Source organism: Silurus aristotelis (genome assembly GCF_946808225.1).
Source record: "Silurus aristotelis genome assembly, chromosome: 20".
NCBI lineage: Eukaryota > Metazoa > Chordata > Actinopteri > Siluriformes > Siluridae > Silurus > Silurus aristotelis.
In genome coordinates this window covers 20821035-20893123 of record NC_139593.1, presented here as the reverse complement: position 1 = coordinate 20893123, position 72089 = coordinate 20821035, and the positions used below count along the sequence as shown (strand labels likewise).

Here is a 72089-nt window from a genome sequence, read left to right as displayed (position 1 = left end):
CTACTGGCCCTCATAAATATACGAAGTGGCGTGAGATTAGAGTCTGGCAGTGCTTTTAAAATATGATGAATTCTGCCATCTGCTGGCTACAATAGGTATTGCGTTTGATTTCACACCGTTTCCCAATCAGAAACGTGTTCATGAGTTTAAGCATTCAGAATAGAAAAACATTGAAGATATATCGTTAAGGTTTAAAAATAAATAAATAAATAAATAAATAAATAAATAAATAAATAAAAATACATAAAAACATTTTAATGCTTTAATGCTCATGTTTTTTAATTATAAATTAATTCTTTATTCAACAACTTAAGCTTAGTTAATGTTCCAAAGTGGCTTCACTCCTTATTCCGGTTAAGCTCTCATCTGCTGTATTTTATTTAATTAAAATGTAAATTAATGATCTAATTGCGACTAAAAGTATGCTAAGCTGTATCTGGGAATGTTATATTTCCGAAGAGCACCAAAAAAATATTAGTATCTGACCTTGTGGGCCAATTATCAGTACAATAATTTTTGCACTAAATAATTTATTAAAAAATATTTTTTTTAAAACGAAACGAGCACCACAGATGCCTTATTTGCTTTGAGGATGTTGATGGAGAAGTATAGAGAAGGACAGAAGGAGCTGCATTGTGTATTTGTGGATTTAGAGAAAGCGTACGACAGGGTGCCGAGAGAGGAGTTGTGGTATTGTATGAGGAAGTCAGGTGTGTCAGAGAAGTATGTGAGGGTGGTGCAGGACATGTATGAGGACAGTGTGACGGCAGTAAAGTGTGCAGTAGGTACGACAGACTGGTTCAGGGTGAAGGTTGGACTGCATCAAGGATCGGCCCTGAGCCCTTTCCTGTTTGCAGTGGTGATGGACAGGTTGACGGACGAGGTCAGACAGGAGTCTCCCTGGACTATGATGTTTGCAGATGATATTGTGATTTGTGGTGAGAGTAGAGAGCAGGTTGAGAAGAGCCTGGAGAGGTGGAGATATGCGCTGGAGAGAAGGGGAATGAAAGTCAGTAGGAGTAAGACAGAGTACATGTGTGTGAATGAGAGGGAGGGCAGTGGAGTGATGCGGTTGCAGGGAGAAGAGGTGAAGAAGGTGGAGGAGTTCAGGTACCTGGGGTCAACAGTGCAAAGTAATGGAGAGTGTGTTATGGAAGTAAAGAAAAGAGTGCAGGCAGGGTGGAGTGGGTGGAGAAGAGTGACAGGAGTGATTTGTGATAGAAGAGTATCTGCAAGAATGAAAGGGAAAGTTTATAGGACTGTGGTGAGACCTGCGATGTTGTATGGATTAGAGACAGTGGCATTGAGTAAAAGACAGGAGGTGGAGCTGGAGGTAGCAGAGCTGAATATGTTGAGGTTTTCGTTGGGAGTGACGAGGATGGACAAGATTAGAAATGAGTTTATTAGAGGGACAGCACATGTAGGATGTTTTGGTGACAAGGTGAGGGAGGCGAGATTGAGATGGTTTGGACATGTGCAGAGAAGGGACATGAATTATATTGGTAGAAAAATGCTGAAGATGGAGCCACCAGGTAGGAGGAAAAGAGGAAGGCCAAGGAGGAGGTTCATGGATGTGGTGAGGGAAGACATGCAGGTAGTTGGTGTAAAAGAGGCAGATATAGAGGACAGGGGGGTATGGAGACGGATGATCCGCTGTGGCAACCCCTAATGGGAGCAGCCGAAAGAAGAAGAAGAAGATATTAAACCGATCAAATTGGCCTGTACACTACTGTCAGAGCTGCTGTTCTAAAAAAAAATAAAATTTCTTCTGACCAATCACAATCCAGAATTCAAATTCAAATATTCTTCATCATATATTTTCATTGAAAGGAGACTGAATGTGCTCTCTGTTCATCTCTTCCAGTGTCTTATCAATCAATCAATCTGTCTGTCTGTTTGTCTGTCCGTCCGTCTGTCTGTCTGCATATCTCCTCTGGTATCCTCTCTGTACCTCTCTCTAAATCTTTTTATATATGTCTCTTCGTGTATCTCTCACTCATTCTCTCTCTTCTTGTATCTCTTTCTATCCTGGTCATTGTATCTCTAGTCCTTTATCACTCTCAGTACATGTATCTCTCTTCCTGTGTCTCTTGTCCGGTATCCCTACCGCTTTTTTAATACCTCGCTTCTTATTTACCTCTGTCTCTGTATCTCTCTACCTGCATCTCTTTCTTCCCTTAACTCATTAACTATATCATTTTTTCCAGCATCTCTGTCTCTTCATGTATTTTGCTTTGTGTACCTCTCTCTTTGTGGATATTTATTCCTCTCTCTCTCTCTCTCTCTCTCTCTCTCTCTCTCTCTCTCTCTCTCTCTCTCTCTCTGGATCTCTCTTTCTGTATCTCATTCTCTGGATCTCTTTTCCTCTCTACTTCTGTTTCACATTGTTGTTTTCTAATCAGTTCTGACGGAGCGTATCCAGGCCATTAAGGCTTGAATCCAGCCAGGCATCAGCCACAGGTTGAGGTTATGATAAGATTCAGGTGTAGTATAACTAATTATGTGGACTACAGCTGGCCTTTATAAGTATACGATGTGAAGTGATAAAAACGTCTGGCAGGTCTTTTAAAATAGGATTACTGCTGCCACCTGCTGGCTACGATAGGTATTGCGTTTGGTTTGCGTTTGATTTCACACCGTTTCCCAATCAGAAACATGTAAATGAATTTAAGCATTCAGAATCGCAAATCATTGAAATTATATCGTTATGGTTTTTAAAAAAAAACATTTTATGTTTTTTCCATGTTTTTATTTATAGCTTTATTCTTTATTCAAAAACTTAATCTTAGTTAATGTTCCGAAATTTCTTCACTCCTTATTCCGGTTAAGTTCTCTGTTAAAGTGTGGTATTTTCATGTAAAAACAGGAGTCCATATTCTTTGAACTGACCAACGTTGTCTGCCTTTATTATACAGTCTGTTAAACACAGTGTCCTAACCGAGACTCACTTCTTCTCTCACCCTCCGCCTCCCCGCCTAGCATGGCCCTTGTTCGCCCCCCTAGTGGCAGGTATAACCTGAACAGACATTACAATAATTCCATATTGTTACATTCTCTTTTGCTGTATTTCATATAATTAAACTGGAAATTAATGATCAAATTGAGCCCAAAAGTATGCTGAGCGGTGTCTGTGCATGTTGGTATATTACTGTGGCGCACCAACAATATTAGTAACGTTGCCATATGCCGGTTACAATGCGTATTGTGTTTGTTTTGCGTTTAATTTCACACCGTGTCCCAGTGAGGAAGGGGTTCATGAATTCATGCATTCACATTGGCCAAACATTGATTTTATATCGTTAAGGTTCAATGAAGTCTAGCTGGTTGTGAAGGTCTCATTCACTACTTTTTTCCCCTGCTGATTAAATACCCAAATATCATTCCTGGTTACCTTAGATCATGCTCAGGTTTTTTCTTTGTTCTTGTCTTCAGTCTTTTGGTGCTTTGCTTTGTTTGTTAGTATGTGTTTGTGCAAAAAAAAAAATATATATTTAATCCCCTTATTTGTGTCCACTTCCCAATTTTTATGTGACTGACCAGCACTATGCATTTCTTTTTGTGAAGAAGCTCCAAAAGTGCAAAAAAAAAACCAGTTCAGCAGGTTGGACTCGCTCCTGAAACAAATCCTGGTGAGACCCAATATCAAGTGCTATCTCAAAGAAATGTGCTGGGGGGGTTGTAACATTCCTCAAGCGCGTTCTCTCAGCACCACTGCTGCTATGTAAATATGACATCCGTGCTATCAGGCTAGGAGTATTGGGAGTGGAAGAACAATAAGAGTAAAATTGTTATGGGTTGTTTGTATCAAAATGATTGTAAATATACAGTATTGTTCAAAATAATAGCAGTACAATGTGACTAACCAGAATAATCCAGGTTTTTAGTATATTTTTTATTGCTACGTGGCAAACAAGTTACCAGTAGGTGCAGTAGATTCTCAGAAAACAAACATGACCCAGCATTCATGATATGCACGCTCGTAAGGCTGTGCAATTGGGCAATTAGTTGAAAGGAGTGTGTTAAAAAAAATAGCAGTGTGGCATTCAATCAGTGAGGTCATCAATTTTGTGACCCCTATTTAAGGATGAAGCCAGCACTTGTCGAACATGCATTTGAAAGCCTGAGGAAAATGGGTCGTTCAAGACATTGTTCAGAAGAACAGCGTACTTTGATTAAAAAGTTGATTGGAGAGGGGAAAACCTATAAAGAGGTGCAAAAAATTATAGGCTGTTCAGCTAAAATGATCTCCAATGCCTTAAAATGGAGAGCAAAACCAGAGAGATGTGGAAGAAAATGGAAGACAAGCATCAAAATGGATCGAAGAATAACCAGAATCTAATCTATTTTGAAGAATCCCCTGCAAAGTCCCTCTGTTAAAAAAAGGCATGTGCAGAAGAGGTTACAATTTGCGAAAGAACACACCAACTGGCCTAAAAAGAAATGGAGGAACATTTTGTGAACTGATGAGAGTAAAATTGTTCTTTTTGGGGCCAAAGACAGTTTGTGAGATAACCCCCAAACTCTGAATTAAAGCCACAGTACACAGTGAAGACAGTGAAGCATGGTGGTGCAAGCATCATGATATGGGAATGTTTCTCCTACTATGGTGTTGGGCCTATTTATGGCATACCAGGGATCATGGATCAGTTTGCATATGTCAAAATACTTGAAGAGGTCATGTTGCCTTATGCTGAAGAGGACATTGAAATGGTTGTTTCAACAAGACAATGACCCCAAACACACGAGTAAACAAGCAAAGTCTTGGTTCCAAATCAACAAAATTTATGTTATGAAGTGGCCAGCCCAATCCCTGGACCTTAATCCAATCGAGAACTTGTGGGGTGATATCAAAAATGCTGTTTCTGAAGCAAAACCAAGAAATGTAAATGAATTGTGGAATGTTGTTAAAGAATCATGGAGTGAAATAACAGCTGAGAGGTGCCACAAGTTGGCTGACTCCATGCCACACAGATGTGAAGCAGTTTAAAAAAAAACTGTGGTCATACAACTAAATATTAGTTTAGTGAATCACAGGATTGCTAAATCCTAGGAACAAAAATGTTTGTACAAAATAGTTTTGAGTTTGTACAGTCAACAGCATACACTGCTATTTTTTTTTAACACACCCCTTTCAACTAATTGCCCAATTGCACAGCCTTAAGAGCGTGCATATCATGAATGCTGGGTCTTGTTTGTTTTCTAAGAATCTACTGCACCAACTGGTAACTTGTTTGCCACGTAGCAATAAAAAAATATACTAAAAACCTGAATTATTCTGGTTAGTCACATTGTACTGCTATTATTTTGAACAATACTGTAATTGCATTTATTTAATTTAAGTTAAAAACTGAATGACCAAGAAGGATGAACTTAAGAAAAAGACTACTCTGGGTGGTATTTTGGGTGTATGCTAACCAGCAAACAAACTAGCTGACTACACTAAGCTGAGCTGGTGAAATGTAGGTGTGCACACAGTCTGGCCTGTTCTCAAACTACAGGCTCTAGATAAATATTTTAGGCCTTTGTTTACACAAAAGGTTCATTGTGTACTTTATGTCCCGCCTTATAATTGCCATGTTCAGCTTGTCACACAGGCTACATTTAATTATTTCCTGAGCGGCTCCCACTACACACGCTATATGCCCAAAGTATTGCGACAACAAACCTTTTTCAGGAATATGTGCTTATTTCCTCAAAACTGTTTTTTTGTGGGTGGCAATTTAAATTATTTATGTAATTCAAAATATAGCAGGACAGCAGAGAACCAGCAGCAGCAGAGCCTGAGGGAGGGGGTTTGGAAGGGTAGTAATGCTTGGGCTTGCATGAGAAATGTATTACTCGCTATTCACGAGAAAAAAACTTTTAGGCATAGGTCACACAGTGAACATGTCAGATGCCATATTGGGGAATATCCTTACCACTTATCACCTCACCCCTTTACACCCTACCACATGGACACTGCCATTCAGACCAGTTCCACATACACTACCAATACCTGCATTTGGGAATTTAAAAAGATGTAAAAAAAAAAATAAAATAAATAAATAAATAAAAATATTTTAGAAACAAGTAAGTAACATGAAGAAACATAATGCCATGTCAAGAGTTATTTTGAATTTGTTGGTCACTTGACATCACTTTTTCACAAATCAAATTAAGGGTTAAATAAAAAATAAAAACAAATGGCAGTGAGGTGTAAAGGTGGGTACTCCAAGGCTCTTCTCTGTTCTGGCACCGAGGTCGTGAAATGAACTTCCCCTAGATGTTCAAACAGCGGAGTCTCTGGTGTATTTCAAGCGACAGGTGAAGACCTTCCTTTCCAAGTTTGCTTTTTTTTTTTTTTATGTTTAAAAATTTTTATTTATGGTTTTGGTGTGAGGTAAAGACCTACCAAGGAAACCTTATCAACTCGAGGTAGCCAAGTCTTTAGGTGATCCAGTAAGTAATCATGCCGCCTACCCGATCTATTCTCCGCTACCTGTCTGAACCCATTAGGTCAAACTGGGCATAGAATATATAATTGCCTATTAGCGCAGCCCACTAATATCATAAGAACTTGCATTGGTCTTTTGTGCTGTCTTTGTCTCTTCGCCTGTGAACCAGCATGTCCCGACCATCCAATCCTGATGCCCACTGGGATCAACTTGAGACCTGGTTGAATGCTACGACTGGTACCCTTCTGCCCAAGGCTAGTAGTGACCTGCAGAATCTGAGACCAGAACGGCTTGGTGATAACCTGAGTGCTGCAAAGTGGGATGAAGCAAGCATCTCCAGCCTGGAACAGTAATCATCAGCACTGAGGATCAAAGCTGAGGAGGCTCAGAAGGACCCAGCATGTGCTCACAATGAGGATTTAGAAAGTAGGGGGTGTAAACAATCAACAGCACCCCAATCGGCCCTCCAAGCACTGTATCAACCAACTCCCCTGTTACCCAATTCTGGACCACCACCAACGTGGCGCTTTTCATCTCTACAGCTCTTGGGTATGCACTGAACCTTGGCCTTACCCTATTCCTGTTTGAAAGAACAGGATTTATTTTATATTTTTATTTACTTAGTTACCGTTCCATTTACACAAGATGGACACCATTAAATATGACAGAGCCGCTCTTATATCTATTGGTTTACAATCCGCTTACCTTTCCAGAAAGACATTCGGGACTGCAACCTTCTCTGCTTCACCGCGACATGGTTGAGTTTATCTCGGTTTACCGCATGGACAGAACACTGGAGTCAGCTTGCGACAGCGCAAGCATTGTTCCCCTTTCACGCTCCTGCACACCAAATCTGGAACTACTGACCATCAAATGTCAGCCCTTCTATCTACCTCTGGAATATAGCACGGTTAAAGTCAGTGCCGTTTATATTCCACCTCAAACGGACACGGACACTGCAGTATGGGACTTACACGAATCAATAACACTACACCAAACACAGCATCGGGACGCTGCACTCATTGTTCTGGGAGACTTTAACAGTGCCAACCTCAAGCACGCACTACCAAACTTTCAGCAGCACATCACCTGCCCCACCAGGGGCGAAAGGACACTGGACCACTGCTACACACCAATTAAGAACAGCTACAAGGCACAATCACGTCCACTGTTCAGGAAACCGGACCATGCCGCCATCTTCCTCATGCCTGTTTACAAACAAAGGCTGAAACAGAAAGCTCCTGTTCAGAGGGAGGTTGTGTGCTGGACTGACCAATCGGTGGCCGCTCTGCAGGACACTTTGGATGACACAGACTGGGACATGTTTAGGCGCAGCTCTGATGACATCAACATGTTTACGGAAGCGGTTGTGGGATTAATCGAGAAACTAACGGATGATACGGTGCAGAAAACCACCATCAAAAAGTTTCCCAACCAGAAGCCATAAGTGAATAAAACCATCCGCGACGCTCTGAGATCCCGCTCCGCTGCCTACGGGGACATGGACGAGTGCAAGGCTGCGTCTTACAGTGTTCGCAGAGCGGTGAAGGATGCAAAGAGGGGAGATAGTGACTCTAGGAGCCTGTGGCAAGAACAATCACAAACTATAGAACATAATCTTCTATAATGGGGAATGCGGACGCTTCTGAGAGAGCCAGAGAGGTAAACAAGTTCACCATCTCGGAGCATGACGTGAGGAGGGCATTCAAGAGAGTAAATACAAGGAAGAAAGCAGGACCAGATTGCATCACAGGTCGGGTTCTGAAAGCCTGCGCTGACCAGCTAGCACTGGTGTTCACTGAGATATTCAACCTCTCACTGGAACAGTCTGTTGTCCCATCATGCTTCAAACAGTCCACCATTGTTCCTGTTCCGAAGAAGCCCCAGCCCGCCCGCCTCAATGACTACCGCCCTGTAGCCTGACCTCAGTAGTGATTGAGTGCTTCGAAAGACTGGTAAGAGAATTTATCACTGCTTCACACTACGATGAGCCACCTGGACTACAGAAAAGGGAATTATGCAAAGATGCTGTTTGTGGACTACAGTTCAGCGTTCAACACCATAATTCCCTCCACGCTCACCTCTAATTTGGAGGTCCTGGGACTTAGCCTGCTGCTGTGTCAATGGATCTATAACTTCCTAGCAGACAGACCACAAGCCGTATTGGTGGGAAAACACACCCCTCCACCTTCTCCTGAACGTCAGCAAGACTAAGGAGTTGATAGTGGACTTCAGCACGAAGCAGAAGCGGTCATATCAACCGCTAAACATTAACGGGACCCCAGTGGAGAGAGTGGATAGTTTCCGGTACTTACAGTCTAACTCCCAGCCTGGTGCAGGTCTACAATATTGTTTCTGGTGTCCTTTGACAGCTCTTTGGTCTTGGCCATAGTGGAGTTCGGAGTATGACTGTTTGAGGTTGTGGACAGGTGTTCTTTTTTACTGATAATGAGTTCAAACAGGTACCATTAATACAGGTAACAAGTGAAGGACAGAGGAGCCTCTTGAAGAAGTTGTTACAGGTCTGTGAGAGCCAGAAATCTTGCTTTTTTGTAGGTGACCAAATATTTATTTTCCACCATAATTTGCAAATAAATTCTTAAAATTCAGGCAATGTGATTTTTGGGATTTTTTTTCTTATTTTGTCTCTCATAGTTGAAGTGTACCTATGATAAAAATAACAGGCCTCTCTCATCTTCTTAAGTCAGAGAACTTGCACAATTGGTGGCTGACTAAATAATTTTTTGCCCTACTGTAGGTGTTCACATCACACAGGACCTGTCTTGGTCCTGTCACACCAACACCCTGGTGAAGAAGACCCGGCAGCGTCTGTACCATCTGAGACACTTAAGGGACTTTAAACGTCCCTCTCAGGTGCTAAAGACTTTCTACACCTGCACCATTGAGAGCGTTCTGACGGGGAGCATCACTTCCTGGTTCGGGAACAGCACTATGCAGGACAGGCGAGCCCTCCAGAGGGTGGTGCGTTTAGCTGAATGTACCATCCACACAAGCTCCCTAACCTCCAGGACATCTACAGCACATGGTGCCGGCCCAGAGCCAGGAAGATTGTGAAGGACCTCAGCCATCCCAACAATGGACTCTTTTCTCTGTTGCATTAAGGGAAATTATTCCGCTCCTTGAAAGTGATGTATATTTCTTGTCTTGATGGAGTGTAGCTGTTTCTTGGAATGAATCTTCGTAGACACTGTTATTTCTTTGTAAATGAAGTTTTTATTTAACACAGAAATTCAGCATCTTCACGAGCCTCCTGGATCAGCTCGGAGCCGCCGTATCGATGAGTCGACGACTCCCGATTCATGGCTCCACACGTTAAATACTTTGCACGATCTCTGGGTCCGCCTCTTAATGTATAGCAGATGTATATGATCTCATTTCGCAATAATGCTTTAACACAAAGCGAAGTCTGTCTTTGTCCAGACTAAATGTATCCCAGATGTATCGGAGCTCCCTTTCCCAGATCATTCATCTTAATTATCTAATGAACGGGTCAGAGGTCGTCTCCCAAAAGGACATGCATCCTGGATCATATTCTATACTTCGACTCATACTGATTTAAAGACGACAGCCTCATTTTCCCAGTCATGGCTCTTTAAGATTAACACCATAGCCTTTCATACATTTGGCTTAACGAGAAACATCTGGTCTGCCTCCAGCAACACAGAACAAAGTCGAACACAGATCAAAGATATTGCATATTAAAGATATTACATATTTAAGATACTATAAAAGCAAACACAGAAAGAATGAGGAGGAGCTTCTTCCTGCAGGCCATTCAGAGTTTGAACCAGGAAACCCCAGGATCTAAAACTGGTCCACTCTCTCCATCTTCACACTTTTTCTGCACATTTATTTTCTTTTCCACTACGACACTTTAATCACTTTAATCTTTGGTCTGTCACTTTAACTCTGGACTCACATTGCACAGTGCCACTTTATACCACACCACACCGCACATGGACACTTTAAGGACAATCACGTCATCACCTTAAATTTTACTGTAAATTTTATTGTTTACTGTCATACGCATCCTCGTATATATCCTTGTATATACCGTAATTTCCAGACTATAAAGCGCACCCATATATAAGCAGCACCCACTGAATTTTAGAAATATTTTTATTTTTAACATAAATAACTTTAACGAAAGACACGTTACACACTGTGTAACGGGTGAAATATGTTGCGCTTCCTTTAGGAGCATAGCGGTATCTTGGGAATAGCCTGCCACTGCATTCTCCGGTATTACTGCATCTGTGCAAAACGAGGATTATGGCCTTATTATTTTCTGATGCTGATTTCTAAGTTTCTTTGACTAACCCTTAATGCTGTTGCCAAGAAAAACCTGTCTGTGCTCATATGATTTCTGTTGTAACTGGAGTTAGCGAGCTCTTCCTTCACCCAGACTCAACGCGCTACAACAGCTTGTATCTAAACAGTAGCCGACCAAGAAAGTAATTGTTCACTGTCTCCCTCCTTCCTTTCACAACTATTTCTCTCGGGGGTTTATCTTTTGGCTTCGTCGTGCGTTTTAAAAAAAAAAAAAAAAAGTTTTTTTCTCCCGATGCCGTGCAACTCAGAACACAGGTGAGGTGCGTTTTTTCGTTTCCGTTTTTTGGCTTGAAGTTTGTGAAACCGGGAAAAACCCAGGAAAAATTAATAAATTAGCCGCTATGTTGTTTAAGCCACGGGGTTCAAAGCGTAGGAAAAATAGCGTAGTCTGGAAAATACGGTACACTTTTTTTTACATATTTATATATTTTATATAGTTAATACTTTTTTATTATTTATCTGCCTTCTTTCTTTCCTTGTTTATTTTTCTATGCCAGACCGTCATAACAAGCATTTCACTGCATGTCGTCCTTTGAATGTATGTGACAAATAAACTTGGGTGCATTTTATATGCCAGAATATAACATTGTATTAACACAAGTTATACCTTGAAGGCTTATGTCCCGGTATATTCATGTATATACCCCCCCAATTCCACCAAAGATGGGTGTAAAAATAAAAATTTCCTGAACCCCACCAATCGTCGCTCAGAACCTCTTCTTCGAGACGGGAACCCTTTTTCGGTAAGCTTTACCTTTAAGAACTTCTCCTACTCTGATCTTCAGGAGAACCTGGAATAAAATCTAACTCCCTCATAACGGACTCTTCAAGAATTCCCTGTGTTTACCGCATTTGGACTCTTGTTCAGCACAAAGCCAATGCAAGCCCCTTATTTTTAAGGTGAATTTGAATTTCTTGATACTTCACATTTAGGTTGTGTATATTTATCTTTTTGCGAGCTAAATACGCTCCACAGTTGTCAGTTTTGAGCGTTCCAGTTGAGTCAGTTTTAATCATTTCAGTTGAGTCAGTTTGCCGCATCAATAATATGGGAACTGTGATGTGATTAAGATAGAGGTGTAACCCATTCAACCCACTGTCATTCTATTGCTATTGACTTTCATTTACACAAAAGGTTCATCGTGTACTTTATGTTCCACCTTATAATTGCCATCTTCAGTTGTCATATACGTCATGTGCTCACCATTTTTTCACCGGGCCGCATTTAGTTATTTCCTGAGCTGCTCCCACTACACACACACACACTATATTCACAAAAGTTTTGGGATAACAGACTTTTTTTTTTAGGAATGTGTGCTTCTTTCCTCAAAACTTTTTGTGGGTGGCAAATAAAATTATTTATGCAATTTAAAATATAGCAGGACAGCAGAGAACCAGCAGCAGCAGAGTAGCAGAGCCTGGGAGAGGGGTTTGGAAGAGTAGTGATGCTTGGGCTTGCAGGAGAAATGTACTACTGGCTATTCACGAGAAAAAAACTTTGAGGCATAAGTCACACTGTGAACATATCAGATGCCATATTGGGGAATATTCCTAACACTTAGCACCTCAACCCATTACACCCTACCACTCGTCCACTGCCATTCAGACCAGTTCCACATACACTACCAATACCTGCATTTGGGAATTAAAAAATAAATAAATAAATAAATAAATAATGTAAAACAAGTAAGTAACATGAAGAAACATAATGCCATGTCAAGAGTTATTTTTTATTTGTTGGTCGCTTGACAGCACGTTTTCACAAATGGCAGTTAGGTGTAAGGGTGGGTACTTTAAGGCTCACTGTCATTAAATTATTATTGACTCTGGATAAACATGTTTAACCTTCAATTACACAAAAGGTTCGTTGAGTTCTTTATATCCAGCCTCATAATTGCCATCTTCAGTTGTCATATACATAACATAACATAATATACATATACATATACATTTATTTATTTCCAAAGCTGCTCCCAGTACACACAGTATATTCACAAAAGTATTGAGCCAACAGACAGGTATGTGTGCGTTTTTCCTCAAAAACATTTTTTGTGTGTGGCAATTACAATTATTTATGTAATTTAAAATAAACAAATTAATAAAAAAAAGAATTAATTTTATTTATAAATAAATAAATAAATAAATAAATAAATAAATAAATAAATAAAAGACAAAACTCTTTGTCAATATCGAACTAATCGTTTCGGTCATATCGGCTGCCAGTGGATGTGTAAAAGTTACGCCAACATGCTCCATAGACAGGTTTAAAACTTTAAAGACCGCGACTCAAAAATGTCACTGTTTCTCAGTTTTCTTTTATGGTTAAATATTTTTGCTGCCAGGATTTAATTTGAAATCCTTTAATGCAGTTTTTGTGTGTTTTTTTTTTTTTTGACTGAATATTTGGATTCTGGATACATTTTTACAATTATAGAACACAACTTTACCCAAAAAAAGGAAGCCATTTAATGTTTCCACCTTTTTTCCTTTCTTTCTTTTTTATCTGCTTGGATAGACATTAGTTTATGCTAAGTCTAGGCATTATTTTTATTATGGTGATAATTTTATTTATTTATATGTAATCCTGATATTTTTTTATTTGATCCTTGTTTATAATAAGGATGTAACACAGAAAACAGTGACAGATACTTTTTGCTATTGCATTTACATTTACTTTATCACCGTGACATTACAGTGCATGTTTTTTTACATTTATTAAAAAAAAAAAAATGGTCAAAATCATTCAAATTAAATTAAATAAAAAAAAAAATGAAAGTTTTGAAAATGTATTGATTATAATAATAATAATAATAATAATAATAATAGTGATAATAATAATAATAAGTACTTTAATATTTACTTTATTTTACTTAAATGTGTATATTAATTCAACTTTAACGAAGGTCAACACCAAAAAAAAAAAAAACCTTTAAAATGCTTTACAGATAGATTTTCCTGTAGCAAATGCAATTTAAAAAAAAAGAATCTCAGGAACAGGTTTCCGTTTATAAAGAATCATTTCAAGATGCAAAATGAGGTCCATTCATTACTGACTTCTCAGAATTTAATTCAGTACTTGAAAGAAAAAAAGAATTGCTATTAAGAAATCAGGTGTGCTGCACATGATCAGTAAAAACATGCCTATATTGTTTTATTCAGATTCAGAATAATTGTCAGATGGAAGGTGAGAAGAAGCCGATGCGGGTGCTGGTGACAGGTGGCAGTGGGCTTTTGGAAAAATCCATAGAGCGTGTGATAAATCAGGAAGGAGGAGCAAAAGAAGGGGAGAAGTGGATCTTCCTCAGCTCTAAAGACGCAGACCTGACGTGAGTCCAAGCCCCTAAAATGCTGACACCACCTTAAATCTTATCACCATTTCACAAACCCACACTTCACTGTGGAATTATTTATAATGTCTATCCTTGTCAATGAAAATCGCAGCATCTGTTCAGCTCTGCTACCTATAGCTTTGCCCCCTGTCTTTTACTCAGTACCACTGTCTCTAAACAATACAACATCGCAGGTTTCACCACAGTCCTATAAACTTTCCCTTTCACTCTTGCAGATACTCTTCTATCACAAATAACTTCTGCTATCACTCTTCTCCACCCACTCCACCCTGCCTGCACTCTTTTCTTCACTTCTCTAACAAATACTTTGCACTATTGTACTCCAGGTACCTAAACTCCTCCACCTTTTATATCTCTTCTCCTTTCATTCACACACATTTACTCTGTCTTACTCCTACTGACTTTTATTCCCCTTTCTCTCCAGCAAGTATCTCCATCTCTCCAGACTCCTTCAACCTGCTCTCTGCTCTCACCACTGCGAACAGGAAAGGGCTCAGAGCCGATCCTTGATTCAGTTCTACCTCCAACTTAAACCAGTCTGTCGTTCCTAATGCACACTTCACTGCTTTCACACTGTCTTCATACATGTCTTGCACCACCTTCACATACTTTTCTGCCAGACCTGACTTCCTCATACAATACCACAACTCCTCTCTGTTGTACACTTTCTCTAAATACACAAACATACCCGACCTTCTCGATACTTGTTCATTAACATACTCAAAGCAAATAATGTGTCAGTATTGCTCTTCCTTCAACCATACTGTTGCTCATAGAGAGAGTTTCATGGCTGAACATGTTCTGTCCGAGCTGAAAAACACATTCTTACCAATCAGACCAATCAAACACCACACTAAATAAATTATTTGCAAGATTGATTATAATTCTAAGAAAATTTCATAAAGATAAAAATGATGTGATGGAGGCAATTAAAACGAATATTTATTGCACTTTTTTCTACAAAAAATGCAGCCGAGACTAGGGCCATCTTCGAGAAACATCAACCCACACACGTTATTCACCTCGCAGCTGTAGTGGGCACCTTCATGAGCACGACAAAGAACCTAAATTTCATGGTAATTAATCACTGTGACTCAGAAATACACACATATACTGTACACACACTCGAGGAACCTTTCTCTATTAGCTGAACCAACACTTTTAAACTGTTTTCAGAGGAAGAACCTGACCTTAAACGATAACGTGCTGCAAACGGCTCATGAGTTTGATGTGGTAAAAGTGATCTCCTGTTTGTCCACATGCTCTTTTCCAGCGGAAACCACCTACCCCATCGATGAGACTATGGTACACACAAATACAGAACAACTGTAAACAGTTTAGTAGCTACATTATTTTTATACTTGTAGACTCATATAATTGAGCCCATATTTGGGGTATCATCCTGCCAGCTTTGAAAAGTGGGTGTGCACAAATGGGTCTCATATTCCCTCCAATCATTATCATGGGTTAATGATTAGCTAATGCAGATTTAGCTCCCTGTTGAATAAAACTAAGAAACACATCGTTTTTTTCCAACTGACCCTGATAGTGGCATCATGAATAGCTCCAGCTATTGTGCAGAAGATAGTAATTTTAGCCCACTGTGAAGATCTAAAATCTAATACCAAACAATCTTGTTCATAGATCCATAATGGTCCTCCTTCTGAATCGAACTTGGGCTACGCCTACGCCAAGAGGATGATTGATGTACATAACAGGTTTGATCAATTTCAAAGTATTAACAACCTCCTGTAAGAATGTTAATTTAATATTCATAAAAGGATTTTCCAGTTTCAGCATTTGACCTTAAAGGTTTTCATTAGTTGATTTTGTGGTTACCTTGCAGTAGGCTATTTTCTAAAAGGGTGACTGAGTTAATATTGTGTGTTTATGTGCAGGGCCTGTTTTCAGCAGTATGGACGGCGGTACACATCTGTTATTCCCACAAACATTTTTGGCCCTCATGACAACTTCAGCGTCGAGAACGGTCACGTTTTACCCGCACTCATCCACAAAACCTACAAGGCGAAGAGTAAGACCAACTGTCAAGACAAACTGATTAGACAAACAAATGTATGACACTGCCCTTATCCACAGCGACTTAAGGTTATCTCATTATACATACATCTAGACTATTTTGTCTTCAAAGTGACAATCTGCTATCATTCTTGTTCCATGTATGTGCTGTGGAAGTTAGGTATGAGTTGCAGTCAGGTGAGAACGTTTGTGTTGCAAGTAGAACAGGCAAAACAGGATCAGGTACCGAACCAGCAGTGGGTGCAAAATAAACTGTCACTCGCTGGTTGCCATCACCTTTGATTCGCAATCTGTGCTTTTTTCTTCTAGGGCCACATTAGTAGAGATTTGCCTGGTTGAAAAGTCATGATCCTTGGAGAATGAAACGCAGCCAATCAGTGAAAGCTGTGGTAATTATGTGATTATCAGATGACACACAAGCAGATTTAGAGAGAAGGTTTTAGAGAACTGGTCCTTTAATTATTTGTCTCAATTTGAAACCGATATTTACTTTCGTCACTTTATTTAAAGGGATGTATTTGTATGCATTCAAGATGATGATGTGAGTGATATCATGGCCAGTTTTCAGTTTTATTCATGATTATAGATTAAGATAAGCCAGGTGATCTTATCTGTGTGTATTGTGCCATCCGTAATCACTGTTAGGGGCTTTTCATAAGTACACAGTGTTTATGCTCTGTGAACTTGTCAAAACAAGTTTATTTCTATAGCGCTTTTCACAACAGACATTGTCTCAAAGCAGCTTTACAGAATTTAACAGTTAAGGTGAACGATGTGTATTTATCCCTGATGAGCAGCCATGACTTGAACAGGTAGACTGGCCATGGCTGATTAATGAATACACGGCAATGCTGAAACTGTTGTGTAATTGTGTGTTTTGTAGGAGATGGAACAGCTCTGGAGGTCTGGGGATCGGGTCGAGGACTACGTCAGTTCATCTACTCTGTAGATTTGGCCCGCCTTTGCGTGTGGGCTCTAAGAGAATACGATGAAATTGAGCTCATCATTCTCACAGGTACTCATGTGTACTCGGGTACACATAACGCAAGAAGTTTAATTTTATTTTAAATGACAGACCTTATGCTTCGTATGTGTTTATTACTTTGCTTTGGATTCAACATGTTTAAAACTCAGAGTGGCGCAGGGAAAGGGGTAATTTTGGAACTAGAACTTGGTGACAATGGGGTTTCGGCAATTGTTTGTAGTGCGACCTCGTTTAGAACTCCTTGGAGCAGTGGAGTGGTGCGCAACGAGCCATGAGTACATCATGATCATGTCTCGTCTGCTCATCCAATAACAACGTGGGTGCATAATTTTGAAGAAACAGCTCAACACCACAATAATGCATGTTGTTGAATAGAGCGGCGAGGGCCCCTCACAATTGCAGATCAAACAGATATGATATTCTCTAGTGTGAGGGCCATTCGAGCACCACCTGGGTACTTTTTTTAGGCTGAACCCATATCTTTGAGGTTAGCAGAAGAGACATAATCATGACATCGTAACTGGTAAGGATGCTGAAATTCCCTTTGTGCAGCATTCACATTATCACCATTCTTATAAAAGGTTTCACATCGAACGTTAGTTGAGAACCACTCCACTGCTCCATTATACCCAATGGCAATGGGTTCTAAAGGACCTTGAACTGGTTCCAAACAATTGCAGACAATCCGGGGTCACAAACTCCTATTTCTAATGTTTCCTGTTTGGATGCACCAACCTGTACTGAATTTATATCATTTCTTTTAAAATTTTGCAAGTTGGCTTGTATAATACTGAGCTTTGGCACTGTTTCCTTACTCGGGCTTTCTCTCACACTGTTATGTTCACAGTTGGAGAAGAAAATGAGATATCCATTAAAACTGCAGTCGATGTGATTGTGGAAGCTTTCGGCTTCACAGGACCTGTGATTGTATCCTTTTTTTTCGCATATACAAGCTGTGTGTGTGTGAGAGTCAGTAAAATACAAAGTATGGCCTTTGACTGATGTGTTCAGTATGATACCAGCAAACCCGATGGCCAGCTGAAGAAAACGGCAAACAACGCCAAACTGATACGCTACCTTCCTAATTTTACCTTCACTCCATTCCATATAGGTAAAAACATACACACATAATATAAAGGATATTACCTGTGCTATATATTCTGGACTTACCTGTGCTTTATCCTCAGCTGTGAAGGAGACATGTGATTGGTTAGCTGCTAATTACGACATCGCTCGCAAATGACCGTCCAGCTTGAAACTGATGAGTGACACGTTCTTCACACTTTGCAGCATGTAATGTGAAGCACCTGTCAACGCTCTTCAGCCACAGTTTTCCATAAAATCTCAGGATATCGGTTTACAAATCGATTTAAATTTAAACTGGTGTGCCTTATTATTCTGATTATATCATCTAAAAATCATGAACCCTAGAAATTGTATTGTTTATAAAAATCATTGTGGTGTCTGGAGAATTAAATGCAGTCAATCGGACAACTGTGGGAATTATGTGATTAAAAAATAATACACAAACAGATTCATACAGATTCATACAGATTTAACTATATGTCTCATTTTCTGAACTGATATTCACTGATATTCTATTTTTGTAAAATTGCTGTAGGGGTGACCTTGGAGAAACATGGCAGCTGATGTAATATATCAATATATACATACATGATAACATAGCAATAGCCTTTAGGTGCCAGGTTTTAGTCTGGAAGGGCCTGTGTGGGTTTTACAATTACTATTTGTTACACTGTATAACAAGATTCTAATAAAACCTTTCCTCAAATCCGATGACCGAGTGTGATATTGTGTGCTCACCACGACAGATTACACACTGTTCCCCATGAGTACCAATGAGTTCTTTTGTTTAATCATTTATACATTTGCTGTAGTATTTATAAGAGGTGGAGGTAAAAAAATCCAATGCATCAAGTGAAATCGGGAAACGATACAAAGGCAATCCTAGAAAGCTTAAAACATAAGATCAAGGACCAGAGTATCACTAAACAGAACAAAGACGGCTGTTAGCAAAAGCGAGCAAATGCTGAGCAATATTTAGCACCAAAACACATTCATTTGTTTCATTTTACTATTTGTTTCATTCAGCATTTTATTCCCTGAAATTGATTGTCTTTTTTATAATAGTGTACAGGATCCTTCTATCAGTTTCACCCAGAGGGAATTCCTAGAAATGAGAGTAATGTATACAGAAATATATCAATTCTTTAATTACTTTACAGAGACAATGTCTGTCTGAGAGCTGTCTGTGTAAGAGACACACATCCGAGAATGATGTATGACCTTTATCTACACCTCTAATTATCTACATACTCAACTTATAATCGTAGAGCAGGTCAAAACCAGAAGCTAAAAAATAGGGTTACAATGAATGTTGATAGGACCTATAGGCATGAATGCACAATGTGGACAATTCAAGGAATATACAAAATCACAAAGTACAAAGTAGAGAAGAACGGTGAAGTGTGTGTTAATATAACATATGTCTATGGTCTACTTAAATCCAAAGTTCCCTTTTCTCGAGCTGCAAAAAAACAGTCCTGTGCTTATCGCAGTTTGTGACCAGTCATGAACTGGAGTGGTAAATGGAGCAGAGGTTGAGGAACTGTTCAAGCCAGATTTCAAGCACCCTGCTGCCACTGCTGATTTACCTGCTCCCTACTCTCACTACAAATAACATATCAACCACAAACCTCATAGTCCACAGAGACTCCTGCCCGACCTTGTCCATCATCCTGTTCATCACAGGAAATGTCATCATCCTGCAAACAGGAAAGGGCTTAGAGCCAATCCTTGAAGCAGTCTGTCTTTTCTACTGCACACTTCACTGCTGTCACACTGTCCTCATACATGTCCTGCACCACCCTCACATACTTCTCTGACACACCTGACTTCCTCATACAATACCACAATTCCTCTCTTGGCACCCTGTCGTACGCTTTCTCTAAATCCACAAATACACAATGCAGCTCCTTCTGTCCTTCTCTATACTTCTCCATCAACGTTCTCAAAGCAAATAAGGCATCTGTGGTGCTCTTCCTCGGCATGAAACCATACTGTTGCTCACAGATGGTCACCTCTTCTCTCAGCCTGGCTTCCACTACTCTTTCCCATAACTTCATGGTGTGGCTGATCAACTTTATTCCCCTGTAGTTACTGCAGGTCTGCACATCTCCCTTATGCTTAAAGATCGGTACCAGCACACTCCTTCTCCATTCCCCAGGCATCCTCTCACCTTCCAAAATCTTGTTAAACAATCTGGTTAAAAACTCCACTGCCATCTCTCCTAAACATCTCCACGCTTCTACCGGTATGTCATCTGGTCCAACCGACTTTCCACTCTTCATCCTCTTAATCGCTGCTCTCACTTCCTCCTTACTAATCCTATCCACTTCCTGCTTTACTAACTCCACATCATCCAACCTTCTCTCCCTCTCATTTTCCTCATTCATCAGCTGCTCAAAATACTCCCTCCATCTTCTCAACACACTCTCCTCACTAGTCAACACATTTCCATCTCCATCCTTTATTGCTCTAACTTGCAACACATCCTTCCCAGCTCGATCTCTCTGCCTGGCCAATCGGTACAAATCCTTTTCTCCTTCCTTAGTGTCCAACCTCTCATACAGCTCCTCGTATGCCTTTTCGTTGGCTTTCGCCACATCCCTCTTTACCTGCTGCCGCATGTCCTTGTACTCCTGCCTACTTTTCTCATCACCCTGTCGATCCCACTTCTGTTTTGTTAACCTCTTTCCCCTTATGCTCCCCTGCACTTCCTCATTCCACCACCACGTCTCCTTGTCTTCCTTTCTATTTCCAGATGTCACACCAAGTACCTTTCTAGCTGCCTCCCTCATCACTCCTGTGGTAGTTTCCCAATCATTCAGCACCTCTTCACCACCACCGAGCCTCTGTCTGACCTCTTCCCTGAACCTCACACTACAGTCTTCCTCCTTCAGTTTCCACCATCTTATTCTTCTTTCAGTCCTTACCTCTTCTTCTTCGCCTCCAAAACCATCCTACAGACCACCATCCGATGCTGATTTCTCTCCTTTAGGCCATACCTACCCATAACCTTCTCATCACCTCTGTTCCCCTCACCTACATGTCCATTAAAGTCTGCCCCAAACAACAATCGTTCATTTCTAGGGACACCATCTACCACTTCATCTAATTCACTCCAGAATCTTTCCTTCTCCTCCATCTCACAGCCGACTTGTGGAGCATAGGCACTGATGACATTTATCATCATCCCTTCAACTTCCACCTTCACGATCATCACCCTATCAGAAACTCTCTTCACCTCCACTACACTCTTACTGAACTCTTCCTTCAGAATCACCCCTACACCATTTCTCTTTCCATCCACACCATGATAGAACAGTTTAAACCCACCTCCAATTTTTCTGGCCTTACTCCCTTTCCAATTGGTCTCCTGAACACACAACATATCTACCTTTCTCCTCTCCATCATATCAGCTATCTATCTCCCTTTACCAGACATAGTGGCAACATTTAAAGTACCAACCCGAACCTCCACTCTCCTACACTTTTCCTTTCCCTGTCGCCTCTGTAGGAATCTTCCTCCTCTCCTCCTCCTCCTTCGGCCAACAATAGCCCAATTTCCACCAGTACCCTGTCGGCTAACGATACCTGTGGCGGTCGTTGTTAACCCGGGCCTCGACCGATCCGGTATGAAATTCTTATTCGTGACCCGCATATTTGATTTGGCACGTTTTACGCTGGATGCCCTTCCTAACGCAACCCTCCCCATTTATCCGGGCTTGGGACATGCACTAAGAGTGCACTGGCTTGTGCCTCCCTAATGGCTGGGTTTTATATATATATATATATATATATATATATATATATATATATATATATATATTCATTCATTCATTCATTCATTTTCTCCCGCTTATCCGTAATTCGGGTCCTAAGCAGGCCCCCGCCTTCGACTGCTGCCCAATCCTCACAGCACCGTCCCTTACAGTCCCTCCTGCAGGTGGTGAGCCCACGGGAAGGCGGCCCCACGTCACTCTGACGTCACGGACCTTGATATTTCACTCGTAAGGGACCCCCGGAGCATAGAGGGTTAAGGGCCTTGCTCAAGGGCCCAAGAGCGGCAGCTTGGCGATACCGGGGCTTGAACCCCAGACCTTCTGATCGGCAACCCAGTGCCTTAACCGCTGGAGCCACCACTCCCCCATTATATATATATAAGACGACACCTAGCGGTTAGTCCAGGGTACTACAAAGATACAATTCACATTTTTTTTAATATTTCAAACATATTCTGAACTGAAGATAAATTTTATTCACTGGTACTCATTCTGTTTTAAGGTTTACTTACTTACGAGCTATCATGAGGTGTAAAAATCATAAAAGCATATTATTATATATGATTATTGATCATGTGTGTTTTGCTTTTCTGTCGAGTGGCATAATAAAAATAACTTTATTGCAAAGAAATTGATTTACATAATCAATGCTCAGGTTGTTTGAGCTACTTACGGATTCTGAGTTATTATTAAGGAAGTCAATGTGTGCCATGTAAACATTGACTGCTTGTTGGGAATGTTTACACTGCTGCTCTCTCAGCTTGTATATTTAGCAACTGAAATACAATAAAAATAGGTTCATGTTAAATAAGTTTGTTAGATTAGTTAAATGAATTGGTTTCTAATGCGGGTTAGAATGGATTAAGCCAGTGCGAATGCATTAATCACTGGCTACCTGACACTGATTTGCATGAACTTGATTTAAATTGTCATTATTTACACATCATCTGTGTGTAAATCAAGCTGGGCTTTTAGTGTCTAAATTCATATTCACATTCCTAATATTTGTTTTGGCAGATGGATAGTAAAAAGAAGCCGATGCGGGTGCTGGTGACAGGTGGCAGTGGCCTCGTGGGGAAAGCCATAGAGCGTGTGGTGAAGCAGGAAGGAGGAGCGAGGGAAGGGGAAGAATGGATCTTCATCAGCTCCAAAGATGCAGACCTGACGTGAGCTTCAAAACCCAGCCCTAAACACGTTATCATCATTATTATTGTCTTGTCACCATTTTTTTTTCACTATATAAAGAATAATATTAGAACAAGAGCATTAACATGAACATTGCAGATCAATTACATTGCTTTGATTTAAGCTCACAACCTTTAAAGCAGAAATCAACCATCTTAACCACTGAACTACCACTTCCCCAACTAGTGGCAGAGACTCTTCTACAAAAACCTCTTCACAAATCAGACTTATCGTTGTTGAACTGATATAATGCAAAGGAAAGTGATGATGTGATGGAGTTATGAATAATATTTCATGCACCTACTTCGAGAAATATCAGCCCACACATGTTATTCACCTCGCAGCAATGGTGGGCAGCCTCTTCATGCACATGAAACAGAACCTAGACTTCTGGGTAAATCTCATACACACAAACAGACAGACAAACACATATACACACGCATAAATTCTCATTATTAGCTGAAATAATTTTTGGGTTTTTTTAGAGGAAAAACATGGCTATTAATAATAACGTGCTGCACATGGCTCACGAGTTTGACGTGGAGAAAGTCGTCTTGTCTTTGTCCACATGCATTTTCCCGGATAAAACTACTTACCCGATTGATGAGACTATGGTACACACATACACACACAACTGGCACATAGATTTGTACTTTAGAATCGATATTAGTATAGTCAAATAAAAAATTCCAAATGTATATTTCCTCCTCTTTAATCATTATTATAATCCATATTCACTTATATGGTGCTTTTAACAGCAGGAGCCGATGTTGATTTTGATCCCTATTCAATAAAACTCTAGATATAGATATATTGGATACATCTTTATGACTGCAGCAGCAGGAACAAAGTGTGAAATCTAACACTGAATGATTTTGTTCATAGATCCATGATGGTCCTCCACATGAGTCGAACTCGGGTTACTCCTATGCCAAGAGGATAATTGATTTATATAACAGGTTTGTCACATCTCACCAGTGGTGGGTCGTGCATTTGGTACCTGGGTCTTCAGTGGGGAGGTACCCGACTTAATCCACCTCTCAATATCACTATTATGTCACAATTATAGAAACCATCAATACTGTACAAAAACACAATAAACCAACGCATGGCAATACAGAGAGAGAGAGTGGAATCTCACATATGGAGGGTGAAGACCATTTTACTAAAGCAAGAAACCCAGTTAAGTCTCAGTTCAGAATCAATATTTGTCTAATAACATGACTAAAACATAAAAAATGTCATTCAAATTTAAAATCTTGGTTAAAGTTAAAAGATCTATTTATAATATTCTCTATGGTAAAAAGGCCAGCAGTACTGACTTTGAAGGCCCTGGGCAGATTAGATTCACATGGCAGCACATAGAGACTGAAATCTGATTGGACAAAAAAAAATCTAACATCCACATAAACGTACTGGAAGCAGTGCAGCCGAGAGAAACATTACAAAATGAAGAGAATAAACTGTTGGAAATAAATGAATACAATTTCATGAAACAAATATCAGAATTTAGGTTGTAAATGTAGGTCAGTGCTTCTGATAGTGTTTAGGCCAGCAGAGAAGGCTTTGCTGACCAGTGGTGACCGCCCACCTCTGCATCTCACTATCTATACTTTATTTGGTGGGTGATTTCATTTCAGTGTGTGTGTGTGTGTGTGTGTGTGTGTGTGTGTGTGTGTGTGTAGAACCTGTTTTCAGCAGTATGCACGGCGATACACGGCGATCATTTCCACAAATATCTTTGGCCCATATGACAACTTCCACCTTGAGCATGGTCACGTTTTATCTGCACTCATCCACAAAACCTACAAAGCAAAGAGTAATACATCTCTCTCTCTCTCTCTCTCTCTCTCTCTCTCTCTCTCTCTCTCTCTCTCTCTCTCTCTTCCTCTCTCTGTCTCTCTCTCTCTCTCTTCCTCTCTCCTTTCTCTCTCTCTCTCTCTCTCTCTCTCTCTCTCTCTCTCTCTCTCTCCTTCTCTCTCTCTCTCTCTCTCTCTCTCTCTTCCTCTCTCCTTTCTCTCTCTCTCTCTCTCTCTCTCTCTTTTTCTCTCTCTTTTTCTCTTTCTCACACACAAACAAACAATATGTAAAATATATCTAGTATCAGCACCCAATAGAAGAAATAGAAGTCATGTTATAAGGCGCAGATCACCAAGTTTTATACAGGTGGCAGTCAGGTTGGGTTGGGCTACATTAGATTAGCTTTGTGAGGTTAGCCAGGTCAGGTTAGGCCTGGATAAAAGTTATCATGAGAGCGTACAATATTGAAACTGTTGTGCAATGTTGTGTCTTTTAGGGGACGGAACAGCTCTGCAGGTCTGGGGTTCGGGTAAAGGACTACGTCAGTTCATCTTCTCTCTCGATGTGGCTCGTCTTTTTGTGTGGGTGCTGAGAGAATATGAGGAAATCGAGCCCATCATTCTCTCAGGTACTGATACACGTATCACAAGACATCACAAAGTGTGTGCAGAAACATGGACCTTTTTACTGTCACTCAAAAAAGATTTTTTTTAATCACTGCCTTATATTTTAAAGTTAAAATGTTGGTTCTAGAAGGTTTGAAAAAGTCAAAAGGGCAATTGTACTAGACTTTGGAACAGTTCCAGCTGCAGTTCTTCCTCCACCTCACCAGAGGGAGCCTTCACCCCAATACTAGCACTTCCAGGTCTAATGAACATCTTCCTTACCTGTAATATATGTTACATATTCTGACTGTCCACTTGATAAAAGGTAATTTTAGTTAATTTTATCAAGTGGACAGTCAGAATGTGTAACATATATTAGTAGTCAATATTAAAATATAATAATAATAATAATAATAATAATAATAATAATAATAATAATAGTTAACGCCTCGTATCTATTAACTGAAGCAAGGTTTACCGTAACTAAATTAATTAGCAAGAGGGGCAGTCAGCGAGAAAATGTCCAGTAGCTAATTTAACTAATATACAGTCATAAAGATAAACCATATGATAGCCGCTACATCTCACTGGTTGCGCAATGAGGCGCTTCCGAGCAAAGAATGCAATCACGTCAGATTCGATGTCGTGCGCTAAAATGCTCCCCTGCCACAGACTGCCGCACTTATCTCATAATTATGAGATAATAAGCCATAATTAAAAAATAATAAGTCATAATTATGACTTAGTAAGCCATAATTATGAGTTAGTAAGTCATAATTATGAGATTCTTGCTGTTTGTTTGTTTGGTTTTTTTTATCTTTGTGAATGCAATGTGCTTTCGTACTTTATTTTAAACAGCCTTTAAAATATTTTTATGTACCTTTTAAAATGAAATAAAAAAAAAAAAAATTAAATATACTTTTTTTTTTTAAAGCATGTGTCTTTTAAAATTACTTTTAATGACCTTTGGTGATGAATTGTTTAATGTCTCTCTCTCTCACACACACACACACACACACACACACACACACACACACACACACACACACACACACTGTTTTGTTTGCAGTTGGAGAAGAAGATGAGATAACCATTAAGAATGCAGTCGATGCAATTGTAGAAGCATTCGGCTTCACGGGATCTGTGGTTGTATCCTTTAATTTGCATATACAAACTGAAAGTGAGAATAAAGTGTGAGTGAGAGAGTGTGTGTGAGTGGGTTTGTGTGTGGGTGTGTGTGTGAGTCAGTAAATGAGAAAAACACAGTTTGGCCTTTACCTGTTCAGTATGACACAAGCAAATCAGACGGACAGCTGAAGAAAACGGCGAGTAACGCCAAACTGAGACGCTACCTTCCTAATTTCACCTTCACTCCATTCCATACAGGTAAAACCTGCACACACACCCACCAACAGAATATACAATGTATGTGTATAATATGTGCAGCCGCAGTATGTAAACAAGACTGCAAGCAGTAGTAAAATTAATACTGACCACATGTACTTTCTGAGCAATCATCCAGCTTTAACTCAAAAAATATATATTTTTTGATATTTTCACTTTTCAGTGCTACTGTTTGCTTTCATATACACATGCACAGCCGACATTTGATTATTGAGTTGGAAACAACAAGATCGTCTCCTCAGTCCATCCTCACTTCATTCCTAGCTTGTCCCGGAATAGTTTTTTGAGACATTGACAAATCTACAATTACTTAGACAAATACACAAGCACACACCCAAAGACACCAAACATAAACCCTAACATCCACAAACACCACACCCGTACTCATGCACAAAGGCACATATTGATTCTGGCTTAAATTGTGCTTTTCCTCAGCTGTGACGGAGACATGTGATTGGTTTGCTGATAATTACAACATCGCTCGTAGATGACCATTCGGCTCAAACCACCAAGTGATGAGCTTTTTTCTTCTTTAAATCTATCTGATGGAGCTTTGTAATCTCATTACAGTAATAAATAAATAAAAAAAAAACACCTTTATTTGCCATCTAAGCTTTGTCTTTTTTTTGCTATAGAAAGAGGTAAAAGTGTGAAAAAATTCGACTGGTTAAACTTCATTTATTAGCTGACAGACATTTCTTGACTTTTCTTGCTCTTTGTTGTATTTTCTATTTCATGATGAACTGTTTATTTTTAATACAGTAAAACCCTGTTGGACGAGCATAATTCGTTCTTGAAAATTGCTCGTAGGTCCATTTGCTTGTATGTTCGAACTGATTTTCCCCCTATAGGAATGAATGTAAAAGTGATTTAATCAGTTCCAAGACCTCATTCTATCGCTAATTTCTGCATTGAAAAGTATTTGTAGCCTATTTTAACAAACAAATACACCGCAAATTACCGTAATGTAAATATAATTTAACACTTACTCATGTGGTAGTGGTTGATTGCGAGTGTGAGACGCACACCACCCTCGTAACCTTCTCGGTTTCCATGGTAATTCTATTTACTTTCGTTTTTACAGCACCATCACTAATTTTCTTGGAAAACATTTTTCAAGATTTCTAGTGAAATAAAAACATAAAACTAAAAAAAGTTAAGTTTTTGCTGCACTGAACAACGAGAGCGACCGAGTGATACGTCATCAACTAAGCGACTGATGCGACCCTCCGCTGAAAACGGGGAACCGTCAGCGTGGGTTTGCTCGTGCCTTCGAAATTTGCTCGTGAACCGGGGTAAAATTTTGCGAGCGAGGTTGCTCGTATCTCCGTTTGCTCGTACTATAGGTTGCTCGTACAATGGGGTTTACTGTTGCACCTTTAGTTTTTCAGACTTCTGTTGCCTTGTTGCAACTTTTTAAAGACTTGTTGCAGCCATCAAAATGAATTATTTAAAATTATGCTTGCATATGTTTTTTACGTTCTATTGTGTCCACCAACTGATCTCAGTAAAAAGGGGGCACCATAACCTCTCTAGGGGGCAAGGTACCCTGTTGTTCCAAGCGCTATAGGGGGAGGAGTGCCCGATGTTGAACATCACCTATAAGCTCTCGGTGCAGGAGAGCCAGTACAGCAATATCAAGAGTTTCTGGCAATCAAACAGGCAGTCTTCACCCTCTGATACTGTCATCTGCGATGGGGCTTTACTCTCTGTTCAGACCACACCCCCAGCTAAAGATTGCTAAAAAATATTGCAGCAGAATAAATTGTGGGGCCACTCTACTGGATATTAAGGTGTGCAGGAAATATTTTGTGCCTGTAGACAATGTCTCATGTATTTCAGACACATTGACGCTCCAAAAGAAAGAATGGAAATACCGCAATCCATATAACAGAAAATAAAGACTATTACAATCTGGTACTTTTGAAAATGAATGTGGTGAACAGTTGTTATTTATATTATCACCTGAAAATGGCAGCAGTGTAGGTATAGAAGTAAGAAGTACCTGGGTTGCTTACAGAAGACACATGGCAAAAAAAAATTAAAAATTAATAAATACACACACACACACACACACACACACACACACACACACACACACACACACACAGCATCTTATTATCCATGCCAAACTTTTTTACAGAGACCGTACATGTAGGACATTTTAGAGACCAAGTGAGAGATGCCCAATTGAGATGGTTTGGACATGAGCAGAGGAGTGACATGGGGTATATCAGTAGGAGAATGCTGAGAATGAAGCCACCAGAAAGGAGGAAAAGATGAAGACCAAGGAGGAGGTTTATGGATGTGGTGAGGGAAGACATGCAGGTAGTTGGTTTGAAAGAGGCAGATGTAGAGGACAGAGTTGTATGGAGAGGAAGGATCCGCTGTGGCGACCCCTAATGGGAGCAGCCGAAAGTAGAGGAAGAAGAGCAATTGAAGTAAATATGTTCAGATTTGATAGTGTGAAATTTGAAAGATTCCTACACTTTGTGTAATTAAACAGATCGAAAAATAAAAAAAGGAAAAACTTCATTTTTCTTTGTGTGTGCATGCTCAGAAATAATAAAAATCTGCTTTTATTATTAAATTAGCGAACTGACTGGTTAAAATGCGGAAACTTAACTCAAGATCATTTCCATCCCTCACATAAAACCGATACAGTTTGCCGAATCAACTCTCATCGTTCTCGTTTGTTTAAAAGAACCGATTCCTTAAAGCGTCCTCATGGGTCGAACTCGGGGTACGCCTACACCAAGAGGATGGTTAACGTATACAACAGGTTTGTCACATCTTACAACCTTGAAAATAGAAAGAAACACTGGAGAGATTTTTGATCAATCAACATTTATGGAAGGAGTCTCCAGTTTGAGCAGTTGGTAGCAGTCAGAAGAAAAGCTTTAAAGCACTGTTTTAATGTGCATTTGGCATTTGTTTGCGTGTTCTGGGGTGTGCGATTGAGTTAATATTGTGTATGTGTGCAGGGCATGTTTTCAGCAGTTCGGACGGCGATACACATCTGTCATTCAAACAAACATTTTTTGCACGCATGACAACTTCAGCATCGAGGACGGTCACGTCTTACCTGCACTCATCCACAAAACCTACAAGGCAAAGAGTAAGAAGTGTGGGTGCTGAGAGAATATGATGAAACCGAGCCCATCATTCTCTCAGGTAAACGCTAACGATGCACACCTTTCCCAAGACATTAAGTAAAGACACACAAATCATTAGAAGATACCCTTTGTTTAAAAATGTGTATTTTTTTGCTGTCACATATTGTTTGGAATTAACATTTTTATTTACTCCTACACACTAGGTTTTCTTTTTAAATAACAGTATTTATCTGTGTAAAGCTGCTTTGAGACAATGTTCATTGTTAAAAGCGCTATACAAATAAAAATGAATTGAATTGAATTGAATTATTTCATTGCATAACTCTTGCTCCACAATGTTTCTTTCGAAAAAAAAAAACTAAGAAAAAAAGTATGATAACGTCTATAATTTATCATTCCTAGTAATGAATTTTTGCAAGTTCATCACGAGTCAGACTGAATTATGCATGGTCATTAGGGGGCCAAGCACAGAAAATGCTAATCTGTATGTTTATGACCATTATATTTAAACCCAGCCATTAGGGGGGCACAAGCCAGTGCACTCTTAGTGCCGGTCCCAAGCCCGGGTAAATGGGGAGGGTTGCGTTAGGAAGGGCATCCAGCGTAAAACATGTGCCAAATCAAATATGCGGATCACAAATGAGAATTTCATACCGGATCGGTCGAGGCCCGGGTTAACAACGACCGCCACAGGTATCGTTAGCCGACAGGGTACCGGTGGAAATTGGGCTACTGTTGGCCGAAGGAGGAGAAGGAGAGGAGGAAGGCGTCTACAGAGACGGCAGGAAAAGGAGCAGTTTAGGAGAGTAGAGGTTCGGGTTGGTACTTTAAATGTTGGTACTATGACGGGTAAAGGGAGAGAGATAGCTGATATGATGGAGAGGAGAAAGGTAGATATGCTGTGTGTTCAGGAGACCAAGTGGAAAGGGAGTAAGGCCAGGAACATTGGAGGTGGGTTTAAACTGTTTTATCATGGTGTGGATGGAAAGAGTAATGGAGTAGGGGTGATTCTGAAGGAAGAGTACAGTAAGAGTGTAGTGGAGGTGAAGAGAGTTTCTGATAGGGTGATGATCGTGAAGGTGGAAGTTGAAGGGATGATGATAAATGTCATCAGTGCCTATGCTCCACAAGTTGGCTGTGAGATGGAGGAGAAAGAAAGATTCTGGAGTGAATTAGATGAAGTGGTAGATGGTGTACCTAGGAAAGAACGATTGGTGATTGGGGCAGACTTTAATGGGCATGTAGGTGAAGGGAACAGAGGTGATGAGGAGGTGATGGGTAGGTATGGTTTTAAGGAGAGGAATGTGGAAGGGCAGATGGTGGTAGATTTTGCTAAAAGGATGGAAATGGCAGTGGTGAACACGTATTTTAAGAAGAAGGAGGATCATAGGGTGACGTATAAGAGTGGAGGAAGGTGCACACAGGTGGATTATCTTCTGTGTAGGAGATGCAACCTGAAGGAGATTGGAGACTGTAAGGTGTTGGCAGGGGACAGTGTAGCTAGACAGCATCGGATGGTGGTCTGTAGGATGGTTTTGGAGGCGAAGAAGAAGAGGAGGAAAGTAAGGTTTGAAAGAAGAATAAGATGGTGGAAACTGAAGGAGGAAGAGTGTAGTGTGAGGTTCAGGGAAGAGGTCAGACAGGGGCTTGGTGGTGGTGAAGAGGTGCCGGATGATTGGGCAACTACTGCAGGAGTGATGAGGGAGGCAGCTAGAAAAGTACTTGGTGTAACATCTGGAAATAGAAAGCAAGACAAGGAGACGTGGTGGTGGAATGAGGAAGTGCAGGAGAGCATTAGGGGAAAGAGGTTGGCAAAACAGAAGTGGGATCGACAGAGTGATGAGAAAAGTAGGCAGGAGTACAAGGAGATGCGGCAGCAGGTTAAAAGGGATGTGGCGAAAGCCAAGGAAAAGGCATATGAGGAACTGTATAAGAGGTTGGACACTAAGGAAGGAGAAAAGGATTTATACCGATTGGCCAGGCAGAGAGACCGAGCTGGGAAGGATGTACTGCAAGTTAGAGCAATAAAGGATGGAGAGGGAAATGTGTTGACTAGTGAGGAGAGTGTGTTGAGAAGATGGAGGGAGTATTTTGAGCAGCTGATGAATGAGGAAAATCAGAGAGAGAGAAGGTTGGAGGATGTGGAGTTGGTGAAGCAGGATGTAGATAGGATTAGTAAGGAGGAAGTGAGAGTAGCGATTAAGAGGATGAAGAATGGAAAGTCGGTTGGACCAGATGACATACCGGTAGAAGCGTTTAGATGTTTAGGAGAGATGGCAGTGGAGTTTTTAACCAGATTGTTTAACAGGATTCTGGAAGGGGAGAGGATGCCTGAGGAATGGAGAAGGAGTGTGCTGGTACCGATCTTTAAGCATAAGGGAGATGTGCAGACCTGCAGTAACTACAGGGGAATTAAGTTGATCAGTCACACCATGAAGTTAAGGGAAAGAGTAGTGGAAGCCAGGTTGAGAGAAGAGGTGACCATCTGTGAGCAACAGTATGGTTTCATGCCGAGGAAGAGCACCACAGATGCCTTATTTGCTTTGAGGATGTTGATGGAGAAGTATAGAGAAGGACAGAAGGAGCTGCATTGTGTATTTGTGGATTTAGAGAAAGCGTACGACAGGGTGCCGAGAGAGGAGTTGTGGTATTGTATGAGGAAGTCTGGTGTGTCAGAGAAGTATGTGAGGGTGGTGCAGGACATGTATGAGGACAGTGTGACGGCAGTAAAGTGTGCAGTAGGTACGACAGACTGGTTCAGGGTGAAGGTTGGACTGCATCAAGGATCGGCCCTGAGCCCTTTCCTGTTTGCAGTGGTGATGGACAGGTTGACGGACGAGGTCAGACAGGAGTCTCCCTGGACTATGATGTTTGCAGATGATATTGTGATTTGTGGTGAGAGTAGAGAGCAGGTTGAGAAGAGCCTGGAGAGGTGGAGATATGCGCTGGAGAGAAGGGGAATGAAAGTCAGTAGGAGTAAGACAGAGTACATGTGTGTGAATGAGAGGGAGGGCAGTGGAGTGATGCGGTTGCAGGGAGAAGAGGTGGAGAAGGTGGAGGAGTTCAGGTACCTGGGGTCAACAGTGCAAAGTAATGGAGAGTGTGTTAGGGAAGTAAAGAAAAGAGTGCAGGCAGGGTGGAGTGGGTGGAGAAGAGTGACAGGAGTGATTTGTGATAGAAGAGTATCTGCAAGAATGAAAGGGAAAGTTTATAGGACTGTGGTGAGACCTGCGATGTTGTATGGATTAGAGACAGTGGCATTGAGTAAAAGACAGGAGGTGGAGCTGGAGGTAGCAGAGCTGAAGATGTTAAGGTTGTCGTTGGGAGTGACAAGGATGGACAAGATTAGAAATGAGTTCATTAGGGGGACAGCACATGTAGGATGTTTTGGTGACAAGGTGAGGGAGGCGAGATTGAGATGGTTTGGACATGTGCAGAGGAGGGACATGAATTATATTGGTAGAAAAATGCTGAAGATGGAGCCACCAGGTAGGAGGAGAAGAGGAAGGCCAAGGAGGAGGTTCATGGATGTGGTGAGGGAAGACATGCAGGTAGTTGGTGTAAAAGAGGCAGATGTAGAGGACAGGGTGGTATGGAGACGGATGATCCGCTGTGGCGACCCCTAATGGGAGCAGCCGAAAGAAGAAGAAGAAGATGACCATTATATTTAAACATGTGTCTAGAATTTAAACTCTATCCATACACCCCGGATTCCCTGCATCGAGACGAGTCCAACACACTGTATAAGATACATTTTAACCAAACGGTTATCAAACCACTTGTAACAAACCACTGAATCTGACGGCGGCCTCCTTGACAGGGCATGGAAGCATGATGACATACTAAACAGGGCACAGAGGCAGAAAGAAGTCCTCAACAAGGAAAATACTCTTATAATGATCCTCTTTAAAAACCAGGAGACAAAGTGGCCATTGGGTTGCCCATATCAGACACATGAGCAGCAGCATGGCAACATGCCACTCCTCTCCAAACATTCCCAAAGCCTGCGGTTCCTCCCAAAAAGAGCCTCTTGCTTGACCAACAAATTTGTGCTGCACCCATTTTAGTAAAAGGTAAAAGTGCTTTTAAGAGTGTCAACTTGGTAATACTGGGGTTGAACCCCAATGTTCTGATCAGTAACCCAGACACTTAATCACTGAGCTACCACCTTCCCAAGAGGTCACGTGGTGGCAGATAAGCGGATACCAGTACAGATCCCTTTAATAAAAATGCAAAGACAAAGAAATAAAAATAATAATATATATATTATTTAGTGAATATTTATTCATATATAGCATAGTCATACCAAGCTGTACATATGTAAATATTTTACACTGCTACCAATTAACTTCTGGTTAGATGCTAACTTCATTTCGTTGCCTTGTAGCATAAGATGTGCAGTGACAACGTTGACTCTAATCCAAAATAATACAAAGAATAAAAAGTGTGAACCATGAACATTAAATCTGAGCATAAGCAAAAAAAAAAAAAAAAAAAACCCAGCATGAAGTATGAAAAGACAAACATGAGACAAAGTGTGGTGAAATGTGGGACTTATATACACATGCCAATCAAGTGACAAGGAACAGGTTTGAGTGCTTAGTGACGTGTGACAAGTCATGTGATGGTGCAGTGGCTGATTGGAATCGTGATCCTTTGCCAATCGAATGAAATGGAATGTTTAAAAATAAAACAGAAAATTAAATTCAATCAAATTAAAAAGGTAACAGAATATTAAAATATTTATATTTTTGCCATTTTACATGATAAGTGTAACACACATACCCATACACACTGAACATTCATACACATTCAGCAGATGCCTGAATGTAAAAAAACATTTAATGGTGTAATGCTCATGTTTTTTAATTATAGCTTTATTCTTTATTCAACAACTTAAGCTAAGGAAATTCTTCTTTATTCCAGGTTAAGTTCTCATCTGCTGTATTTTATAGAATTGAAATGTAAATTAATGATTTAATTGAGATTAAAAGTATGCTGAGCTGTGTCTGCGAATGTTGTTATATTACTGTGGACCACCAAAAATATTAGTATCTGAGCTTGTGGGCCAATTATCAGTACAAGTATTTTTGCACTAAATCATTTATTTAAGAATAAGAAAAAAAGTAAACAGAGGTTGAGGTTATAATAAGATTCAGGTGTAGCATAACTTTAATTATGTGGATTACACCTGACCCTGTATACGAAGTGGAATGAGACAAGCATCTGGCAGTTCTTTTAAAATAGGATTAATGTTGCCATCTGCCGGTTACAATGGGTAATGCGTTTGTTTTGCGTTTGATTTCACAACGTGTCCCAGTGAGAAAGAGGTTCATGAATTTATGCATTCACAGTGGCCAAACATTGATTTTATATCGTTATGGTTCAAGTCAAGTCAAGTCAAGTCAAGTTTATTTGTATAGCGCTTTTCACAACAGACATTGTCTCAAAGCAGCTTTACAGAAAACAACAGTGAAGGTGAATGGTGTGCGTTTGTCCCTGATGAGCAGCCGTGGCGACAGTGGCAAGGAAAAACTCCCTTAGATGATATGAGGAAGAAACCTTGAGAGGAACCAGACTCAAAGGGGAACCCATCCTCATATGGGTGACATAAAAAGTTTGGTCATAAATCTTTCAACAATACAGAACAATTTGTGATCATCATAGATCCAGCATCAGCTTCTCCATGCCAGGGCCTTTAAACACTCGGCATCTACTTCTCCATGATCATCCATAGGTCCATAATCTTCACGAGGTGGGACGTGACTGGAGCTGGCCAAACCTCAGGAAGCCTCGGGATGGGGAGAGAAAGAGAAGCAGTGGAGAGGAATTAGCGTAGCTGCTGTTCATGATATTAACAGCACAAGTTGATAATGTGCATGTGATCATATATTCTGTTCAGTAAAGTCTAGTTGGTTGTGAAGGTCTCATTCACTACTTGTGCTACTTGTTTTTTTCTGCTGATTTAATACCCAAATATCATTCCTGGTTACCTTAGATCATGCTCAGGTTTTTTCTTTGTTTTTGTCTACAGTCTTTTAGTGCTTTGCTTTGTGTGTTAGTATGTGTTTTTGCAAAAAAAATAAAATAAAATAATGAAGTCCCCCATTTGTGTCCACGTCCCATTTTTTTTAATTATTTTTAAAATCATATATGCAATTTGCTTTGTGTAGATTTTTCTACCAAAATATTGATATAATATATAATTATATAACCCTAGATTTAAATCTTTATGCTCCCTAGCAAATTGAAGCCTTTTTTCTCCCAATTAGCCTCACTGATAAGTAGTTTTCTTAAGGCTACACAGCTGTTTAGTCCCAATCCCTTTAGTTCCCTCCGCATTGTGCATGTGGAAATGTTCCTCCTTTAACTATTAAACACAGTCGTGAGTTCTACTGTTGTTTTTTGTTATTTGATTTCACCAAATGCTAAAGCAATCGCCGATCACAATCATTCAGGATTTTTTTCCGACCATATTTTTTCCTCGAAGATGATGGTTCCCAACTATCCTTCCAGTTTTTATTAATGCGTTGAACAGTTCTTAACTCAATTTTATCACTTTCATCAATCTCCTTAGATGTTTCTTTGCTTGATGCATTGCCAATAATTTGACCCTTCTGAAACAGATTAACATCTTTTCCATGTCCACAGGATGTGGGTTCGAACATGGTTGTTTAAGAACTTAGAAGCTACTCACTGCATCATTTAGAGTTAAATATCCTGTTGATAGCTGAAACTTTTGCTTAGTTAAATCCTGGTGGTGAATTATTTTTTTTGGATGTGCAGTGTGTGTGTGTGTGTGTGTGTGTGTGTATATATATATATATATATATATATATATATATATATACAGTGAGGAAAATAAGTATTTGAACACCCTGCTATTTTGCAAGTTCTCCCACTTAGAAATCATCTAAGGTCTGAAATTGTCATCGTAGGTGCATGTCCACTGTGAGAGACATAATAAAAAAAAAAAACAATCCAGAAATTACAATGTATGATTTTTAAACTATTTATTTGTATGATACAGCTGCAAATAAGTATTTGAACACCTAAGAAAAGTCAATGTTAATATTTGGTACAGTAGCCTTTGTTTGCAATTACAGAGGTCAAATGTTTCCTGTAGTTTTTCACCAGGTTTGCACACACTGCAGGAGGGATTTTGGCCCACTCCTCCACACAGATCTTCTCTAGATCAGTCAGGTTTCTGGCCTGTCACTGAGAAACACAGAGTTTGAGCTCCCTCCAAAGATTCTCTATTGGGTTTAGGTCTGGAGACTGGCTAGGCCACGCCAGAACCAGGCTGTGTGCTTCGGGTCATTGTCATGTTGGAAGACCCAGCCACGACCCATCTTCAATGCTCTAACTGAGGGAAGGAGGTTGTTCCCCAAAATCTCGCAATACATGGCCCCGGTCATCCTCTTCTTAATACAGTGCAGTCGCCCTGTCCCATGTGCAGGGTGTTCAAATACTTATTTTCCTCACTGTATATATATATATATATAATGTATTATATTTGGATGTCTGACACATTATATGAGCCAGTTTTGATCATTCCAGTTGGGCCAGTTTTATATATTTAATATATATTATAGAATATAAGAACTAATCATGAATGGATATAACTAACCACTGACATTTTTGGCATCATAATTTTGACTAAAAGGAAGATCATTATTGCTTACAGGAGAACCTCTTTTATGAGGAATGTCTTCTCAGAGGATCTCGAGTTGAAAATTTGTAACCACAGAGCACAAGTTCTATCGGTCCTGCATAAAAAGGACATCAAAATATGGATATTGGTAACATCCTGAGACACCCCTGTACAGCATATGAATCTGCTCCCGCAAAGTGAATTTGGCTTTGTAATACACTGTAGACTGAGTGATCTATAATCGTAATAATGGCAAATGAATGACTTTTTCAAAAAAAGAAAAAACATGTCATGTGTAAAAGATAGAGGTGTAACCCATTCAACCCACTGTCATTCTATTGTAATTGGCTCTAGATAAAAATGTTTACATTTTTTTTTTGTACTTTATGTTCCGCCTTGTAACGAGCATCTTCAGTTGTCATACAGGTCATGTGCTCACCATTTTTTGCCCTGAGCCACATATCATTATTTCCTGAGCTGCTCCCACTACACACACTATATTCACAAAAGTATTGAGACCACAGACTTTTTTCAGGTATGTGTGCTTCTTTCTTCAAAACTGTTTTTGTGGGTGGCATTTAAAAATTATTGATGTAATTTAAAATAGATGAATTAATAAAAAATCCTTAGAATTATTTATAAATAAATAGCAAAATAAATAAAAAAACAGAAAACTTTTTGAAATCACAAATTCGAACAAATCGTTTGTCATAATGGCTGCTAGTGAATGATTAAAAGCTAAACACACACGCTCCATAGACAGGTTTAAAACTTTGGTGATTGTGACTCAGTGATGTCACTGTTTCTCCGTTTTCTTTTATGGTCAAGTTTTTTGTCGCCAGGATTTAATTTGACTTCCTTTAACGCAGTTATTGTGTGTTTTCTTCGGCTGAATATTGGGGTTCTGGATTGTACATTTTTACAACCATAGAACACAACAGAATTTTTTCTATATTTTTCATTTGCACACATTGCACATTTTATGTTTATGCCTTTCTTATTTGCTTTCTTTCTTTATCTGCTTGGATAGACATTCGTTTTTACGCTAAGTGTCGGCATCATTTTTATGATGGTGATGACTTTATTTATTTATTTGTAATCGTGATATTTTTTAATCGATCCTTGTTTATAATAAGGATGTATCACAGAAAACAGTGAAAGATACTGCTTTTTTTTTTTCATCTTGAAGGTCATAAAAAAATTTTTATTGAGACTATTTATTTTTGCATTTGCATTGCAATTTCATTTACATTTACTTTAACATCTTCACGACATGACATTACAGGCATTATATATATATATTACTAATAATAATAATAATAACAATATACAGTATATGTAGTATATCTAATCACATGTCCAACCTCATGTCAAGTGTCGAAATGCTCCAAAATATTTTGAGGAGAAAAAATAAATAAAGATTTGCAGCAAAAAGCGATAGATAGATAGATAGATAGATAGATAGATAGATAGATAGATAGATAGATAGATAGATAGATAGATAGATAGATAGATAGATAGATAGATAGATAGATAGATAGATAGATAGATTCCCTAAAAGGTTTTCTGAGGTGTAAAAAATGGGTTCTGTTAAATACATTTTGCAGCCCTTTGAAATAAACAACTTGGTTGTCTGAACAGAAGAAGAAAAAAACAGAAGAAGAAAACAATCCATATGGAAAAGAAAGAGGTGTAACCCATCCAACCCATTATCATTCTCCTGGTTGAACACACTGTTGGACTTTTCATTTGTGTGGTTTTTTTTGGCTCTAGATGAAGGATTTCAGTATCAGTATACACAAAAAAGGTTCTGTGTATGTTCCAGCAGGTCATGTGCTCACCATTATGTCTGTCTTCTCAGAATTTAATTTACTATGTGAAAAAAAAGGATTGCTATTCATGCTATAACCAGGTGTGCTGCACATGATCAGTAAAAACATTCCCATACAGTCTTATTAAGATAAATAGAGTGTGGAAAGAAAACACTCCTGGTAGGATTCCACCACCAGCATGATCTGGCAATACCATTACGGTGACAGATTCTATGAATTAAAAAAAAATCCCAGCTGCTGGTTATACAGCTCTACAGGGTAATATGACAACCATTTGCATGTGCCTAATTTGAATTGGCTCAGGGTTATGCATCTTTATATCCAGCTGGCCTTTCAGTGTGCAAATAAATATTGGTATGTTTCATATTTACAGGTTAATTGTTTTTTTTGACGTTAGAACATTGGGCATCGCTGTTGTGAATAATTGTCAGATGGACGCTGAGAAGAAGCCGATGCGGGTGCTGGTGACGGGTGGCAGCGGGCTTCTGGGAAAAGCCATAGAGCGTGTGGTAAAGCAGGAAGGAGGAGCGGAAAAAGGGGAGAAGTGGATCTTCCTCAGCTCTAAAGACGCAGACCTGACGTGAGTCCAAGCCCCTAAAATGCTGACACCACCTTAAATCTTATCACCATTTCACAAACCCACACTTCACTGTGGAATTATTTATAATGTCTATCCTTGTCAATGAAAATCGCAGCATCTGTTCAGCTCTGCTACCTATAGCTTTGCCCCCTGTCTTTTACTCAGTACCACTGTCTCTAAACAATACAACATCGCAGGTTTCACCACAGTCCTATAAACTTTCCCTTTCACTCTTGCAGATACTCTTCTATCACAAATAACTTCTGCTATCACTCTTCTCCACCCACTCCACCCTGCCTACACTCTTTTCTTCACTTCTCTAACAAATACTTTGCACTATTGTACTCCAGGTACCTAAACTCCTCCACCTTTTATATCTCTTCTCCTTTCATTCACACACATTTACTCTGTCTTACTCCTACTGACTTTTATTCCCCTTTCTCTCCAGCAAGTATCTCCATCTCTCCAGACTCCTTCAACCTGCTCTCTGCTCTCACCACTGCGAACAGGAAAGGGCTCAGAGCCGATCCTTGATTCAGTTCTATCTCCAACTTAAACCAGTCTGTCGTTCCTAATGCACACTTCACTGCTTTCACACTGTCTTCATACATGTCTTGCACCACCTTCACATACTTTTCTGCCAGACCTGACTTCCTCATACAATACCACAACTCCTCTCTGTTGTACACTTTCTCTAAATACACAAACATACCCGACCTTCTCGAAACTTGTTCATTAACATACTCAAAGCAAATAATGTGTCAGTATTGCTCTTCCTTCAACCATACTGTTGCTCATAGAGAGAGTTTCATGGCTGAACATGTTCTGTCCGAGCTGAAAAACACATTCTTACCAATCAGACCAATCAAACACCACACTTAATAAATTATTTGCAAGATTGATTATAATTCTAAGAAAATTTCATAAAGATAAAAATGATGTGATGGAGGCAATTAAAACGAATATTTCTTGCACTTTTTTCTACAGAAATGCAGCCGAGACTAGGGCCATCTTCGAGAAACATCAACCCACACACGTTATTCACCTCGCAGCTGTAGTGGGCACCTTCATGAGCACGACAAAGAACCTAAATTTCATGGTAATTAATCACTGTGACTCAGAAATACACACATATACTGTACACACACTCGAGGAACCTTTCTCTATTAGCTGAACCAACACTTTTAAACTGTTTTCAGAGGAAGAACCTGACCTTAAACGATAACGTGCTGCAAACGGCTCATGAGTTTGATGTGGTAAAAGTGATCTCCTGTTTGTCCACATGCTCTTTTCCAGCGGAAACCACCTACCCCATCGATGAGACTATGGTACACACAAATACAGAACAACTGTAAACAGTTTAGTAGCTACATTATTTTTATACTTGTAGACTCATATAATTGAGCCCATATTTGGGGTATCATCCTGCCAGCTTTGAAAAGTGGGTGTGCACAAATGGGTCTCATATTCCCTCCAATCATTATCATGGGTTAATGATTAGCTAATGCAGATTTAGCTCCCTGTTGAATAAAACTAAGAAACACATCGTTTTTTTCCAACTGACCCTGATAGTGGCATCATGAATAGCTCCAGCTATTGTGCAGAAGATAGTAATTTTAGCCCACTGTGAAGATCTAAAATCTAATACCAAACAATCTTGTTCATAGATCCATAATGGTCCTCCTTCTGAATCGAACTCGGGCTACGCCTACGCCAAGAGGATGATTGATGTACATAACAGGTTTGATCAATTTCAAAGTATTAACAACCTCCTGTAAGAATGTTAATTTAATATTCATTAAAGGATTTTCCAGTTTCAGCATTTGACCTTAAAGGTTTTCATTAGTTGATTTTGTGGTTACCTTGCAGTAGGCTATTTTCTAAAAGGGTGACTGAGTTAATATTGTGTGTTTATGTGCAGGGCCTGTTTTCAGCAGTATGGACGGCGGTACACATCTGTTATTCCCACAAACATTTTTGGCCCTCATGACAACTTCAGCGTCGAGAACGGTCACGTTTTACCCGCACTCATCCACAAAACCTACAAGGCGAAGAGTAAGACCAACTGTCAAGACAAACTGATTAGACAAACAAATGTATGACACTGCCCTTATCCACAGCGACTTAAGGTTATCTCATTATACATACATCTAGACTATTTTGTCTTCAAAGTGACAATCTGCTATCATTCTTGTTCCATGTATGTGCTGTGGAAGTTAGGTATGAGTTGCAGTCAGGTGAGAACGTTTGTGTTGCAAGTAGAACAGGCAAAACAGGATCAGGTACCGAACCAGCAGTGGGTGCAAAATAAACTGTCACTCGCTGGTTGCCATCACCTTTGATTCGCAATCTGTGCTTTTTTCTTCTGGGGCCACATTAGTAGAGATTTGCCTGGTTGAAAAGTCATGATCCTTGGAGAATGAAACGCAGCCAATCAGTGAAAGCTGTGGTAATTATGTGATTATCAGATGACACACAAGCAGATTTAGAGAGAAGGTTTTAGAGAACTGGTCCTTTTATTATTTGTCTCAATTTGAAACCGATATTTACTTTCGTCACTTTATTTAAAGGGATGTATTTGTATGCATTCAAGATGATGATGTGAGTGATATCATGGCCAGTTTTCAGTTTTATTCATGATTATAGATTAAGATAAGCCAGGTGATCTTATCTGTGTGTATTGTGCCATCCGTAATCACTGTTAGGGGCTTTTCATAAGTACACAGTGTTTATGCTCTGTGAACTTGTCAAAACAAGTTTATTTCTATAGCGCTTTTCACAACAGACATTGTCTCAAAGCAGCTTTACAGAATTTAACAGTTAAGGTGAACGATGTGTATTTATCCCTGATGAGCAGCCATGACTTGAACAGGTAGACTGGCCATGGCTGATTAATGAATACACGGCAATGCTGAAACTGTTGTGTAATTGTGTGTTTTGTAGGAGATGGAACAGCTCTGGAGGTCTGGGGATCGGGTCGAGGACTACGTCAGTTCATCTACTCTGTAGATTTGGCCCGCCTTTGCGTGTGGGCTCTAAGAGAATACGATGAAATTGAGCCCATCATTCTCACAGGTACTCATGTGTACTCGGGTACACATAACGCAAGAAGTTTAATTTTATTTTAAATGACAGACCTTATGCTTCGTATGTGTTTATTACTTTGCTTTGGATTCAACATGTTTAAAACTCAGAGTGGCGCAGGGAAAGGGGTAATTTTGGAACTAGAACTTGGTGACAATGGGGTTTCGGCAATTGTTTGTAGTGCGACCTCGTTTAGAACTCCTTGGAGCAGTGGAGTGGTGCGCAACGAGCCATGAGTACATCATGATCATGTCTCGTCTGCTCATCCAATAACAACGTGGGTGCATAATTTTGAAGAAACAGCTCAACACCACAATAATGCATGTTGTTGAATAGAGCGGCGAGGGCCCCTCACAATTGCAGATCAAACAGATATGATATTCTCTAGTGTGAGGGCCATTCGAGCACCACCTGGGTACTTTTTTTAGGCTGAACCCATATCTTTGAGGTTAGCAGAAGAGACATAATCATGACATCGTAACTGGTAAGGATGCTGAAATTCCCTTTGTGCAGCATTCACATTATCACCATTCTTATAAAAGGTTTCACATCGAACGTTAGTTGAGAACCACTCCACTGCTCCATTATACCCAATGGCAATGGGTTCTAAAGGACCTTGAACTGGTTCCAAACAATTGCAGACAATCCGGGGTCACAAACTCCTATTTCTAAAGTTTCCTGTTTGGATGCACCAACCTGTACTGAATTTATATCATTTCTTTTAAAATTTTGCAAGTTGGCTTGTATAATACTGAGCTTTGGCACTGTTTCCTTACTCGGGCTTTCTCTCACACTGTTATGTTCACAGTTGGAGAAGAAAATGAGATATCCATTAAAACTGCAGTCGATGTGATTGTGGAAGCTTTCGGCTTCACAGGACCTGTGATTGTATCCTTTTTTTTCGCATATACAAGCTGTGTGTGTGTGAGAGTCAGTAAAATACAAAGTATGGCCTTTGACTGATGTGTTCAGTATGATACCAGCAAACCCGATGGCCAGCTGAAGAAAACGGCAAACAACGCCAAACTGATACGCTACCTTCCTAATTTTACCTTCACTCCATTCCATATAGGTAAAAACATACACACATAATATAAAGGATATTACCTGTGCTATATATTCTGGACTTACCTGTGCTTTATCCTCAGCTGTGAAGGAGACATGTGATTGGTTAGCTGCTAATTACGACATCGCTCGCAAATGACCGTCCAGCTTGAAACTGATGAGTGACACGTTCTTCACACTTTGCAGCATGTAATGTGAAGCACCTGTCAACGCTCTTCAGCCACAGTTTTCCATAAAATCTCAGGATATCGGTTTACAAATCGATTTAAATTTAAACTGGTGTGCCTTATTATTCTGATTATATCATCTAAAAATCATGAACCCTAGAAATTGTATTGTTTATAAAAATCATTGTGGTGTCTGGAGAATTAAATGCAGTCAATCGGACAACTGTGGGAATTATGTGATTAAAAAATAATACACAAACAGATTCATACAGATTCATACAGATTTAACTATATGTCTCATTTTCTGAACTGATATTCACTGATATTCTATTTTTGTAAAATTGCTGTAGGGGTGACCTTGGAGAAACATGGCAGCTGATGTAATATATCAATATATACATACATGATAACATAGCAATAGCCTTTAGGTGCCAGGTTTTAGTCTGGAAGGGCCTGTGTGGGTTTTACAATTACTATTTGTTACACTGTATAACAAGATTCTAATAAAACCTTTCCTCAAATCCGATGACCGAGTGTGATATTGTGTGCTCACCACGACAGATTACACACTGTTCCCCATGAGTACCAATGAGTTCTTTTGTTTAATCATTTATACATTTGCTGTAGTATTTATAAGAGGTGGAGGTAAAAAAATCCAATGCATCAAGTGAAATCGGGAAACGATACAAAGGCAATCCTAGAAAGCTTAAAACATAAGATCAAGGACCAGAGTATCACTAAACAGAACAAAGACGGCTGTTAGCAAAAGCGAGCAAATGCTGAGCAATATTTAGCACCAAAACACATTCATTTGTTTCATTTTACTATTTGTTTCATTCAGCATTTTATTCCCTGAAATTGATTGTCTTTTTTATAATAGTGTACAGGATCCTTCTATCAGTTTCACCCAGAGGGAATTCCTAGAAATGAGAGTAATGTATACAGAAATATATCAATTCTTTAATTACTTTACAGAGACAATGTCTGTCTGAGAGCTGTCTGTGTAAGAGACACACATCCGAGAATGATGTATGACCTTTATCTACACCTCTAATTATCTACATACTCAACTTATAATCGTAGAGCAGGTCAAAACCAGAAGCTAAAAAATAGGGTTACAATGAATGTTGATAGGACCTATAGGCATGAATGCACAATGTGGACAATTCAAGGAATATACAAAATCACAAAGTACAAAGTAGAGAAGAACGGTGAAGTGTGTGTTAATATAACATATGTCTATGGTCTACTTAAATCCAAAGTTCCCTTTTCTCGAGCTGCAAAAAAACAGTCCTGTGCTTATCGCAGTTTGTGACCAGTCATGAACTGGAGTGGTAAATGGAGCAGAGGTTGAGGAACTGTTCAAGCCAGATTTCAAGCACCCTGCTGCCACTGCTGATTTACCTGCTCCCTACTCTCACTACAAATAACATATCAACCACAAACCTCATAGTCCACAGAGACTCCTGCCCGACCTTGTCCATCATCCTGTTCATCACAGGAAATGTCATCATCCTGCAAACAGGAAAGGGCTTAGAGCCAATCCTTGAAGCAGTCTGTCTTTTCTACTGCACACTTCACTGCTGTCACACTGTCCTCATACATGTCCTGCACCACCCTCACATACTTCTCTGACACACCTGACTTCCTCATACAATACCACAATTCCTCTCTTGGCACCCTGTCGTACGCTTTCTCTAAATCCACAAATACACAATGCAGCTCCTTCTGTCCTTCTCTATACTTCTCCATCAACGTTCTCAAAGCAAATAAGGCATCTGTGGTGCTCTTCCTCGGCATGAAACCATACTGTTGCTCACAGATGGTCACCTCTTCTCTCAGCCTGGCTTCCACTACTCTTTCCCATAACTTCATGGTGTGGCTGATCAACTTTATTCCCCTGTAGTTACTGCAGGTCTGCACATCTCCCTTATGCTTAAAGATCGGTACCAGCACACTCCTTCTCCATTCCCCAGGCATCCTCTCACCTTCCAAAATCTTGTTAAACAATCTGGTTAAAAACTCCACTGCCATCTCTCCTAAACATCTCCACGCTTCTACCGGTATGTCATCTGGTCCAACCGACTTTCCACTCTTCATCCTCTTAATCGCTGCTCTCACTTCCTCCTTACTAATCCTATCCACTTCCTGCTTTACTAACTCCACATCATCCAACCTTCTCTCCCTCTCATTTTCCTCATTCATCAGCTGCTCAAAATACTCCCTCCATCTTCTCAACACACTCTCCTCACTAGTCAACACATTTCCATCTCCATCCTTTATTGCTCTAACTTGCAACACATCCTTCCCAGCTCGATCTCTCTGCCTGGCCAATCGGTACAAATCCTTTTCTCCTTCCTTAGTGTCCAACCTCTCATACAGCTCCTCGTATGCCTTTTCGTTGGCTTTCGCCACATCCCTCTTTACCTGCTGCCGCATGTCCTTGTACTCCTGCCTACTTTTCTCATCACCCTGTCGATCCCACTTCTGTTTTGTTAACCTCTTTCCCCTTATGCTCCCCTGCACTTCCTCATTCCACCACCACGTCTCCTTGTCTTCCTTTCTATTTCCAGATGTCACACCAAGTACCTTTCTAGCTGCCTCCCTCATCACTCCTGCGGTAGTTTCCCAATCATTCAGCACCTCTTCACCACCACCGAGCCTCTGTCTGACCTCTTCCCTGAACCTCACACTACAGTCTTCCTCCTTCAGTTTCCACCATCTTATTCTTCTTTCAGTCCTTACCTCTTCTTCTTCGCCTCCAAAACCATCCTACAGACCACCATCCGATGCTGTCTAGCTACACTGTCCCCTGCCAGCACCTTACAGTCTCCAATCTTCTTCAGGTTGCATCTCCTACATAGAACATAGTCCACCTGTGTGCACCTTCCTCCACTCTTACACGTCACCCTATGATCCTCCTTCTTCTTAAAATAAGTGTTCACCACTGCCATTTCCATCCTTTTAGCAAAATTTACCACCATCTGCCCTTCCACATTTCTCTCCTTTAGGCCATACCTACCCATAACCTTCTCATCACCTCTGTTCCCCTCACCTACATGTCCATTAAAGTCTGCCCCAAACAACAATCGTTCATTTCTAGGGACACCATCTACCACTTCATCTAATTCACTCCAGAATCTTTCCTTCTCCTCCATCTCACAGCCGACTTGTGGAGCATAGGCACTGATGACATTTATCATCATCCCTTCAACTTCCACCTTCACGATCATCACCCTATCAGAAACTCTCTTCACCTCCACTACACTCTTACTGAACTCTTCCTTCAGAATCACCCCTACACCATTTCTCTTTCCATCCACACCATGATAGAACAGTTTAAACCCACCTCCAATTTTTCTGGCCTTACTCCCTTTCCAATTGGTCTCCTGAACACACAACATATCTACCTTTCTCCTCTCCATCATATCAGCTATCTATCTCCCTTTACCAGACATAGTGCCAACATTTAAAGTACCAACCCGAACCTCCACTCTCCTACACTTTTCCTTTCCCTGTCGCCTCTGTAGGAATCTTCCTCCTCTCCTCCTCCTCCTTCGGCCAACAATAGCCCAATTTCCACCAGTACCCTGTCGGCTAACGATACCTGTGGCGGTCGTTGTTAACCCGGGCCTCGACCGATCCGGTATGAAATTCTTATTCGTGACCCGCATATTTGATTTGGCACGTTTTACGCTGGATGCCCTTCCTAACGCAACCCTCCCCATTTATCCGGGCTTGGGACATGCACTAAGAGTGCACTGGCTTGTGCCTCCCTAATGGCTGGGTTTTATATATATATATATATATATATATATATATATATATATATATATATATATATATATATATATATTCATTCATTCATTCATTCATTCATTCATTTTCTCCCGCTTATCCGTAATTCGGGTCCTAAGCAGGCCCCCGCCTTCGACTGCTGCCCAATCCTCACAGCACCGTCCCTTACAGTCCCTCCTGCAGGTGGTGAGCCCACGGGAAGGCGGCCCCACGTCACTCTGACGTCACGGACCTTGATATTTCACTCGTAAGGGACCCCCGGAGCATAGAGGGTTAAGGGCCTTGCTCAAGGGCCCAAGAGCGGCAGCTTGGCGATACCGGGGCTTGAACCCCAGACCTTCCGATCGGCAACCCAGTGCCTTAACCGCTGGAGCCACCACTCCCCCATTATATATATATAAGACGACACCTAGCGGTTAGTCCAGGGTACTACAAAGATACAATTCACATTTTTTTTAATATTTCAAACATATTCTGAACTGAAGATAAATTTTATTCACTGGTACTCATTCTGTTTTAAGGTTTACTTACTTACGAGCTATCATGAGGTGTAAAAATCATAAAAGCATATTATTATATATGATTATTGATCATGTGTGTTTTGCTTTTCTGTCGAGTGGCATAATAAAAATAACTTTATTGCAAAGAAATTGATTTACATAATCAATGCTCAGGTTGTTTGAGCTACTTACGGATTCTGAGTTATTATTAAGGAAGTCAATGTGTGCCATGTAAACATTGACTGCTTGTTGGGAATGTTTACACTGCTGCTCTCTCAGCTTGTATATTTAGCAACTGAAATACAATAAAAATGGGTTCATGTTAAATAAGTTTGTTAGATTAGTTAAATGAATTGGTTTCTAATGCGGGTTAGAATGGATTAAGCCAGTGCGAATGCATTAATCACTGGCTACCTGACACTGATTTGCATGAACTTGATTTAAATTGTCATTATTTACACATCATCTGTGTGTAAATCAAGCTGGGCTTTTAGTGTCTAAATTCATATTCACATTCCTAATATTTGTTTTGGCAGATGGATAGTAAAAAGAAGCCGATGCGGGTGCTGGTGACAGGTGGCAGTGGCCTCGTGGGGAAAGCCATAGAGCGTGTGGTGAAGCAGGAAGGAGGAGCGAGGGAAGGGGAAGAATGGATCTTCATCAGCTCCAAAGATGCAGACCTGACGTGAGCTTCAAAACCCAGCCCTAAACACGTTATCATCATTATTATTGTCTTGTCACCATTTTTTTTTCACTATATAAAGAATAATATTAGAACAAGAGCATTAACATGAACATTGCAGATCAATTACATTGCTTTGATTTAAGCTCACAACCTTTAAAGCAGAAATCAACCATCTTAACCACTGAACTACCACTTCCCCAACTAGTGGCAGAGACTCTTCTACAAAAACCTCTTCACAAATCAGACTTATCGTTGTTGAACTGATATAATGCAAAGGAAAGTGATGATGTGATGGAGTTATGAATAATATTTCATGCACCTACTTCGAGAAATATCAGCCCACACATGTTATTCACCTCGCAGCAATGGTGGGCAGCCTCTTCATGCACATGAAACAGAACCTAGACTTCTGGGTAAATCTCATACACACAAACAGACAGACAAACACATATACACACGCATAAATTCTCATTATTAGCTGAAATAATTTTTGGGTTTTTTTAGAGGAAAAACATGGCTATTAATAATAACGTGCTGCACATGGCTCACGAGTTTGACGTGGAGAAAGTCGTCTTGTCTTTGTCCACATGCATTTTCCCGGATAAAACTACTTACCCGATTGATGAGACTATGGTACACACATACACACACAACTGGCACATAGATTTGTACTTTAGAATCGATATTAGTATAGTCAAATAAAAAATTCCAAATGTATATTTCCTCCTCTTTAATCATTATTATAATCCATATTCACTTATATGGTGCTTTTAACAGCAGGAGCCGATGTTGATTTTGATCCCTATTCAATAAAACTCTAGATATAGATATATTGGATAAATCTTTATGACTGCAGCAGCAGGAACAAAGTGTGAAATCTAACACTGAATGATTTTGTTCATAGATCCATGATGGTCCTCCACATGAGTCGAACTCGGGTTACTCCTATGCCAAGAGGATAATTGATTTATATAACAGGTTTGTCACATCTCACCAGTGGTGGGTCGTGCATTTGGTACCTGGGTCTTCAGTGGGGAGGTACCCGACTTAATCCACCTCTCAATATCACTATTATGTCACAATTATAGAAACCATCAATACTGTACAAAAACACAATAAACCAACGCATGGCAATACAGAGAGAGAGAGTGGAATCTCACATATGGAGGGTGAAGACCATTTTACTAAAGCAAGAAACCCAGTTAAGTCTCAGTTCAGAATCAATATTTGTCTAATAACATGACTAAAACATAAAAAATGTCATTCAAATTTAAAATCTTGGTTAAAGTTAAAAGATCTATTTATAATATTCTCTATGGTAAAAAGGCCAGCAGTACTGACTTTGAAGGCCCTGGGCAGATTAGATTCACATGGCAGCACATAGAGACTGAAATCTGATTGGACAAAAAAAAATCTAACATCCACATAAACGTACTGGAAGCAGTGCAGCCGAGAGAAACATTACAAAATGAAGAGAATAAACTGTTGGAAATAAATGAATACAATTTCATGAAACAAATATCAGAATTTAGGTTGTAAATGTAGGTCAGTGCTTCTGATAGTGTTTAGGCCAGCAGAGAAGGCTTTGCTGACCAGTGGTGACCGCCCACCTCTGCATCTCACTATCTATACTTTATTTGGTGGGTGATTTCATTTCAGTGTGTGTGTGTGTGTGTGTGTGTGTGTGTGTGTGTAGAACCTGTTTTCAGCAGTATGCACGGCGATACACGGCGATCATTTCCACAAATATCTTTGGCCCATATGACAACTTCCACCTTGAGCATGGTCACGTTTTATCTGCACTCATCCACAAAACCTACAAAGCAAAGAGTAATACATCTCTCTCTCTCTCTCTCTCTCTCTCTCTCTCTCTCTCTCTCTCTCTCTCTCTCTCTCTCTCTCTTCCTCTCTCTGTCTCTCTCTCTCTCTCTTCCTCTCTCCTTTCTCTCTCTCTCTCTCTCTCTCTCTCTCTCTCTCTCTCTCTCTCTCTCTCTCCTTCTCTCTCTCTCTCCTTCTCTCTCTCTCTCTCTCTCTCTCTCTCTCTCTCTCTCTCTCTCCTTCTCTCTCTCTCTCCTTCTCTCTCTCTCTCTCTCTCTCTCTTCCTCTCTCCTTTCTCTCTCTCTCTCTCTCTCTCTCTCTCTTTTTCTCTCTCTTTTTCTCTTTCTCACACACAAACAAACAATATGTAAAATATATCTAGTATCAGCACCCAATAGAAGAAATAGAAGTCATGTTATAAGGCGCAGATCACCAAGTTTTATACAGGTGGCAGTCAGGTTGGGTTGGGCTACATTAGATTAGCTTTGTGAGGTTAGCCAGGTCAGGTTAGGCCTGGATAAAAGTTATCATGAGAGCGTACAATATTGAAACTGTTGTGCAATGTTGTGTCTTTTAGGGGACGGAACAGCTCTGCAGGTCTGGGGTTCGGGTAAAGGACTACGTCAGTTCATCTTCTCTCTCGATGTGGCTCGTCTTTTTGTGTGGGTGCTGAGAGAATATGAGGAAATCGAGCCCATCATTCTCTCAGGTACTGATACACGTATCACAAGACATCACAAAGTGTGTGCAGAAACATGGACCTTTTTACTGTCACTCAAAAAAGATTTTTTTTAATCACTGCCTTATATTTTAAAGTTAAAATGTTGGTTCTAGAAGGTTTGAAAAAGTCAAAAGGGCAATTGTACTAGACTTTGGAACAGTTCCAGCTGCAGTTCTTCCTCCACCTCACCAGAGGGAGCCTTCACCCCAATACTAGCACTTCCAGGTCTAATGAACATCTTCCTTACCTGTAATATATGTTACATATTCTGACTGTCCACTTGATAAAAGGTAATTTTAGTTAATTTTATCAAGTGGACAGTCAGAATGTGTAACATATATTAGTAGTCAATATTAAAATATAATAATAATAATAATAATAATAATAATAATAATAATAATAGTCTCGTATCTATTAACTGAAGCAAGGTTTACCGTAACTAAATTAATTAGCAAGAGGGGCAGTCAGCGAGAAAATGTCCAGTAGCTAATTTAACTAATATACAGTCATAAAGATAAACCATATGATAGCCGCTACATCTCACTGGTTGCGCAATGAGGCGCTTCCGAGCAAAGAATGCAATCACGTCAGATTCGATGTCGTGCGCTAAAATGCTCCCCTGCCACAGACTGCCGCACTTATCTCATAATTATGAGATAATAAGCCATAATTAAAAAATAATAAGTCATAATTATGACTTAGTAAGCCATAATTATGAGTTAGTAAGTCATAATTATGAGATTCTTGCTGTTTGTTTGTTTGGTTTTTTTTATCTTTGTGAATGCAATGTGCTTTCGTACTTTATTTTAAACAGCCTTTAAAATATTTTTATGTACCTTTTAAAATGAAATAAAAAAAAAAAAAATTAAATATACTTTTTTTTTTTAAAGCATGTGTCTTTTAAAATTACTTTTAATGACCTTTGGTGATGAATTGTTTAATGTCTCTCTCTCTCACACACACACACACACACACACACACACACACACTGTTTTGTTTGCAGTTGGAGAAGAAGATGAGATAACCATTAAGAATGCAGTCGATGCAATTGTAGAAGCATTCGGCTTCACGGGATCTGTGGTTGTATCCTTTAATTTGCATATACAAACTGAAAGTGAGAATAAAGTGTGAGTGAGAGAGTGTGTGTGAGTGGGTTTGTGTGTGGGTGTGTGTGTGAGTCAGTAAATGAGAAAAACACAGTTTGGCCTTTACCTGTTCAGTATGACACAAGCAAATCAGACGGACAGCTGAAGAAAACGGCGAGTAACGCCAAACTGAGACGCTACCTTCCTAATTTCACCTTCACTCCATTCCATACAGGTAAAACCTGCACACACACCCACCAACAGAATATACAATGTATGTGTATAATATGTGCAGCCGCAGTATGTAAACAAGACTGCAAGCAGTAGTAAAATTAATACTGACCACATGTACTTTCTGAGCAATCATCCAGCTTTAACTCAAAAAATATATATTTTTTGATATTTTCACTTTTCAGTGCTACTGTTTGCTTTCATATACACATGCACAGCCGACATTTGATTATTGAGTTGGAAACAACAAGATCGTCTCCTCAGTCCATCCTCACTTCATTCCTAGCTTGTCCCGGAATAGTTTTTTGAGACATTGACAAATCTACAATTACTTAGACAAATACACAAGCACACACCCAAAGACACCAAACATAAACCCTAACATCCACAAACACCACACCCGTACTCATGCACAAAGGCACATATTGATTCTGGCTTAAATTGTGCTTTTCCTCAGCTGTGACGGAGACATGTGATTGGTTTGCTGATAATTACAACATCGCTCGTAGATGACCATTCGGCTCAAACCACCAAGTGATGAGCTTTTTTCTTCTTTAAATCTATCTGATGGAGCTTTGTAATCTCATTACAGTAATAAATAAATAAAAAAAAAACACCTTTATTTGCCATCTAAGCTTTGTCTTTTTTTTGCTATAGAAAGAGGTAAAAGTGTGAAAAAATTCGACTGGTTAAACTTCATTTATTAGCTGACAGACATTTCTTGACTTTTCTTGCTCTTTGTTGTATTTTCTATTTCATGATGAACTGTTTATTTTTAATACAGTAAAACCCTGTTGGACGAGCATAATTCGTTCTTGAAAATTGCTCGTAGGTCCATTTGCTTGTATGTTCGAACTGATTTTCCCCCTATAGGAATGAATGTAAAAGTGATTTAATCAGTTCCAAGACCTCATTCTATCGCTAATTTCTGCATTGAAAAGTATTTGTAGCCTATTTTAACAAACAAATACACCGCAAATTACCGTAATGTAAATATAATTTAACACTTACTCATGTGGTAGTGGTTGATTGCGAGTGTGAGACGCACACCACCCTCGTAACCTTCTCGGTTTCCATGGTAATTCTATTTACTTTCGTTTTTACAGCACCATCACTAATTTTCTTGGAAAACATTTTTCAAGATTTCTAGTGAAATAAAAACATAAAACTAAAAAAAGTTAAGTTTTTGCTGCACTGAACAACGAGAGCGACCGAGTGATACGTCATCAACTAAGCGACTGATGCGACCCTCCGCTGAAAACGGGGAACCGTCAGCGTGGGTTTGCTCGTGCCTTCGAAATTTGCTCGTGAACCGGGGTAAAATTTTGCGAGCGAGGTTGCTCGTATCTCCGTTTGCTCGTACTATAGGTTGCTCGTACAATGGGGTTTACTGTTGCACCTTTAGTTTTTCAGACTTCTGTTGCCTTGTTGCAACTTTTTAAAGACTTGTTGCAGCCATCAAAATGAATTATTTAAAATTATGCTTGCATATGTTTTTTACGTTCTATTGTGTCCACCAACTGATCTCAGTAAAAAGGGGGCACCATAACCTCTCTAGGGGGCAAGGTACCCTGTTGTTCCAAGCGCTATAGGGGGAGGAGTGCCCGATGTTGAACATCACCTATAAGCTCTCGGTGCAGGAGAGCCAGTACAGCAATATCAAGAGTTTCTGGCAATCAAACAGGCAGTCTTCACCCTCTGATACTGTCATCTGCGATGGGGCTTTACTCTCTGTTCAGACCACACCCCCAGCTAAAGATTGCTAAAAAATATTGCAGCAGAATAAATTGTGGGGCCACTCTACTGGATATTAAGGTGTGCAGGAAATATTTTGTGCCTGTAGACAATGTCTCATGTATTTCAGACACATTGACGCTCCAAAAGAAAGAATGGAAATACCGCAATCCATATAACAGAAAATAAAGACTATTACAATCTGGTACTTTTGAAAATGAATGTGGTGAACAGTTGTTATTCATATTATCACCTGAAAATGGCAGCAGTGTAGGTGTAGAAGTAAGAAGTACCTGGGTTGCTTACAGAAGACACATGGCAAAAAAAAATTAAAAATTAATAAATACACACACACACACACACACACACACACACACACACACACACACACACACACACACACACACAGCATCTTATTATCCATGCCAAACTTTTTTACAGAGACCGTACATGTAGGACATTTTAGAGACCAAGTGAGAGATGCCCAATTGAGATGGTTTGGACATGAGCAGAGGAGTGACATGGGGTATATCAGTAGGAGAATGCTGAGAATGAAGCCACCAGAAAGGAGGAAAAGATGAAGACCAAGGAGGAGGTTTATGGATGTGGTGAGGGAAGACATGCAGGTAGTTGGTTTGAAAGAGGCAGATGTAGAGGACAGAGTTGTATGGAGAGGAAGGATCCGCTGTGGCGACCCCTAATGGGAGCAGCCGAAAGTAGAGGAAGAAGAGCAATTGAAGTAAATATGTTCAGATTTGATAGTGTGAAATTTGAAAGATTCCTACACTTTGTGTAATTAAACAGATCGAAAAATAAAAAAAGGAAAAACTTCATTTTTCTTTGTGTGTGCATGCTCAGCAATAATAAAAATCTGCTTTTATTATTAAATTAGCGAACTGACTGGTTAAAATGCGGAAACTTAACTCAAGATCATTTCCATCCCTCACATAAAACCGTTACAGTTTGCCGAATCAACTCTCATCGTTCTCGTTTGTTTAAAAGAACCGATTCCTTAAAGCGTCCTCATGGGTCGAACTCGGGGTACGCCTACACCAAGAGGATGGTTAACGTATACAACAGGTTTGTCACATCTTACAACCTTGAAAATAGAAAGAAACACTGGAGAGATTTTTGATCAATCAACATTTATGGAAGGAGTCTCCAGTTTGAGCAGTTGGTAGCAGTCAGAAGAAAAGCTTTAAAGCACTGTTTTAATGTGCATTTGGCATTTGTTTGCGTGTTCTGGGGTGTGCGATTGAGTTAATATTGTGTATGTGTGCAGGGCATGTTTTCAGCAGTTCGGACGGCGATACACATCTGTCATTCAAACAAACATTTTTTGCACGCATGACAACTTCAGCATCGAGGACGGTCACGTCTTACCTGCACTCATCCACAAAACCTACAAGGCAAAGAGTAAGAAGTGTGGGTGCTGAGAGAATATGATGAAACCGAGCCCATCATTCTCTCAGGTAAACGCTAACGATGCACACCTTTCCCAAGACATTAAGTAAAGACACACAAATCATTAGAAGATACCCTTTGTTTAAAAATGTGTATTTTTTTGCTGTCACATATTGTTTGGAATTAACATTTTTATTTACTCCTACACACTAGGTTTTCTTTTTAAATAACAGTATTTATCTGTGTAAAGCTGCTTTGAGACAATGTTCATTGTTAAAAGCGCTATACAAATAAAAATGAATTGAATTGAATTGAATTATTTCATTGCATAACTCTTGCTCCACAATGTTTCTTTCGAAAAAAAAAACTAAGAAAAAAAGTATGATAACGTCTATAATTTATCATTCCTAGTAATGAATTTTTGCAAGTTCATCACGAGTCAGACTGAATTATGCATGGTCATTAGGGGGCCAAGCACAGAAAATGCTAATCTGTATGTTTATGACCATTATATTTAAACCCAGCCATTAGGGGGGCACAAGCCAGTGCACTCTTAGTGCCGGTCCCAAGCCCGGGTAAATGGGGAGGGTTGCGTTAGGAAGGGCATCCAGCGTAAAACATGTGCCAAATCAAATATGCGGATCACAAATGAGAATTTCATACCGGATCGGTCGAGGCCCGGGTTAACAACGACCGCCACAGGTATCGTTAGCCGACAGGGTACCGGTGGAAATTGGGCTACTGTTGGCCGAAGGAGGAGAAGGAGAGGAGGAAGGCGTCTACAGAGACGGCAGGAAAAGGAGCAGTTTAGGAGAGTAGAGGTTCGGGTTGGTACTTTAAATGTTGGTACTATGACGGGTAAAGGGAGAGAGATAGCTGATATGATGGAGAGGAGAAAGGTAGATATGCTGTGTGTTCAGGAGACCAAGTGGAAAGGGAGTAAGGCCAGGAACATTGGAGGTGGGTTTAAACTGTTTTATCATGGTGTGGATGGAAAGAGTAATGGAGTAGGGGTGATTCTGAAGGAAGAGTACAGTAAGAGTGTAGTGGAGGTGAAGAGAGTTTCTGATAGGGTGATGATCGTGAAGGTGGAAGTTGAAGGGATGATGATAAATGTCATCAGTGCCTATGCTCCACAAGTTGGCTGTGAGATGGAGGAGAAAGAAAGATTCTGGAGTGAATTAGATGAAGTGGTAGATGGTGTACCTAGGAAAGAACGATTGGTGATTGGGGCAGACTTTAATGGGCATGTAGGTGAAGGGAACAGAGGTGATGAGGAGGTGATGGGTAGGTATGGTTTTAAGGAGAGGAATGTGGAAGGGCAGATGGTGGTAGATTTTGCTAAAAGGATGGAAATGGCAGTGGTGAACACGTATTTTAAGAAGAAGGAGGATCATAGGGTGACGTATAAGAGTGGAGGAAGGTGCACACAGGTGGATTATCTTCTGTGTAGGAGATGCAACCTGAAGGAGATTGGAGACTGTAAGGTGTTGGCAGGGGACAGTGTAGCTAGACAGCATCGGATGGTGGTCTGTAGGATGGTTTTGGAGGCGAAGAAGAAGAGGAGGAAAGTAAGGTTTGAAAGAAGAATAAGATGGTGGAAACTGAAGGAGGAAGAGTGTAGTGTGAGGTTCAGGGAAGAGGTCAGACAGGGGCTTGGTGGTGGTGAAGAGGTGCCGGATGATTGGGCAACTACTGCAGGAGTGATGAGGGAGGCAGCTAGAAAAGTACTTGGTGTAACATCTGGAAATAGAAAGCAAGACAAGGAGACGTGGTGGTGGAATGAGGAAGTGCAGGAGAGCATTAGGGGAAAGAGGTTGGCAAAACAGAAGTGGGATCGAGAGAGTGATGAGAAAAGTAGGCAGGAGTACAAGGAGATGCGGCAGCAGGTTAAAAGGGATGTGGCGAAAGCCAAGGAAAAGGCATATGAGGAACTGTATAAGAGGTTGGACACTAAGGAAGGAGAAAAGGATTTATACCGATTGGCCAGGCAGAGAGACCGAGCTGGGAAGGATGTACTGCAAGTTAGAGCAATAAAGGATGGAGAGGGAAATGTGTTGACTAGTGAGGAGAGTGTGTTGAGAAGATGGAGGGAGTATTTTGAGCAGCTGATGAATGAGGAAAATCAGAGAGAGAGAAGGTTGGAGGATGTGGAGTTGGTGAAGCAGGATGTAGATAGGATTAGTAAGGAGGAAGTGAGAGTAGCGATTAAGAGGATGAAGAATGGAAAGTCGGTTGGACCAGATGACATACCGGTAGAAGCGTTTAGATGTTTAGGAGAGATGGCAGTGGAGTTTTTAACCAGATTGTTTAACAGGATTCTGGAAGGGGAGAGGATGCCTGAGGAATGGAGAAGGAGTGTGCTGGTACCGATCTTTAAGCATAAGGGAGATGTGCAGACCTGCAGTAACTACAGGGGAATTAAGTTGATCAGTCACACCATGAAGTTATGGGAAAGAGTAGTGGAAGCCAGGTTGAGAGAAGAGGTGACCATCTGTGAGCAACAGTATGGTTTCATGCCGAGGAAGAGCACCACAGATGCCTTATTTGCTTTGAGGATGTTGATGGAGAAGTATAGAGAAGGACAGAAGGAGCTGCATTGTGTATTTGTGGATTTAGAGAAAGCGTACGACAGGGTGCCGAGAGAGGAGTTGTGGTATTGTATGAGGAAGTCTGGTGTGTCAGAGAAGTATGTGAGGGTGGTGCAGGACATGTATGAGGACAGTGTGACGGCAGTAAAGTGTGCAGTAGGTACGACAGACTGGTTCAGGGTGAAGGTTGGACTGCATCAAGGATCGGCCCTGAGCCCTTTCCTGTTTGCAGTGGTGATGGACAGGTTGACGGACGAGGTCAGACAGGAGTCTCCCTGGACTATGATGTTTGCAGATGATATTGTGATTTGTGGTGAGAGTAGAGAGCAGGTTGAGAAGAGCCTGGAGAGGTGGAGATATGCGCTGGAGAGAAGGGGAATGAAAGTCAGTAGGAGTAAGACAGAGTACATGTGTGTGAATGAGAGGGAGGGCAGTGGAGTGATGCGGTTGCAGGGAGAAGAGGTGGAGAAGGTGGAGGAGTTCAGGTACCTGGGGTCAACAGTGCAAAGTAATGGAGAGTGTGTTAGGGAAGTAAAGAAAAGAGTGCAGGCAGGGTGGAGTGGGTGGAGAAGAGTGACAGGAGTGATTTGTGATAGAAGAGTATCTGCAAGAATGAAAGGGAAAGTTTATAGGACTGTGGTGAGACCTGCGATGTTGTATGGATTAGAGACAGTGGCATTGAGTAAAAGACAGGAGGTGGAGCTGGAGGTAGCAGAGCTGAAGATGTTAAGGTTGTCGTTGGGAGTGACGAGGATGGACAAGATTAGAAATGAGTTTATTAGGGGGACAGCACATGTAGGATGTTTTGGTGACAAGGTGAGGGAGGCGAGATTGAGATGGTTTGGACATGTGCAGAGGAGGGACATGAATTATATTGGTAGAAAAATGCTGAAGATGGAGCCACCAGGTAGGAGGAGAAGAGGAAGGCCAAGGAGGAGGTTCATGGATGTGGTGAGGGAAGACATGCAGGTAGTTGGTGTAAAAGAGGCAGATGTAGAGGACAGGGTGGTATGGAGACGGATGATCCGCTGTGGCGACCCCTAATGGGAGCAGCCGAAAGAAGAAGAAGAAGATGACCATTATATTTAAACATGTGTCTAGAATTTAAACTCTATCCATACACCCCGGATTCCCTGCATCGAGACGAGTCCAACACACTGTATAAGATACATTTTAACCAAACGGTTATCAAACCACTTGTAACAAACCACTGAATCTGACGGCGGCCTCCTTGACAGGGCATGGAAGCATGATGACATACTAAACAGGGCACAGAGGCAGAAAGAAGTCCTCAACAAGGAAAATACTCTTATAATGATCCTCTTTAAAAACCAGGAGACAAAGTGGCCATTGGGTTGCCCATATCAGACACATGAGCAGCAGCATGGCAACATGCCACTCCTCTCCAAACATTCCCAAAGCCTGCGGTTCCTCCCAAAAAGAGCCTCTTGCTTGACCAACAAATTTGTGCTGCACCCATTTTAGTAAAAGGTAAAAGTGCTTTTAAGAGTGTCAACTTGGTAATACTGGGGTTGAACCCCAATGTTCTGATCCGTAACCCAGACACTTAATCACTGAGCTACCACCTTCCCAAGAGGTCACGTGGTGGCAGATAAGCGGATACCAGTACAGATCCCTTTAATAAAAATGCAAAGACAAAGAAATAAAAATAATAATATATATATTATTTAGTGAATATTTATTCATATATAGCATAGTCATACCAAGCTGTACATATGTAAATATTTTACACTGCTACCAATTAACTTCTGGTTAGATGCTAACTTCATTTCGTTGCCTTGTAGCATAAGATGTGCAGTGACAACGTTGACTCTAATCCAAAATAATACAAAGAATAAAAAGTGTGAACCATGAACATTAAATCTGAGCATAAGCAAAAAAAAAAAAAAAAAAAACCCAGCATGAAGTATGAAAAGACAAACATGAGACAAAGTGTGGTGAAATGTGGGACTTATATACACATGCCAATCAAGTGACAAGGAACAGGTTTGAGTGCTTAGTGACGTGTGACAAGTCATGTGATGGTGCAGTGGCTGATTGGAATCGTGATCCTTTGCCAATCGAATGAAATGGAATGTTTAAAAATAAAACAGAAAATTAAATTCAATCAAATTAAAAAGGTAACAGAATATTAAAATATTTATATTTTTGCCATTTTACATGATAAGTGTAACACACATACCCATACACACTGAACATTCATACACATTCAGCAGATGCCTGAATGTAAAAAAACATTTAATGGTGTAATGCTCATGTTTTTTAATTATAGCTTTATTCTTTATTCAACAACTTAAGCTAAGGAAATTCTTCTTTTTTCCAGGTTAAGTTCTCATCTGCTGTATTTTATAGAATTGAAATGTAAATTAATGATTTAATTGAGATTAAAAGTATGCTGAGCTGTGTCTGCGAATGTTGTTATATTACTGTGGACCACCAAAAATATTAGTATCTGAGCTTGTGGGCCAATTATCAGTACAAGTATTTTTGCACTAAATCATTTATTTAAGAATAAGAAAAAAAGTAAACAGAGGTTGAGGTTATAATAAGATTCAGGTGTAGCATAACTTTAATTATGTGGATTACACCTGACCCTGTATACGAAGTGGAATGAGACAAGCATCTGGCAGTTCTTTTAAAATAGGATTAATGTTGCCATCTGCCGGTTACAATGGGTAATGCGTTTGTTTTGCGTTTGATTTCACAACGTGTCCCAGTGAGAAAGAGGTTCATGAATTTATGCATTCACAGTGGCCAAACATTGATTTTATATCGTTATGGTTCAAGTCAAGTCAAGTCAAGTCAAGTTTATTTGTATAGCGCTTTTCACAACAGACATTGTCTCAAAGCAGCTTTACAGAAAACAACAGTGAAGGTGAATGGTGTGCGTTTGTCCCTGATGAGCAGCCGTGGCGACAGTGGCAAGGAAAAACTCCCTTAGATGATATGAGGAAGAAACCTTGAGAGGAACCAGACTCAAAGGGGAACCCATCCTCATATGGGTGACATAAAAAGTTTGGTCATAAATCTTTCAACAATACAGAACAATTTGTGATCATCATAGATCCAGCATCAGCTTCTCCATGCCAGGGCCTTTAAACACTCGGCATCTACTTCTCCATGATCATCCATAGGTCCATAATCTTCACGAGGTGGGACGTGACTGGAGCTGGCCAAACCTCAGGAAGCCTCGGGATGGGGAGAGAAAGAGAAGCAGTGGAGAGGAATTAGCGTAGCTGCTGTTCATGATATTAACAGCACAAGTTGATAATGTGCATGTGATCATATATTCTGTTCAGTAAAGTCTAGTTGGTTGTGAAGGTCTCATTCACTACTTGTGCTACTTGTTTTTTTCTGCTGATTTAATACCCAAATATCATTCCTGGTTACCTTAGATCATGCTCAGGTTTTTTCTTTGTTTTTGTCTACAGTCTTTTAGTGCTTTGCTTTGTGTGTTAGTATGTGTTTTTGCAAAAAAAATAAAATAAAATAATGAAGTCCCCCATTTGTGTCCACGTCCCATTTTTTTAAATTATTTTTAAAATCATATATGCAATTTGCTTTGTGTAGATTTTTCTACCAAAATATTGATATAATATATAATTATATAACCCTAGATTTAAATCTTTATGCTCCCTAGCAAATTGAAGCCTTTTTTCTCCCAATTAGCCTCACTGATAAGTAGTTTTCTTAAGGCTACACAGCTGTTTAGTCCCAATCCCTTTAGTTCCCTCCGCATTGTGCATGTGGAAATGTTCCTCCTTTAACTATTAAACACAGTCGTGAGTTCTACTGTTGTTTTTTGTTATTTGATTTCACCAAATGCTAAAGCAATCGCCGATCACAATCATTCAGGATTTTTTTCCGACCATATTTTTTCCTCGAAGATGATGGTTCCCAACTATCCTTCCAGTTTTTATTAATGCGTTGAACAGTTCTTAACTCAATTTTATCACTTTCATCAATCTCCTTAGATGTTTCTTTGCTTGATGCATTGCCAATAATTTGACCCTTCTGAAACAGATTAACATCTTTTCCATGTCCACAGGATGTGGGTTCGAACATGGTTGTTTAAGAACTTAGAAGCTACTCACTGCATCATTTAGAGTTAAATATCCTGTTGATAGCTGAAACTTTTGCTTAGTTAAATCCTGGTGGTGAATTATTTTTTTTGGATGTGCAGTGTGTGTGTGTGTGTGTGTGTGTATATATATATATATATATATATATATACAGTGAGGAAAATAAGTATTTGAACACCCTGCTATTTTGCAAGTTCTCCCACTTAGAAATCATCTAAGGTCTGAAATTGTCATCGTAGGTGCATGTCCACTGTGAGAGACATAATAAAAAAAAAAAACAATCCAGAAATTACAATGTATGATTTTTAAACTATTTATTTGTATGATACAGCTGCAAATAAGTATTTGAACACCTAAGAAAAGTCAATGTTAATATTTGGTACAGTAGCCTTTGTTTGCAATTACAGAGGTCAAATGTTTCCTGTAGTTTTTCACCAGGTTTGCACACACTGCAGGAGGGATTTTGGCCCACTCCTCCACACAGATCTTCTCTAGATCAGTCAGGTTTCTGGCCTGTCACTGAGAAACACAGAGTTTGAGCTCCCTCCAAAGATTCTCTATTGGGTTTAGGTCTGGAGACTGGCTAGGCCACGCCAGAACCAGGCTGTGTGCTTCGGGTCATTGTCATGTTGGAAGACCCAGCCACGACCCATCTTCAATGCTCTAACTGAGGGAAGGAGGTTGTTCCCCAAAATCTCGCAATACATGGCCCCGGTCATCCTCTTCTTAATACAGTGCAGTCGCCCTGTCCCATGTGCAGGGTGTTCAAATACTTATTTTCCTCACTGTATATATATATATATAATGTATTATATTTGGATGTCTGACACATTATATGAGCCAGTTTTGATCATTCCAGTTGGGCCAGTTTTATATATTTAATATATATTATAGAATATAAGAACTAATCATGAATGGATATAACTAACCACTGACATTTTTGGCATCATAATTTTGACTAAAAGGAAGATCATTATTGCTTACAGGAGAACCTCTTTTATGAGGAATGTCTTCTCAGAGGATCTCGAGTTGAAAATTTGTAACCACAGAGCACAAGTTCTATCGGTCCTGCATAAAAAGGACATCAAAATATGGATATTGGTAACATCCTGAGACACCCCTGTACAGCATATGAATCTGCTCCCGCAAAGTGAATTTGGCTTTGTAATACACTGTAGACTGAGTGATCTATAATCGTAATAATGGCAAATGAATGACTTTTTCAAAAAAAGAAAAAACATGTCATGTGTAAAAGATAGAGGTGTAACCCATTCAACCCACTGTCATTCTATTGTAATTGGCTCTAGATAAAAATGTTTACATTTTTTTTTTGTACTTTATGTTCCGCCTTGTAACGAGCATCTTCAGTTGTCATACAGGTCATGTGCTCACCATTTTTTGCCCTGAGCCACATATCATTATTTCCTGAGCTGCTCCCACTACACACACTATATTCACAAAAGTATTGAGACCACAGACTTTTTTCAGGTATGTGTGCTTCTTTCTTCAAAACTGTTTTTGTGGGTGGCATTTAAAAATTATTGATGTAATTTAAAATAGATGAATTAATAAAAAATCCTTAGAATTATTTATAAATAAATAGCAAAATAAATAAAAAAACAGAAAACTTTTTGAAATCACAAATTCGAACAAATCGTTTGTCATAATGGCTGCTAGTGAATGATTAAAAGCTAAACACACACGCTCCATAGACAGGTTTAAAACTTTGGTGATTGTGACTCAGTGATGTCACTGTTTCTCCGTTTTCTTTTATGGTCAAGTTTTTTGTCGCCAGGATTTAATTTGACTTCCTTTAACGCAGTTATTGTGTGTTTTCTTCGGCTGAATATTGGGGTTCTGGATTGTACATTTTTACAACCATAGAACACAACAGAATTTTTTCTATATTTTTCATTTGCACACATTGCACATTTTATGTTTATGCCTTTCTTATTTGCTTTCTTTCTTTATCTGCTTGGATAGACATTCGTTTTTACGCTAAGTGTCGGCATCATTTTTATGATGGTGATGACTTTATTTATTTATTTGTAATCGTGATATTTTTTAATCGATCCTTGTTTATAATAAGGATGTATCACAGAAAACAGTGAAAGATACTGCTTTTTTTTTTTCATCTTGAAGGTCATAAAAAAATTTTTATTGAGACTATTTATTTTTGCATTTGCATTGCAATTTCATTTACATTTACTTTAACATCTTCACGACATGACATTACAGGCATTATATATATATATTACTAATAATAATAATAATAACAATATACAGTATATGTAGTATATCTAATCACATGTCCAACCTCATGTCAAGTGTCGAAATGCTCCAAAATATTTTGAGGAGAAAAAATAAATAAAGATTTGCAGCAAAAAGCGATAGATAGATAGATAGATAGATAGATAGATAGATAGATAGATAGATAGATAGATAGATAGATAGATAGATAGATAGATAGATAGATAGATAGATAGATAGATAGATAGATAGATAGATTCCCTAAAAGGTTTTCTGAGGTGTAAAAAATGGGTTCTGTTAAATACATTTTGCAGCCCTTTGAAATAAACAACTTGGTTGTCTGAACAGAAGAAGAAAAAAACAGAAGAAGAAAACAATCCATATGGAAAAGAAAGAGGTGTAACCCATCCAACCCATTATCATTCTCCTGGTTGAACACACTGTTGGACTTTTCATTTGTGTGGTTTTTTTTGGCTCTAGATGAAGGATTTCAGTATCAGTATACACAAAAAAGGTTCTGTGTATGTTCCAGCAGGTCATGTGCTCACCATTATGTCTGTCTTCTCAGAATTTAATTTACTATGTGAAAAAAAAGGATTGCTATTCATGCTATAACCAGGTGTGCTGCACATGATCAGTAAAAACATTCCCATACAGTCTTATTAAGATAAATAGAGTGTGGAAAGAAAACACTCCTGGTAGGATTCCACCACCAGCATGATCTGGCAATACCATTACGGTGACAGATTCTATGAATTAAAAAAAAATCCCAGCTGCTGGTTATACAGCTCTACAGGGTAATATGACAACCATTTGCATGTGCCTAATTTGAATTGGCTCAGGGTTATGCATCTTTATATCCAGCTGGCCTTTCAGTGTGCAAATAAATATTGGTATGTTTCATATTTACAGGTTAATTGTTTTTTTTGACGTTAGAACATTGGGCATCGCTGTTGTGAATAATTGTCAGATGGACGCTGAGAAGAAGCCGATGCGGGTGCTGGTGACGGGTGGCAGCGGGCTTCTGGGAAAAGCCATAGAGCGTGTGGTAAAGCAGGAAGGAGGAGCGGAAAAAGGGGAGAAGTGGATCTTCCTCAGCTCTAAAGACGCAGACCTGACGTGAGTCCAAGCCCCTAAAATGCTGACACCACCTTAAATCTTATCACCATTTCACAAACCCACACTTCACTGTGGAATTATTTATAATGTCTATCCTTGTCAATGAAAATCGCAGCATCTGTTCAGCTCTGCTACCTATAGCTTTGCCCCCTGTCTTTTACTCAGTACCACTGTCTCTAAACAATACAACATCGCAGGTTTCACCACAGTCCTATAAACTTTCCCTTTCACTCTTGCAGATACTCTTCTATCACAAATAACTTCTGCTATCACTCTTCTCCACCCACTCCACCCTGCCTACACTCTTTTCTTCACTTCTCTAACAAATACTTTGCACTATTGTACTCCAGGTACCTAAACTCCTCCACCTTTTATATCTCTTCTCCTTTCATTCACACACATTTACTCTGTCTTACTCCTACTGACTTTTATTCCCCTTTCTCTCCAGCAAGTATCTCCATCTCTCCAGACTCCTTCAACCTGCTCTCTGCTCTCACCACTGCGAACAGGAAAGGGCTCAGAGCCGATCCTTGATTCAGTTCTATCTCCAACTTAAACCAGTCTGTCGTTCCTAATGCACACTTCACTGCTTTCACACTGTCTTCATACATGTCTTGCACCACCTTCACATACTTTTCTGCCAGACCTGACTTCCTCATACAATACCACAACTCCTCTCTGTTGTACACTTTCTCTAAATACACAAACATACCCGACCTTCTCGAAACTTGTTCATTAACATACTCAAAGCAAATAATGTGTCAGTATTGCTCTTCCTTCAACCATACTGTTGCTCATAGAGAGAGTTTCATGGCTGAACATGTTCTGTCCGAGCTGAAAAACACATTCTTACCAATCAGACCAATCAAACACCACACTTAATAAATTATTTGCAAGATTGATTATAATTCTAAGAAAATTTCATAAAGATAAAAATGATGTGATGGAGGCAATTAAAACGAATATTTCTTGCACTTTTTTCTACAGAAATGCAGCCGAGACTAGGGCCATCTTCGAGAAACATCAACCCACACACGTTATTCACCTCGCAGCTGTAGTGGGCACCTTCATGAGCACGACAAAGAACCTAAATTTCATGGTAATTAATCACTGTGACTCAGAAATACACACATATACTGTACACACACTCGAGGAACCTTTCTCTATTAGCTGAACCAACACTTTTAAACTGTTTTCAGAGGAAGAACCTGACCTTAAACGATAACGTGCTGCAAACGGCTCATGAGTTTGATGTGGTAAAAGTGATCTCCTGTTTGTCCACATGCTCTTTTCCAGCGGAAACCACCTACCCCATCGATGAGACTATGGTACACACAAATACAGAACAACTGTAAACAGTTTAGTAGCTACATTATTTTTATACTTGTAGACTCATATAATTGAGCCCATATTTGGGGTATCATCCTGCCAGCTTTGAAAAGTGGGTGTGCACAAATGGGTCTCATATTCCCTCCAATCATTATCATGGGTTAATGATTAGCTAATGCAGATTTAGCTCCCTGTTGAATAAAACTAAGAAACACATCGTTTTTTTCCAACTGACCCTGATAGTGGCATCATGAATAGCTCCAGCTATTGTGCAGAAGATAGTAATTTTAGCCCACTGTGAAGATCTAAAATCTAATACCAAACAATCTTGTTCATAGATCCATAATGGTCCTCCTTCTGAATCGAACTCGGGCTACGCCTACGCCAAGAGGATGATTGATGTACATAACAGGTTTGATCAATTTCAAAGTATTAACAACCTCCTGTAAGAATGTTAATTTAATATTCATGAAAGGATTTTCCAGTTTCAGCATTTGACCTTAAAGGTTTTCATTAGTTGATTTTGTGGTTACCTTGCAGTAGGCTATTTTCTAAAAGGGTGACTGAGTTAATATTGTGTGTTTATGTGCAGGGCCTGTTTTCAGCAGTATGGACGGCGGTACACATCTGTTATTCCCACAAACATTTTTGGCCCTCATGACAACTTCAGCGTCGAGAACGGTCACGTTTTACCCGCACTCATCCACAAAACCTACAAGGCGAAGAGTAAGACCAACTGTCAAGACAAACTGATTAGACAAACAAATGTATGACACTGCCCTTATCCACAGCGACTTAAGGTTATCTCATTATACATACATCTAGACTATTTTGTCTTCAAAGTGACAATCTGCTATCATTCTTGTTCCATGTATGTGCTGTGGAAGTTAGGTATGAGTTGCAGTCAGGTGAGAACGTTTGTGTTGCAAGTAGAACAGGCAAAACAGGATCAGGTACCGAACCAGCAGTGGGTGCAAAATAAACTGTCACTCGCTGGTTGCCATCACCTTTGATTCGCAATCTGTGCTTTTTTCTTCTGGGGCCACATTAGTAGAGATTTGCCTGGTTGAAAAGTCATGATCCTTGGAGAATGAAACGCAGCCAATCAGTGAAAGCTGTGGTAATTATGTGATTATCAGATGACACACAAGCAGATTTAGAGAGAAGGTTTTAGAGAACTGGTCCTTTTATTATTTGTCTCAATTTGAAACCGATATTTACTTTCGTCACTTTATTTAAAGGGATGTATTTGTATGCATTCAAGATGATGATGTGAGTGATATCATGGCCAGTTTTCAGTTTTATTCATGATTATAGATTAAGATAAGCCAGGTGATCTTATCTGTGTGTATTGTGCCATCCGTAATCACTGTTAGGGGCTTTTCATAAGTACACAGTGTTTATGCTCTGTGAACTTGTCAAAACAAGTTTATTTCTATAGCGCTTTTCACAACAGACATTGTCTCAAAGCAGCTTTACAGAATTTAACAGTTAAGGTGAACGATGTGTATTTATCCCTGATGAGCAGCCATGACTTGAACAGGTAGACTGGCCATGGCTGATTAATGAATACACGGCAATGCTGAAACTGTTGTGTAATTGTGTGTTTTGTAGGAGATGGAACAGCTCTGGAGGTCTGGGGATCGGGTCGAGGACTACGTCAGTTCATCTACTCTGTAGATTTGGCCCGCCTTTGCGTGTGGGCTCTAAGAGAATACGATGAAATTGAGCCCATCATTCTCACAGGTACTCATGTGTACTCGGGTACACATAACGCAAGAAGTTTAATTTTATTTTAAATGACAGACCTTATGCTTCGTATGTGTTTATTACTTTGCTTTGGATTCAACATGTTTAAAACTCAGAGTGGCGCAGGGAAAGGGGTAATTTTGGAACTAGAACTTGGTGACAATGGGGTTTCGGCAATTGTTTGTAGTGCGACCTCGTTTAGAACTCCTTGGAGCAGTGGAGTGGTGCGCAACGAGCCATGAGTACATCATGATCATGTCTCGTCTGCTCATCCAATAACAACGTGGGTGCATAATTTTGAAGAAACAGCTCAACACCACAATAATGCATGTTGTTGAATAGAGCGGCGAGGGCCCCTCACAATTGCAGATCAAACAGATATGATATTCTCTAGTGTGAGGGCCATTCGAGCACCACCTGGGTACTTTTTTTAGGCTGAACCCATATCTTTGAGGTTAGCAGAAGAGACATAATCATGACATCGTAACTGGTAAGGATGCTGAAATTCCCTTTGTGCAGCATTCACATTATCACCATTCTTATAAAAGGTTTCACATCGAACGTTAGTTGAGAACCACTCCACTGCTCCATTATACCCAATGGCAATGGGTTCTAAAGGACCTTGAACTGGTTCCAAACAATTGCAGACAATCCGGGGTCACAAACTCCTATTTCTAAAGTTTCCTGTTTGGATGCACCAACCTGTACTGAATTTATATCATTTCTTTTAAAATTTTGCAAGTTGGCTTGTATAATACTGAGCTTTGGCACTGTTTCCTTACTCGGGCTTTCTCTCACACTGTTATGTTCACAGTTGGAGAAGAAAATGAGATATCCATTAAAACTGCAGTCGATGTGATTGTGGAAGCTTTCGGCTTCACAGGACCTGTGATTGTATCCTTTTTTTTCGCATATACAAGCTGTGTGTGTGTGAGAGTCAGTAAAATACAAAGTATGGCCTTTGACTGATGTGTTCAGTATGATACCAGCAAACCCGATGGCCAGCTGAAGAAAACGGCAAACAACGCCAAACTGATACGCTACCTTCCTAATTTTACCTTCACTCCATTCCATATAGGTAAAAACATACACACATAATATAAAGGATATTACCTGTGCTATATATTCTGGACTTACCTGTGCTTTATCCTCAGCTGTGAAGGAGACATGTGATTGGTTAGCTGCTAATTACGACATCGCTCGCAAATGACCGTCCAGCTTGAAACTGATGAGTGACACGTTCTTCACACTTTGCAGCATGTAATGTGAAGCACCTGTCAACGCTCTTCAGCCACAGTTTTCCATAAAATCTCAGGATATCGGTTTACAAATCGATTTAAATTTAAACTGGTGTGCCTTATTATTCTGATTATATCATCTAAAAATCATGAACCCTAGAAATTGTATTGTTTATAAAAATCATTGTGGTGTCTGGAGAATTAAATGCAGTCAATCGGACAACTGTGGGAATTATGTGATTAAAAAATAATACACAAACAGATTCATACAGATTCATACAGATTTAACTATATGTCTCATTTTCTGAACTGATATTCACTGATATTCTATTTTTGTAAAATTGCTGTAGGGGTGACCTTGGAGAAACATGGCAGCTGATGTAATATATCAATATATACATACATGATAACATAGCAATAGCCTTTAGGTGCCAGGTTTTAGTCTGGAAGGGCCTGTGTGGGTTTTACAATTACTATTTGTTACACTGTATAACAAGATTCTAATAAAACCTTTCCTCAAATCCGATGACCGAGTGTGATATTGTGTGCTCACCACGACAGATTACACACTGTTCCCCATGAGTACCAATGAGTTCTTTTGTTTAATCATTTATACATTTGCTGTAGTATTTATAAGAGGTGGAGGTAAAAAAATCCAATGCATCAAGTGAAATCGGGAAACGATACAAAGGCAATCCTAGAAAGCTTAAAACATAAGATCAAGGACCAGAGTATCACTAAACAGAACAAAGACGGCTGTTAGCAAAAGCGAGCAAATGCTGAGCAATATTTAGCACCAAAACACATTCATTTGTTTCATTTTACTATTTGTTTCATTCAGCATTTTATTCCCTGAAATTGATTGTCTTTTTTATAATAGTGTACAGGATCCTTCTATCAGTTTCACCCAGAGGGAATTCCTAGAAATGAGAGTAATGTATACAGAAATATATCAATTCTTTAATTACTTTACAGAGACAATGTCTGTCTGAGAGCTGTCTGTGTAAGAGACACACATCCGAGAATGATGTATGACCTTTATCTACACCTCTAATTATCTACATACTCAACTTATAATCGTAGAGCAGGTCAAAACCAGAAGCTAAAAAATAGGGTTACAATGAATGTTGATAGGACCTATAGGCATGAATGCACAATGTGGACAATTCAAGGAATATACAAAATCACAAAGTACAAAGTAGAGAAGAACGGTGAAGT

At 39.8% G+C, this 72089-nt stretch overlaps 4 protein-coding genes across 12 annotated transcripts in view; all 4 read left to right on the top strand.

Moving 5' to 3' along the window:
* The first annotated feature begins 13872 nt into the window (after positions 1-13872).
* Positions 13873-18956, top strand: LOC310715560 (GDP-L-fucose synthase-like). The gene is made up of 9 exons (XM_083522082.1): positions 13873-14113; positions 15102-15213; positions 15314-15442; positions 15782-15855; positions 16036-16169; positions 17058-17189; positions 18007-18086; positions 18171-18270; positions 18347-18956. The coding sequence occupies exons 1-9, from the start codon at positions 13965-13967 to the stop codon at positions 18400-18402; spliced, it is 966 nt and encodes a 321-aa protein (XP_083378208.1). The 5' UTR covers positions 13873-13964; the 3' UTR covers positions 18403-18956.
* A 4063-nt stretch (positions 18957-23019) lies between these two features.
* Positions 23020-56499, top strand: LOC310715551 (GDP-L-fucose synthase-like). Of its 5 annotated transcripts, none has more exons than XM_083522059.1 (10): positions 23021-23190; positions 41188-41221; positions 49832-49912; positions 50004-50132; positions 50404-50477; positions 51196-51329; positions 51895-52026; positions 53042-53121; positions 53259-53358; positions 56051-56499. In XM_083522059.1, exons 1-10 carry the CDS (start codon positions 23042-23044, stop codon positions 56221-56223), a joined length of 1086 nt encoding a protein of 361 aa, XP_083378185.1. In that variant the 5' UTR covers positions 23021-23041; the 3' UTR covers positions 56224-56499. The 5 variants fall into 5 exon arrangements, with proteins under 5 accessions (XP_083378189.1, XP_083378185.1, XP_083378186.1 ...); XM_083522060.1 differs by lacking the exon at positions 56051-56499 and adding an exon at positions 53812-53976; XM_083522062.1 differs by lacking the exons at positions 23021-23190; positions 49832-49912; positions 50004-50132; ... (4 more) ...; positions 53259-53358; positions 56051-56499 and adding exons at positions 38187-38323; positions 40018-40200; positions 41400-41528; ... (4 more) ...; positions 44257-44356; positions 44433-45042 and having other exon boundaries at positions 41188-41299.
* On the top strand, positions 23332-30131 carry LOC310715555 (GDP-L-fucose synthase-like). Of its 2 annotated transcripts, none has more exons than XM_083522073.1 (8): positions 23332-23603; positions 23695-23823; positions 24095-24168; positions 24895-25028; positions 25506-25637; positions 26684-26763; positions 26901-27000; positions 29683-30131. In XM_083522073.1, the coding sequence occupies exons 1-8, from the start codon at positions 23490-23492 to the stop codon at positions 29853-29855; spliced, it is 936 nt and encodes a 311-aa protein (XP_083378199.1). In that variant the 5' UTR covers positions 23332-23489; the 3' UTR covers positions 29856-30131. The 2 variants fall into 2 exon arrangements, with proteins under 2 accessions (XP_083378199.1, XP_083378200.1); XM_083522074.1 differs by lacking the exon at positions 29683-30131 and adding an exon at positions 27454-27618 and having other exon boundaries at positions 23337-23603.
* Positions 56500-64536: 8037 nt separating the features above from the next.
* Positions 64537-72089, top strand: part of LOC310715552 (GDP-L-fucose synthase-like) — an 18349-nt gene continuing 10796 nt past the window's right edge. For 2 of the 4 annotated variants that reach the window (XM_083522064.1, XM_083522065.1), the window contains exons 1-3: positions 64563-64674; positions 66407-66555; positions 67543-67576. In XM_083522064.1, coding sequence (XP_083378190.1) covers positions 66407-66555; positions 67543-67576 — 183 coding nt within the window. In that variant the 5' untranslated portion in view covers positions 64563-64674. Of the gene's footprint in view, positions 64675-66372; positions 66556-67542; positions 67655-67754; positions 67884-68222; positions 68297-68476; positions 68611-69498; positions 69631-70447; positions 70528-70611; positions 70712-70787; positions 71398-72089 lie in introns of those variants that run through there. The other 2 variants (XM_083522067.1, XM_083522066.1) reach the window with 2 other exon arrangements.

Coding starts and splice junctions, on each gene's coding strand:
- LOC310715560 (XM_083522082.1), top strand. CDS start 13,965: ATGGAAGGTGAGAAGAAGCCGATGCGGGTGCTGGTGACAGGTGGCAGT. Junction 15,214..15,313: donor CAAAGAACCTAAATTTCATG/GTAATTAATCAC, acceptor AACTGTTTTCAG/AGGAAGAACCTGACCTTAAA. Junction 17,190..18,006: donor TGAGCTCATCATTCTCACAG/GTACTCATGTGT, acceptor TTATGTTCACAG/TTGGAGAAGAAAATGAGATA.
- LOC310715551 (XM_083522059.1), top strand. CDS start 23,042: ATGGATAGTAAAAAGAAGCCGATGCGGGTGCTGGTGACAGGTGGCAGT. Junction 23,191..41,187: donor TCCAAAGATGCAGACCTGAC/GTGAGCTTCAAA, acceptor TTTTTTCTACAG/AAATGCAGCCGAGACTAGGG. Junction 53,122..53,258: donor GCTTCACGGGATCTGTGGTT/GTATCCTTTAAT, acceptor TTACCTGTTCAG/TATGACACAAGCAAATCAGA.
- LOC310715555 (XM_083522073.1), top strand. CDS start 23,490: ATGAATAATATTTCATGCACCTACTTCGAGAAATATCAGCCCACACAT. Junction 23,824..24,094: donor ACCCGATTGATGAGACTATG/GTACACACATAC, acceptor TTTTGTTCATAG/ATCCATGATGGTCCTCCACA. Junction 24,169..24,894: donor ATAATTGATTTATATAACAG/GTTTGTCACATC, acceptor GTGTGTGTGTAG/AACCTGTTTTCAGCAGTATG.